Raw genomic sequence first — 66918 nt, 5'->3', positions numbered from 1 at the left:
AATCAAAATTACAAAAGAAGCCTTTTTTCTGGTCAGATGAGATTTGAGACTTCTACTTAGTTCATAACAAATCTATTCTTGCCCTTACTCCTTTGACCAAAATTTGCCACGCCAACAGTGCTGATTAATCTCTCTGCTCTTGACCTTCCAAAGTCTATTGTGATCTACTCGGAATGCCAACTGAATCGTTTGTGTTGCTTGCTCTCGCTCTGGCCGGATCCCTGAACTACTTGTGGACATTCCTATGTCTAGGATGCCAAAATTAAACTACTAGTATGACGACGGTTGCAGAGATGTCGTCCTATCTTCCCAAAGCACCGAGCAAGTAGCCATCTGAGTTTGCGGTTGCAAGCTTTACGATGATCAAAACAAAAGGCATGTCACCAATATCTGAGCATGAGTGCTATCACCACCAATCAAACACCATACATGCTGCAACAGTCGTGTGCATCTCTTGCTCTAGCATGTCGTCAGTTTGGTATTGGCATAGTACATTTATCACAAAACATCAATCGGCGCATATGACTAGCTCGGATGTGTTGAACTCCACCAGCTCAATCTGACAATCTCGATCTTATCCCGTTATAATTTTGTTATTTTAAATTTCGAAATTAGCTATTTATTGATTATATTTGATATGGACTCTTTGGCCAGTTATTAATTATCCTATTTTTTAATTCCGAATTTAACTATTTAGAAATTATATTGAGGTTGGACTCTTCCGTCATATTCTAATTTCCTTATTTTTAAATTTCAAAATTATCTATTTATTAATTATATTCGATATGGACTCTTTGGGCCGACTATTAATTTCCTTAGTTTTTTAATTTTTAATTTAACTATTTAGTAATTGCATTGGGCATGGACTGTTCCATCATGTTCTAATTTTCTTATTTTTAAATTCCAAAATTAGCTATTTATTAATTATATTTGATATGGACTCTTGAGTTTTTTTTTTACCGTTAGATCTTCATAAAATCCAACGGTGCAAATCTTTCTCTTTTTTAGATTAATGTGGGAATTTCTAGGTCCTCTCGGCGAACGTGGTGGCTTTTTTTAACACTATTATATTAAGATAATAAATACTCCTCCCTCCTTCCATTTTTATAAGGCATACTCACTTCTTTCATTTTTATAAGGCGCGCACGCATATCAAGATTCAAACTTTGTTATCTTTTACCAATAATTTGACTATTAATTTTTTATTTTGGTAATGTAAATTTTATATGATTGGATGCATAATCAAATATACTTTATCATGATTATAGATTTATAACCGTAAGTGATATAATATATGATAAATGAATGGTCAAAATGTTATTGGAAGACCTTGTCATGTTATACTACTATGCCTTCCAAATGGAGCACAATGCTCGCATTTTCAATCATAAGGAAGCGCCCTTTTTCGTGGTGAGCATAAAATCAGAGATGAGGCCTCGGTCTGGATCGCGGCTGACACGAAGCATCTAGCACATCTTATTGGTAGAGTGTGAGTCCACTTCCATGTTTTTTTAGCACTCCATGCTTTTTCTTACTGTATGCTAACTTTTGTAAAGTGGTGAAGCCTCTTGACTTTTGTTCTTCTTTATAATATAACGGGCAGCTGTCATGTCAGTTCCATTTCAAAAAAAAATCAGAGTCGTAAAAAAACATGAGAATGGAGTTGACGAAAAGAAAGACCAACAGCTACATAAGGCCCTATTTGATTTTCATAAGTCAGGTGACTTAATAAATCAGGTGACTAAAAATCAGTGACTTATAAGTCATGCCTGTTTGATTGTAGGCCACTTATATGCTCATCAAAGACTCTGTTTTACCCCACCTCTCCTCCTTCCCTCATGGCTTTAAGTGTGGGCCCCATGAAGAAAAAAGGAAAAATGGGGTGACTTATAAGTTTTAAGCAAGGGTATACCAACCTATGGCTTATAAGTTCCATGACTTAATAAGATAGTGTTGTTTGACAAAATAAGTCACTTATTTCACTTTTCAGGATATAAGTAGGTGACTTAAGAGAAATCAAACAGAGCATAAGACTGCAGGTCAACACAATAGCACCGGCCGTCTAGTGGTAGAGTGGGTCCGTTGACAAATTGACAAGGCATCAAAACTAGTATTAATAGTACATTTTTTATACTCTGTCTAACAACTTCCCCAAGCTCATTTCCTGCGGTGTGATCGAGTCTCAAAGCTCTTCGGCTGCCGAGCCTATGAGGCAAAGTCGACGACATACAGTATGGTATTATGAATACTTCATGCTGAGGCTACTCAGCTCACAAGCTGTTAGTGATATGACATGTGGAGGGGTGCACCATTCGCACAGCCACACACAACGCAACAGTTTCGCAATGCCCGCCCGATGCTAGGTCTCCCTTCACCAAAATTTTGACCATTTTGCCCTCACCAATTCATCCGTACAATTTTGAATTCCTTGTCGCAAAGCGAGGTGGATGCGAGTTAGGAGGCGGCATGTCCGTGCCACCTTGCTAGTCTCGCCACGCAGCCCGGCTTCGCACGAAAATGGCAAGTCCAGCCTGCCGTCATTATGTGAGATACAATAGTGATAACAAAGGCACCTCTTGGACTTGGAGGACGTGAACGGAAAAGGCAATGGGAAACCAGTAGGTAGAGAAGGCACTGAGGAAGTAAGTTCTGCCCTGCCGTTCTTCGTTAGAGGAGGAGAAGGCAGAGCTACTGCTCAAGGTAACTTCACCATCCGCAAGCTAGGAGTGCGTGTCTTGCTTTGATTCATGGTGAGGATCGAGTTGATGGCTGCACTAGGGGCACCGGCGATGAGGCTCAAGGTCAGGTTGTGGTGGGCGGCAGTTTAGCACTAGCGAGGGAGGGAGTGCCACGGTAACAACTGGAGAGAATCATCTTTTCTTGGAGTTCACGTCACGCGTGACAGCTTGCATGCTCATAGAAAACTTCACCAGAAGAAGGCAACCAAGCCCGATTGCATTCAGTTAGATTGGACCTTCACCGATTTGGACATATATGAGCACTTCCCAATCGATGCTAATGACATGACTATAATCTATAGGGACCAAGCTAATACGCTGCCCTTTAAGTGACGATGATATCATATATACTCTCACAAGATAATGACATCACTGCTTATTCTCTCACACAGTATGTGACCTTCTCAACCACTACTTGCAACTTCTGTCCCTGGTTTCTCCTAGAAGCACCCTGGCAGATCTAGGACAACTACAACGGCAGATCTGATCCGCGATGGCCTCAGAGCGCAGCTGACAGTCTCAATACTGGACTGAATTGCCCACCTATCTATGCTTTGTACTATCATGAACCTCTATATTGTTACTGTCATGGACCTCTATATTGCTACTGTCATGATTTCTGTCATGGACCTCTGTATTGCTAGTGACATGGATCTCTATTATGAACTTTTTTCTAAAGCCCTAATACCCACTAAGCTGAGGACCTACATCTATAACACTAACTCACTCTAGAGTCGGCTAGCCTTATAATTTTTAGTTACTTAATGTATTAGATTTTTTTTACGGCAGAGCCTACCAACAGATGAAGCTGACTTCCGGGCCAACCTTCAATGAAGCTAAGACCTTTTGTGATCCCGAGTGGCAAAGTCAACCTTCAATGGATTGCAACTTATATACTAAGTACTCAGAAACTATATTGCTTAAACCGAGAGACTGGCACTTATAAGAAAAGACTTTATTGCAACACAATACTATACAAGGGCATACAACATCCTCTTTTTTAGCGGTGAGCCTAGCATTACCACCTCTTATCTACCATGCTCATGGATGGATACAATGGCAAGAGGGGGGGTCTTTATTTATAGGCTAAGGAGGGATATGATATTTAGACAAGTGTCTCATTCTAAATAATTCGTAAACATTCTGACACTTTCTAAATTTATTTATATATTACTAATTTTAGAGTGCTCCTTTGAAAATATCACATTCTTGTATTGTGCACTCTAGAAGTTTGTCTAACTCTTTCTCAACAACTTTTGCATTGCTACTGTTATGGACCTTATGTCTAGATACATATCGCCGAATTCAGTCACCAATCAGCTTGCAATCAACGTAACCACTCCCCTTCTATTCTTGCAAGCATTTCATTTGCTTCCAAATAGAAATTAAAATCAACGTGCGAACATGCAGAAATTGTTCCGGTCTTTTTCTTTTGTACAAACACGAATTGTTACACCACCACGTCGTTAGGTCCCGTCAGCCCATAGGCGACGATTTCATATATTGCTCCTACAGTCCTACTATATATATATATATATATATATATATATATATATATATATATATATATATATATATATATATATATATATATATATATATATATTAGAACTAGCCTACAAATTTGTTGCAATTTCGGAGAAAGTTTCTGATTGGCGCACAAATATAATAAGATTATGATTTTGACCTCCTGGCCACATTCAAAAGTGCTTTCGACAGCCTGTGAACTGACTACAATAAGTCTACGTAGGCAGCGGCGGCGAAGACTACGAGCTGACATGTTTTCTGACTTGCCATGAAACGCAGGACACGTTTATACTGTGGACTGTGTAGGACTCCCTCAGTCCTAAATTATTAATCGTTTTAGTTTTTCTATTAGGTGCATAGTAAAAATATCTAAAAAAAATTCAAACAACGGTAATAATTTGAGACGGAGGGTGTAGTAGTCAGAACTCCAAGCTCATAATTTGGGACGGAGGGTGCAGTAGTCAGAACTCAGAAGCTCATGCATCGTATGTGATGCCTCACTGAAACTGAACTGGCCGGCAAACTGAACCAGCCACATGTTGTCTATCTGCCCCGACCGATTGCACGTGCACGCGTGCTTTCGATTTTCTGGTTGAAGGATAGGGCCAGGGGCAAGAGATACGGAATAAGATGGATGGGTGTAGGTCAAATCCAAGATCAGCAACTGGCGCAGTTCATGGATGATTCATGTGAGCTATTACATAAAAATGCACAACGCCACAAAACAAAGCGGCAAAAATGTGGTTACATCAACTTCAGAAATGTGTATCGGGTCCCTGGAAAAAAAATACCTAGTGCAATCAAGGGACAACTGCTGCTTTCAAGAATCTATGGTGGCAAAACAATGCCTGGATGCAGCCAAATTTACAGGCAGGCAATACATATACTACAGATGGTACATTCTACCGCCGTGGCTCCATAGTCGAAACTAGCCACTGGTAACTCTCAACTGTTGTTTGAGAAATAGTGAAACAGAACTGCAGCTACCGCAACAAATACTACCTTGAATAGCAGCTTTTTTGATCCAGTCGATTCAGGTGAAGACCCTGACAACGCTGCATCAACCTTTTGCCCCCTTAGCTTAGCTAGCAACAGAGGGATGAGCCCGTGCATTGTGGCTGTGACAGAATTAAAGACCGGTAAGAAGCATGTTACTGTTTTCCAGGGCAAAACAAACGACGACGATATTTGTGATGAAGAAATTCAGAAGGTTAATATACATCACAATAAAGGTGAATAAGAGGTTAACATCAATACAAAATATGACAAGGTCGCTTCACAGAATACAAAGGATTCACAGTGAAGTTAGCAGTGAGGGTTCAGCTAACAAAGGTCCAACTCCTAACACCTAACTTGGCCTAGATGAGAGAGCAGTCTGTGATGTCATCAAGGATGATTTCAGAGAGTCCAGGTAGACTTGCAGGCCTAGAATACACTTAGTAGTGAACAGGGAACCTCTTCTCTAAAATGGTCCTGCTCCTAACATTATTTTCTCTTCGCGTATAAAAAGGCAGTTCTAAGCACAATATACTGTTAAAGATCAAAAAGTAAAGTTTCTATCTTAGAGGCCGTGTAATTTCAGAAACAGCACATTCATAAAAGAGTGCATAGTTCTGAACCTGTTTTGAACAATACTTTCTCCAAACCAGGTATTTTCAACTTTGCCATTACATCTAATTTTTCCTAGAACAATTCATCAACAAACTTTCTATAACAGATGCTTGCTAAGAGTCACCGCTTCTTCACTATAACCACTGTAGCAGAAATATTGACCAGCTAAACTTAGAGCAAGCAAACGGGCATATTGTGAGGAAGTAATCTGGTTTGGGTGTAATTCGAGGTAGGGCTAAAACTTGTAAGTAGAACTAGAACAAATAATTTTTAACAATTCAATTCATTCAACATCCAAAGGACCAGGTGCATTTCATATTTTTCATCAAATTTTGAAGAAACAACTTTTTTTTATCTCTCAAAGAGCAGGTATGGATGACAGCGTAAGGAAAATAAAGTTTCTTTGTTCAATGTAACTTTTGTAAAGGTATCTTTGTTTCCATACATTTTGAGCACAAGCTGTGCGGTACCATACACATCAACCTATACTAATCATATAAATTTGACAATTTAATGACCCTAGAAGAAAACTGGTTTTAAATTTTAGATTCAAAAAGAAGAAATAACATCAACCATCCCATGATGCCTATGTTAATATCATCCTGGAGCACTAAATTTACCTTACCATCAGCCAAATTATCATGTGAAGGCTGAATTGATCATTACTCTGCAATATAAGGCATCAAAAAACAGAAACCAAATAACACAAATATTTATGATTACCTGTTTTCTTCAACTCTCTCTCTTCCTCGCCAATCCTTCGTCTCAAAGCATTCAATAATGAGCCAAAATAAAGAGCTAAAATAGTGCAGGTGAAGGTGATAACATTGTATGGCATGCTGAAATCAGGAGTTGTCAGGGGAACGAGCAACACTTCCGTATATGACTTCACAGAAACCTGCAGAAGACAAAGATATTGCAATGATAATGAAGCAAAAATATTTATATTCACGGATGACATGGAAATAAGCTAGTACTAGGCCGCTGATCCACTCATAACATCTCTGAAGGATTTACCTGGAAATTTTCTAGTAAAGGAGATCCAAGTAATGGATCAGTTTCAGGAAAATTTCTAGCAGAGTTGAACTCAGGAAAGCTAACCAAAGCTGATGGAATGTCAAATCCTTGATTAGCATCAGGAGGATATTCATCTATATGCAGGAATCCCTGAAATTCCATGAAGGAAATGTTTAGTCATGATTCATGAACATCTTATTGAGACTGCTCAAGGGACAAACAACAAATGAAGACTCAGGCAGAAGCACCAAGTAACAAATATGTGGATTTCCTTCCCAATGGGGAGGTACACTGAGGTAATTTAAGCAGCAGAACACACCTTGTCAAAATCCAATGTCAGAGTAGCTGACTGCATACTGCAAGGGAATCTTAGTAGCATCTCCAGAGTACCAGGCAAAAGCTTGTCTTCTGAAGGAGTGACATGAATCTTGTCGACTACATCTGATACAGTCTTCCTGTTCCCATCTATAAATATTTCTAGGCTGTGATAATAGACCTTAACATACCATGGAACAATCTGGAAAATGATTGCCTTTATTGAGCAATCATTTGGGCTGCCAAATATCTTCTTATGAAGATTAGTGGATGTAAAGGACAGAGCAATCGACCCTCTTTCATTTCCACTACCCATAAGAAATCTGCTTACATGAAAAGGTGAGGGGGTGCAAGACCATGTCAGGGGAAGCTTCCAAGTTATGCCCACATCAAAAGGCTTTTCCTCACTGTAGTTACTAACATCATACTCGTATATAGAAGAAGATTGAACTTCCAAGTCATTTAGGTCTTTGATCAACCTATCCGGACCATTGGACAATACAAAGAATTCATTATTCCAAGAAAGATCACTTCCAGATTTGTTAATTTTGTCAACAATACCTTTATCAACCTCTATGAATATTCTGCTGGATTTAGAAACAAGGCATTTCCCTGACAGCTTTCTGTTGAAAAGATGTCTCATGGACCAGCTGGGCTGAAGTTGTCCGTGACTAGAATGTAGCTGTTTACCATTAATAGTATTTGGTTGCAGTACGACAGTCAGTGTTTGATCAAGAATAATACCAAGTGACTGGGATGATCTTAGTTTCAGTTTCTGGGAATGGTAATATCCTTTGTAAATTGAAGGTCTATACAACAAAGAAGCTATCCCAGCTTTGTCGCGACATGGAAGAAGTTTCAGCCAAGGTGTCAGATTCTCAGTGCATACTGCTTCACGAGGCAATGCACCATATCGCAAATTGCCTTCATTTGATTTAAATCCCCAACGAGGAGCAGAAAATGAAGTGGACTCTAAAAAGTTGATGGATGCACAAAACAGGCCAGATAGTGTATGGGTCAGATTCTTCCATGTTGCATCAATCTCAGACAAAGGAAGATCAAAAACTGCCCATAGCTCAACACCAGGAGGCTTTGCATTACTTGTTGACATAGGATCAAATCCACCCCATTGCTCATAGTTCCATCTTCCCTGGGTGAAAGATAGCTCCAACTCACTAATATGATATTTTTTGACCTGGTATTGACAAAACAGAATGATGTTAATAGTGGTTCCCAAACATTTTTATAATGTGGTATAAAGTGTTGACAGCAATTAAGAAATGGAAGCCCCTTCTGCATTCTGTTGCGACTTAAAAGCCTAAATGAATAACAGGCAATGAAAAAACATATACAGAGATTTTTAGGTTGGTTACTGAGAGATACTAAGTGCATGACGAAAAAAGCTTGCTAATCTAAAAAGTAACATATCAAAGAATAATGGCAGCAAGCACAAATGGATGCAGATTGTATGCCACACAGATCTGTTCATTGTTTCATATTACCGAAGTGCTGCTCCTCAAGACTAGTTCACACTAAGAGCAATTGAAGGTTTGAGAATTTGATGGTATACTTTACAGCATTGGCATTCTAATGCAACAATCCAGAAGGTATTTTCCAAATTGTTAGCACAGTGAGGTTATCTGCATATTATATGACTTATTTCAACACATACACTGTGTTTGACAGGACCACTTAAATTACAGGAGCATAGCCATAGCCCAAAGCATGATCAAGAAGTCCAAACAGTAAGACAAGTCTAGTCAAATGCAATCTCAACTATCAAACTTACCAGACATTGAGCAGCTCAATTCAAATTTGCATAAAACAAATAGGCACTTGGATTGCAAAATTCAATTAGTGCCTTGACAACTTGATGCACAATGATTCTGTGCAAAAAATGAAACAAATGAAAAGTAAAGTTCCCATATTATTGCAACTACATAGAATGTGTCAAGAGAATAAATTTGTAGCAATTGCTAATCTTGCTGTGCCAATGAAGCACCCTTAAACAGATTGTTCGTGTCAATTGATCCACAATTCCACATCAATAACTACCTATCAAGTTACATGCTAGTCAAAGCTAATCTACCAATATGCACGCCAAATTGAAAATAGACAATTGAACACACACCCTAAGTTTGGGGAATAAGAGATCTGCTCCTGAGTGGAAGGGGGGGGGGGGCACGCACCAGCTGGGAGATGGCCTTGGGGAAGAGGTGGTGGTGCCGCCCGACAGAGGCAGCTGGGGGTGCGAAGGAGCGGAAGTAAAAGTGGGACAGTGCCTTGCGGTCGGGGAGCGGCCGCAGGAGCAGCTCCTCCGTGAACTCCTCGGGCGGCACCGCTGAAGCCCACGCGGCGGCGGCAAGAAGGAAGAGGAGGACGAGGCGCGTGAAGAGGATTGACGCTGGAGGTGGAGACGGCGGCACCATCAGCGCCGGCGAGGGAAGGGCGGCGCTGTTGCCACGGCGTGGGTGGCGCCTCGTGAACTGGTTCCGGGGGCTGTCGGACGTGACTGCACAAACCAAAAAGTGAAGGGTTAGTCCTTTAAGCCGCCATCAGCAGTGGCGGAGCTGGCAGAACTTCACGCCTAGGGCCACTTATCTAAATGCTTAAAGCACTCAAAATAGACCACGTATGCATAATTTGAGGTATATCCCCATTTCCATGTCTAATTGTACTACTAACTCAATAAAACTTTAAAGAACTATAAAGAAGTACCTAACTAGTGTGAGATGGTTCATCCCTGTCTATCAATTTATCTTTCGAAGCCTTCAAAATATACAATCTTTTGGCAGCAGCCGTAATGTTAGGACTTAGGATGCATTCGCTCAATTGGTATGAAAAAACACACACCATAATTAAGTACAGCATGAGGATCATTGCTAGCACCTGTTGTTTGTGTTTCTACATTACTGACATCCGTATTGCTAGCTCTAGATGCTACTACTATGCACGGTGTACCGCACTCTCTGACTGTTGTTCAACTTCAACAGAACGTGGCGTTAGTGGTTCAACAGGCTTAAGAGAGAGAAAAAATAATGTCAATGTCATGGTCATTTTCGTTGTGTAACTCCAGTCTACAGAATGGGACATATATAGTAATCTCAAAAACTAGTCTGTTCAATTTTAACAAACAAAATGGGGATTGCGTTGCAGGATTGGTGGAATCAATCTGACCTTCTTGCTGCTTGGTTGCTTCTGTTTGTGCTTTGCCCGTCCGCCTGCAGCCAGCCGTCCGCGGCTCCGCGCCTCCGCGGTGCGCCTGTCCGGCTCCAGGCGTGGCCGCACGCCCGCACTGGGTCGCCGGCCTCCAGGCGCCGCCGTTTCGGGGCCCCGGCCTCTAGGCGCTGCTCCGCCGCGAGTTCGCGCTGGCTCGCCCTCCTCCTATCCTCCCGATCTGCGCAGGGCCCCAGGCTGCTTGCGCCGCAAGCAGGCGATTTTGCTAGGGTTGGGCGTCGCTGGCGAGGACCAGACGGGCAGACCGAGCGCTCGTCCCGTTGCCCGCTCGGAGATCGGAGATCGGAGGCGGGCGCTGGGCGGCCGGGGTCGGCGAGCGCTGGTCGGGGGCGGGCGCTGGGCAGCGGAGCGGCCAGGGGAATTGGGGGCGGGGGGCCGGGGGCGCGGGGGCGGGGCGGGGCGCGCCGGCGCCTGGCGGCTGGCAGCTGGCGGCGGCGGGATGCCCAGCCCGAGCGCGAGCGGACACAGCGGCCAGCGGGGCTGCGGGAGACAGGGAGTGCGGGTGCGGCGTGCGGGACAGGGTCTGGGTCTGGCGGTTGGAGGCTGGGAGCTGCGGGGTACAGTTGGCCAACTGAGCCAGGCCTGCTGGGCCAGCACGGGCCCGGTCCTAAAAAGGGACTTCTTTCATTTTTATATTTAAAAAAATAAAATTTCAAAAATATATGTCGAATACGGAAATTTTTAAAAATGGGTGTCTGTCGCCCCCCTAATGGGCGACAGGGGGGCGACAGGGTGCCTGTCGCCCACTAGATGGGCGACATGACCTAAATGTAAAAAAAATTTATATTTAGGTCCTGGCGCCCAGGGCGCATTAAACAGTGAACTTGTAAAATTGATATAAAATCATAGAAAAATACAAACTCAACTGTTCTAGACTCTATGAAATAATATCTACAACTTTTGTTACATAAAGTTTTTCATTTGATCAATGTATCTAAATCAAGAAAAATAGTTCTTGTACCTAGAAAAATCTGAAATAATTCATTTGGTCTAGTTGTGCTTATCTAAAATTTACCAAACTTTTTTTATAGCTCTTAGGAAATAAAATAATGGTACTGTAAAAGTTATGTCTTCTAATACTCAGTATAGCAGCATGGATAAATAACCCATTTAAACTAGACATATTGCAAGATCTAATTTAAAAAATTATTCTAGAAATGTTTTCTGTGCCTACCAATTTTGTACAAGCCTATGCTCACCATATGCAACACCGTGGCCAAAGATGACATGCATCCAAAGGATGTATCTTGAGATTTAAATAAAAGTGTATTAAACTGTTATTTAAAATAGAGCAAGATACATTGATCAAATGAAAAACTTTATTTAACAAAAGTTGTAGATATTGTTTCATATAATCCAGAACAGTTGAGTTTATATTTTTTTGATTTTTCTACGATTTTATATCGATTTTACAAGTTCAAATTTTAATGCACCCTGGGCGCCAGGACCTAAATATAATTTTTTTTATATTTAGGTCCTGTCGCCCACTGGATGGGCGACTGGCACCCTGTCGCCCATTAGGAGGGCGACATGCACCCATTTTTGAAAATTTCCCTATTCGGCATATATTTTTGAAATTTTGTTTTTTTAAATATAAAAATGAAAAATTCCCCTAAAAAGCACGGCACTGGAACAGCCCAGGTCATGGCCCATCGTGATTGTGCCAGACCCGGCCCAGGGCAGTGCCATGCCTGGGCCTCCATGCCGGCCCGGGCACGGCATGGTCCAACCGACCGTTGGTGGGCTGGTGGCCTACCCCAGCCTAGCTCTACATGACATGTCGGAGGAGGAACGGGCGCTGATAGGGTCACGCGGCCAGCAGACTTGTCACATACTCTAGATTTTATGTTATCGGGTCTAAACTGACTCATAATTAAATTTGTTTTAGAAAAAAATTATTTTGTTCCAGAATAATTTTTTTAATTATTTTAGCAATACAAAAAAAAATTGTTCGGGAACAAAAAAATTTTATTTCGAAACAAAAAGTAGTTATTGGACATTGTGTGATGGTTTGACTGTCAGTAGCGACTCTAAACATTTCTCGGAGGAAATCCCGGAGGAACGCCACAGCTTCGCATGGATTACACGGTGATGCTGTTCCTTCCAGGCCCAAATCGGATCAAACTCGCCCCAGCCCAAACCAAGTCCCTTGCCCTTGGATCGGACTCTCCAATTCATCTTTTCTACTTCCCCTTGAGCATCGAGGTATGCTCTTCCCAAATATGTTCTTCCCAAATTATTTTTGTTCAGATCCACCCCATGCTTTCCTTCTTTTCTTGCTGGAATCAGAACATATTTTTATTTTCTAACAATATGGGTGCAGTAATTTGCTTAAATCTATCACAACCACCTGCTTGCTCCAAATCTAGAAACCGAACACATCGATGCTCCAACCACCATGTTGTAATATATGTACAATCATACTTACCATACATTTCAATCACCATTGTTTCCTTCGCGCGCCAAGGTGCACGCCAATCACTAGTCATTTAAATGATCATGTGCTTTGGAAAAAGATTGTAGATCACAAATATAGGAATCACTCCCCTAATCTCTTTTGCTGCCCTGTCCTGGGAACATCACCTTTTTGGAAACGTGTTCTCTAGGCCAGCAAAGCGAAAGGTTGGGCAGCCGAGTTGGCTAGCCCAGCCCAGTAGCGTCGCTCCCACGAGGTCGTGAGTTCGAATCCCAGCTGGGACGAATTTCCGCTCGTGGGTAAAAAAATCTCCTCGCTGTGCTCGCCGCAAGGCTTACCCTATCGGGGATGGGCCAGGGTTCGGGGGTTTTTCCGCGGCCGGGTGAAGCCGTAGTCGCTTCCTCTTAATGAAAAACGGTGGGGTCCGTTCACCCCCCGGCCGCGTTTTTTTTTCTAGGCCAGCAAAGATGCTCAGATGGGGGTTTCTTGGCAAATAGGAGATGGGAGGAAGGTGAGATTTTGGGAGGACCAGTGGTTCGGCAATTCAATTCAATACTGGCCCCTCTATTGTATTTCAAATGAAAAAAGCATCACTGTGGCCAATGCTTGGGATCGGATGGGTTGAACCTGAAGCTAACGTTCAGGATAACCGTGTGTCTCCTCAAGTTATGAACCTCTGGCTTGAGTCGATATAGTTTTCTGGGGATGAGGATGCCATCATCTCGATGTACAATCCTCTTGCGTCTACTCGGTGCAATCTCTTTACGCCATCGTGAATTTCAGAGGAGTCAAGCAGGTCGTTAGCCCTGTGGTTTGGAAAATCTGTATCCCCCCCAAGGGTGCAGATCTTTCTTTGGCTCTGAGTAACAGTAAGCTTTTAACTAGGGACAACCTGAGTAAGAGACGACAGGTAGAGGATAGAACATGCCTGTTTTGCAATGAGCTAGAGTCGATTCACCATCTGCTCTTCGAGTGTTGTATGGCCAAGCTAGTTTGGTGCATGTGGTCTGAGATCTGTGGTGTCACTATGGGTGCCGACTTTGAATCTGTGGCGAAATGGTGGGTCGGTCAGAAAAAATATTCAATTATTAATGTATGTTCTGCTTCCATTCTGTGGAGTCTTTGGAAACTATAAGAAATCTTATTAGTTTTCAGGGATTAGTTTGGTCGGATGTGCGCGTGGTGGTGACAAAGGGGGCCGGGATGCTGAGAAGATGGGAACTTCGGTGCAAAGAAAAGGGTCAGAAGAAGCTGGAGCATAGTGGAGATGCTGGAAGCCAAGGCGCGGGAGCCGCCAATGCTGGAGGGGATTCCAGGTTCAACCGCTCTGACGACAACAAATTGGGATCCTTCTCCAACAGATCTGGTGACAACAACAAATTGGGATCCTTCTCCAACAGATCTGGAGGCGTCTTCGTTGATTTCTGGCGTAGGTCAATGTGGCAGAGAGCGTGTGCTCGTGCCTTTTCTCGAACACAGTGGCAGGCGCTCCCTTAATTATGCTGAACTGTAACACGTGACCAAAACATTTTATCTCCTTGGAAATAAAAACGGGGGAATCCTTTTCTCTAAAATATAGACGCGCACCAGATTCTGGTAACGGAGCAACTCCTCTTTATAAGTAATAATATTACATCAGAGGTAGGTTCACTGATTATTTCATGGTACGTTTCATCAGATTATTTATGAGAGCTACAGGACCCTGCCGATTCGAGTGTCAACAACGACAGTCGGCTTTGAAGGTTCTGAAAACTCTAGTGCCTGAGCTAGAGTCAATCTACGGTTCCTCCAAGCATCTTGGGCCCACTCCTTCATCCGTTCACCTTCCGCCTTCCGATTGGACTGGATTAGCAACAGCTCTGCGTACTCGCCTGCAAGTTAAGAGGGAAATTTTCAGTACTACCCCAAACTCTTAAGACTTTGTTCAGTTAATCCCAAGAAGGGAGAGATCAGAGGGATTGAGGAGGAATAGATTCCCAACTGACTTGTAGGGGATCTAATCCTCCTCAATCCCTCTCAGCTAGGGATTAAACGAACATGGTCTACGGGCTTGTTAAGTTTGGAGGGGATTGAGGGGGGTGGGAGGTTGGAGGGGGACGGGAGGGATTAAACCCCAACCACAGTCACAAAAGTTCCCGGATCTATGGATCGAGGAACGTGGTACATGGTACGTTGTTTAAGAGTGATTTTAACACTATTGGAATGAAAATGTACCCGCGTTCCCGGTACAGGAACGTGGGCACCATACCACGTTCCTGGTGACTATGACCTCAACAAGTAAAAATCTCCCTCAATCCCCTCCAATCCCTAGCGTTGTGCCTGAAGAGTGGGAGAACAAGCCCACATGAGAAGAAAACCATCTAAGTAGTAATGTTCCTGCAAGAAAGAACTGCTAGCGGTGATCGTTTGGTATTTAAACTGCTCCAGTGCTCCTGTCAGATTTGTCAAGACTCTGAAAATTTTAAGGCTTATCGATTGCTGGGAGCCATGTACAGCAAGTAATGGAAACCACAATTGAAAGGATTTCGAGCCATTCTTCTCCATGGTTGGAGGATTTTAAATGAAATCCTATTCTACTAGGATAACAAGGCAGGGTGGATTCAGAATAAACTGACAACATACATTCATCAACTAACAATGGATGACAATGGATACCAGATAATGAACGATATGCCATGCATGCTGTTGTAACAAGTAACTTGCTTTTAAGAGTTGTATGGCAAACTCAAATACTGAATCAATCGTTGTAACATGTTGTCATGGTAGCAGCATTGTTCTACTAAGTAACTTGCTAATAAAGAGTTGCATGGATTAATTTTAATATAAGGGCCTTAAGGTATGAGATGCTAAAAAAGTAAATAGTCCAAAGATATAACCTCTAGCAAGGGAGATGATATCTCTCCAGTCCATCTGTTTGCTGGTACCTGCAGCATATAAATAACATCAATATGTAACTCAAATGATGGAAACGAACCCCAGCATAGATAGAATATCGTTATTTTACCCTCGGAATTAATAGCAGGGGCTTTCAATACTTCTAAGGCCTTCCTGTACAAACCCTGCAATCATAAAGTAGAAAACAGATCGTTGAGTCCAAGCATAAATTTCCTGCACAACCTCCCTAGAGCATGCAAAAGAGAAAATAAGGATGGATAGCATGGTTTCTTGTGGAGACAACTATTCGAAGAGTTATTTACTGACCTCCTGAACCATAATTGAACTAGAACCTTCGGATTTTGCTTTCAGTTTGTACATTCTAGCTACACAGGTCAAAACAATGCCAACCTTTGGGTGGTTTGCACCTGCATGCATTACAAATTATATATTATTAAATTGTCGCCCATATTTGACACTTGGATGCCACTGTTTTCTAGTATTCATTTAATAAACTTAATATGACATACCAAATTGTTCTTCAGCCTTTTGTAGTGCCCTTGTGAGATAATCCTCTGCCTCACCAAATTTCCTGGATTAAGCGGAAAAGGTAAGCCTCCATAAAAGGGTACAGATTTAGAAACAGTTAAGTCAAACGAACAACAATAGAGATGATTTGTACTTTTTTTTAAAAAAAAAAAGATGATCTGTAGGTTTATAAATAGAATATTTGATAAATTTAAACAAATTTAACCAAAGAACATTAGAGATTGCTCTGAATCTTACCCAGATTGAGATAAAAGCTGGCCATATGAGCAAGTGGCACCAAGAGAAACCTCTTCAGGAACCATGTTGCCAGCTGCTAAAAGGTTTCCAGACATATCTTCCATGCGAGCTGCCTCAAGAACACTCTCATACACCTGTGTTGCCATTGGAAAATCCCCAACACAATGCAAATATTCACCATATGAAACGGCGGCATTTTCTGAGGAAAGAACATCAATAGGCATGTATGCACTTATTGAAGATAAAATGTGAATATTCTGTTTCAGAGATGGTTGTACCTGTTTGGTGTTTGCATCCAGCAAAGTCCCTGCACCCATCAACAAACAGCTGGGCTGCTGATAAAGAGAAAATTTAGATTAAATTTTATTGTCACACCTTATTCCCTATTAATCTAGCAATAACATTTTGGGACATTAAAATACCTGATTCTGTATCTCCATTCAGAAGTGCAATAAGTCCTTTGATAGCATTAACCCGGAATTTAAGATGATCCTGATCAGACCATTGGCTATCATCTTTGATTGACAGATCAACTGAATCATTTGGGGATATTGAGTGGGACATCTCCTGAATTTAAAATAACATAAATTTCACGTTAAGGCCAGTGAAGACTAAATGAACATCTAGGACCAAACCTGGCCTGCCTCCATGTGTAATCCCATTAGTGCTTCCCACGCCGCAACTGCAAAATCAATCACAATCAGAAATGTCGTTCAAGATTGTTGCCTAAATTAATAAGCAATAATACCAACTCTCCGTCTCTCAAAGACCTAAAACTTCATTTCACTTTAAGTTTTAGTCAACTTAGACAAGAAATAAAACAATCCACTGATTTCTTCTTTTTTGACACAAGAAAGCCAAAGGACCATCAGACACAAAATAAGAACACTTCTGAGTTTTATTTCTACTAAAAATGGGAGACAAGTGTGGTACTTAAGACCTCTTTGTTTTATATGGTTAAAGATAAGTGATTCACAGTATGTAGTTTAGTACTCCCAAATATACTACCCTTATAAAACAGGAAGCTAGAAAATCACCTCTGAAGGATGCAGAAGGAGCAACTTGTTGGGATGCTTTGAGCTTTTCCATTGCATCTTGGCGTCTTCCACTGCATGGAGAATCACATAATATTACTCAAATGACTCAAATCTTCTCAAATGGGGAAAGGTCGAACTAGAATAGGAAATCAAGGACAAGGATCCAGTTGGTGTTGTTATATCACCAGCAACCCAACTTAACTATGCCACATACAATGGGAAAGTCTAACTGGAGATAAATCAAGGATCCAATTGGAATTATCATGTGCTAGTAACTCAACCTCATTATGCCACATTGAAATGAAACAGTAATTATCACCATAGATATCGCTCACATTATATATTATCATGCTAAAGCCAAGCATCTGTCAAATGCATGAATTTCTCCACCCATGTACCATCCGCAATGTGAATCATCTGCCAACGGCCAGCTACTTTGCAAACCAGAACACTCGACCACTCTAAATCCTCTTATAGACTTGTTCGTTTCACAATGTTTACTGGGCCTGAATCCCTTCATAAATGCCACAGATATGCAAAGCTAGACAACAGAAATCTATAGCAGTGACAAAATGCCAATCGACCCAAACAACCCGCCGAATTCACCACAATTGCAGTGTCAGGTAACTTGTCAGAAATTTGTTCCGATTAGAGCTTCGGACAGAAATGAGCGGCGCAGCGTACCTCCGATAGAGCAGCGTGGACATGGCGAGCATGAGCAGCCCCACGGCCTCGGCGCCGCCCTCGCCGCCGCCCTGCAGGTTCGAGGCCCCCTGCTCCAGTATCCGCATCGCCTCCTCTGGCACGCCAGCAACAGCGGTTCAGCGCAAACTAGAGAATCCTCACAGCCCTAATGCGTACTAGCACAAGGGGAGCGGGACAAGGGGGAAACCTGGCGAGCTCCGGTGCACGGCCCCGCCGAGGGCGTAACGGATCATCTCCGCCGCCACCCTTTCGGGCTGCGTCTCGCCGGCGGCAGCGGTGGCGGCGAACCGGTGGGGGGCCCGCAGCTTCGGGGCGATGGACGCCCTCGCGAGGGCCGATCGGATCGTGCTCATCGCCATGGCCGCGCCTGCGCGTATGGAGGCGGCAAGCGGCGGACGAGACTCTGGAAAGGGGTCGAAGCGGTGAGCCGGAGACGTGTTCGGTTTGGAAGAAGTATAAACCCTGCCGAAGTCGGGATTCATACGAGAATCGGCACCTGCTGCGCCGGGTCCCTCGAAGGCTGCACAGTTACTCGCTTGTCATGCCTACGCAAAGCTAAAATTTGGCTCTGGTAGATGCCAATGTTTAGCAAGTCAATCCACCATTTCTCCACTCTCTCTCTCTGCGGGTGGCGGGTACAAATCTCGGCGACTTAAAGTTTGAAAAGCTTTTTCTACTTCTTAGTCACAAATATATATGTAAACCAAACAAACTGTCACAAGGTTACATTTTTCATTTTTTTTAAGAAAAAATCTTTTCCATAAAAAAGTGATACCAAACCAAACTTATTTCAATAAAAAGTCGTACCAAAGCAAACATCTGTAAACCAATGATGTATGCCTCTCCTAGGACTTCTGCTCTCGCCAACTCGTTATGCAACCACTTTACTATTTAGTGTTTATTGCTATAACGGTCTTTACTCTCAATAGTAAAGTGCCCGTGCTAACGCCACGGCTAAATTTCAAATGTACACCAAACATATTAGATCATAATTACCACGTATCACAAATAAGTTAATGACGGCTTGTACAAGCAAACATAAAACTGGTTTGTTCTTCGTACATACCGACGGAGCAGCCATCAGAGTAAATATATTACACATTTTTGGATATTTAGCAAAACTGAGACCTAATTGTTCACATAGGCAGTGAAAGCACTTTCTTCTCTTGAGGCGTTGATACAGCACTGGATGTAGCTCAGAAACTTGTTCCCTCCCTGCGTCAACAAATTTCGGATCAGAAACGATGGAGTTATTATTATGTTGCATAGGAACTATGGAGTTATTATTATGTTGCATTTTGTGGGACAATTAACTCACCAAACTGACAAAGAAAACCTAGAAAGAAACAAATATATTCAATAAACAAAAGGAGAGAGAGCGAATCGAACCCTCGATAGTTCCTATGGCCGGAGTCTCACTGTAAATCTGTCAAGCCCAGTCTAAAGAAGCTTATATGGAAAATGGAGGAACACAACAATTAGCTTAATCCTTGGCAACAGATTAAGGGGCAGATTTCAGATACGCAGAACAAAGAGACAAAGTGATATTGGAACCCCAGTACTGTAAAACTGATGTGAAATATAGAAATGTTGAAATTCTCATTTGCTCATTTTATGTCCGCTATTTCCTCAAATCTCTAGTATGGATATTCACCTGACTTGCAAAGATAGTGAAGACACTAACGATCAATACAATGGGTAAACATTCATCTCCTTTGTACCGGCTCTTGCACTACAGCTCTCACACAAACATAATTTTTCCAATATAATTCTCAAGTCTTTACACTACAGCTTAATTGAAGTTCCTCTACCTCTGCCATGCAAAGCTCCATACTGGATATACATATATAAAACTATCAAAAGTGGTACCATTAATAACCATTGAGCTACCATTACTAATTTGGTAGTGGTTTCAGTGGCCACTCACAAGTCATAACTGATACAGAACCAGCTTTATGGTTTCCACTTTTCAGTGCTAAATTATGAATGGAAACATAGCAAACATCACCAGTTTTGGCTAGTTCTCTTCTCTGTGAAGCTGGCAGGATCAACAGATCTTTAAGTTAAGGCACACTCTGTTTACACTTTGCAGTGACAAAAAAAATATTGCCTGTAACATGGTCAGATGGTGTGTCAATTAAGCACAAGCTCTTGAATTGCTTCGAATAAAGAGTACCATACGCTCTACTGAATTGAAACCAGATTAGGTATATATGGAATGCTAGCCTTAGCTGAGTTGTATAGCAATAAGAAAAATTGAAAACTACAGCCACGAACCTTAACAGATCAATGCTCAAAAATATATAATGATATTGCGATACAATGCACATTCGAAGTGTACACAGATCGTATATATTCATATTACCTTCTTCATTGGAGACTGAAAGCCCGAAATCAGTGGCCTTAAGCATTGCATTCTCCTCCTTGGTTGCGAGCAAGAATTTCTCTAGTTTCAGATCACGACGCACAAATGTTCACAACATTCACAACTGCTCTGCAGATTGTAGCAGCTGACCATTCTGTGTAGTGGCCTTTAGCAATGATCCGATTGAATAGCTCACCACCTGAGCAGAGCTCCATCACCACATGCACATTGCTATTATCCTCCAACGCTCCCCTGAACTCAACAATGTTTGGCTGTCTTGGCTGTCCAGAAAAATGCTGCATGATCTGGATCTCCCTGCGAATGTTCTCCCTGTCAGCCTTGCTGGTGAGCTTGCATTTAGAGATGGACTTGCAGACATGCAGACTAATTTTTGTAGTCATATGCAGACATGCAGTTCCTACCCGAGCATGAGAAGTGTGGGACTCACCGCAGCTCGCTGACGACTCGCCACAGGTACACATGCGCGCCCTGGCCGGGCTGCCGGGGGCCGCCGCCGCCGCCGCACGGCCTGGATGCCATCGCGTGAGCCTCCACGGGAGGAGGCGCCGCGCGCCCTCGCCGGGGGGCTGCCGTCGGGTGCCCTCGCCGGGTGCAAACTATGTAAAGAAAAGAAATAAAATCTATTCAGATGTGAATGGAAAGGAGAATGCATTCAGCAATGTTTTACACGAATACACATCCCAGTCAAACGCATCACAACATCGGTGAATCAGGATGTCTTAATTCTGATGACAACATGTGTCAGAAGTTCAGCCCCAGTTCCATCAGCTTGCTGCTTGCAGTTACAGAGCAAACAACCATACGTACCTTGCACTCTGTCGCTCGGGAGCCGGGCTGCTCGAGCGCGGCGAGCCCGACATACGCCATCGCTGGTGGCATGTCACCGTTGCTCACGAACATGTCTGACCAATAGCCTGCTGGTGACCGAGCCTCTCCCCCCGGCCTAGGGGAAGTCTGGTGATTTGGGGAAGTTGTACGGTCACTTGCTGTACGGCCACGGATCGATAAGGAAGAAGAAGGGGGTGGGAGAGGTAGTGGGGAACCGGGTCCACCATATCCGGCAATCTCCGGCGAGGTGGAGGTGGGCGCTGGAGCTGGGGAGCTTGCCGATGTAGGGACCTGTGGTGGCGGCGGAAGTGCATAGCTTGCCATGAAGTATGCCGCCACAATCCCCTCGCCTCCTCTCTTCCGTTACCCCTCCTCCTTCACGACCTCCATTGATGTCCGGCCACCATGCTCCGCCCCCTCCCTGAAGCAATTAGAATTTGGGGACGCAAATTTCAGTTGCATAATGAAAATCCACAAATATCCCAAACCCTAACCCTAAGATTGAAGAAATCCTCACCTGAGGCGGCAGACCGGTGCAAGAAGAGGCAGGTCCTCGGGACCCGCGAGCGGCACGGCGGTGGACGCAGCGCGCAGCAGCACGCGGCCATGCGGCAGCCCGCAGCGCCGGCGACGGCGGTTGTGTCTCCGCCTGGGATGCTGGAGGCGCGTGGAGGGGTCCCGACGTCGTCTCCGCGCGGGCCACGACGTCGGCGGCCGAACCCGCTCCTGGCGCGTCCCGGCGGCGCCGGCCGAAACCTGCCGGAGCCGCCGTGCGCCCCGTGTGCCGCGGCTGCCGGAGCAAGCGGTGGTTTCGTCGGCGGCGCAGGGCAGGTTCACCAGCGCCGTTGCAGGGCGGGTAGGATGGGGGCGAGGCGGGCGGCGCAGGGCGGGTTCGGCGGGGGGCGTCAGCGCCGTTGCAAGCCGGGTTCCGTGGGGAGCGAGGCAGCGAGTTTGGGGAAGGCGCGCGCGAGAGGAAAATCCTTTTGTTGCAGTCGCTGGGGTTCGAACCTTGCGCCTAGACAGGGGCTGCGTCCGCCGGTCCGCGGGGTGGAGGTAGGGTTGAAAACGGTCGGAAACGGTAATTATTCGGTAATCAGTTTTTTTGGTTGTTTTTCTTTGATTGTGAATAAATAGGATATAGAATTTTGTATACAAATTTGTATTCTTGTTTTGAGCATTGAGCTTGTAAAGATTCATAAAAAGTAAACCTCAAATTCATCCTATATTTTCTCAAATGATAGATATAAAATTCGGTATGGATTCGGAATCAAATTCGGTATTTTTTCACTTTTTTTTGTTGTAGGGAGCAAATAATGCATAAAATAATTTATGCAAAATTTTATTCTTATTTGTAATAATGTGCTTGATAATATAAGAAATGATCACCATCCAATTTTATACATATCTATTTTAAAATATTAAATTTGTTCTAACAGTTCATATTACCACTTTCATCCCTAGGTGGAGGTGGGATGGGGCGTTGATGTCGCGAATCCATATAAGTCGTCGGATCGCGTTGATGTTTGGCTAGTTGAGGCGTGAGCCATCGATAATTTGGGTACAATTTTGTTGATGAACTGCGTCCCAACTCTCTCAGCGCGGGTTTTTTTTCTGGGTGGCCATAGAATAATTTGTTTGGTGCCTTAGAGGATAGATGTAAGATTTTGAGTATATTTAATCATACATATATGTCAGTGTCACTGTGACGTATTTGGCATGTAATTTTACTTTTTTTTTAAGAAACCGGGATAGTATTTCATTTAAGGTTTTGGTGATTGCAGCTCATACAAAGACACCCTTGATAAAAATAAAAAATACATTCAGGTCCTTGTAACCATCTCCCGGTGTTCCTCGCCACCGACTACCGGAATCCATGGCCTGGAGCAGATCCCCTACCGGCGAAGAGACAGAACTTTCAATCGCCGTCTTGAGTAGCACATCCACAACATGCTTTCTTTGCACTAAACGCCCCGGCTTCCAAAGATGGCCAATGGCCATCGCATCGCCAGCCTTTGAGAAATCAAACGCCCCAGTGGCCGCCAGAATTCCCAGCACGCCGGCCGACGGAGCACCCAGCAGGGGAGCTGAACCACCAACGCAGGTGGTAGGCAGAAACCAACCCGGTTTCATCGAGTCGGTAGATACAAACCTCCAAAAGAAGACTCCTTGGAGGTACAGAAATCCGGAGAAAACAACACCGGCAAAAGCATCTAAACTCCTCCGACCATCAGGTATGTTGTAGGTAACGGATGCAGCCCAACGAGTCAATGACTAACAAGGAGCTCAGCTCGTTAACAAAAAGACAGCAATCCGAGTCTGGAGCGGGGCCGAGCTAACAACGAGGTGATCAAGCTAACGAGCTGGGTTTTTCTTCCTGCACACGCCGTGTTCGATTCTTATTCGCCAAGGATTATGAGCTCCATAACTTCACAAAAGTGACTGATTTCGGCTCCATATCTCCTCCATTATTAGGTATTACATCGTCAACAAGGAAGCGGCCATTCCTTTTCACGTCCAATGACTTTACACAGAGCCACTGATTAGCTTGGCACAAGTAGTATAATAATATGAGATTGTGCTGCGTACCTGCTAGTTCCAAGTCCAATCTGAATTAACTCAACCCCTAGCAGCCTATGTTAATTTGACAGTCGTTAAGGTAACTGTCGGATTGCTTATCCGACAAGTCCACCAGGGATATGCCCGGCGATATATTTGTAGGTGAAGAGGGGATTCCGGAGCCAAGAACTAGATGGTTGCGAGTTGACGCTAGGGTTTAGACATGTTCGGGCCGCTCGGGAGCGTAATACCCTACGTCTTGTGTTGTATGTATTGAGCTTGACGATGAGATGATCGATGCTAGATGCGTTCTATGGGTCCCCTCACGGCGCCTTTATAGTCCAGGTGCCGTGGGTTACAAGTAAGGAAAGACATCTACTCGGGTTGTTACATGGAATCAAGTCGGTTTAGATCCCTAGATATCCGGAATACATATCCGCGCCTTGATCCTGATCCTCAGAGGAACCTTTCGACGTTCAGCCGAGTGCCTGTCTGCCGGGTAATCGTGCAGAGTGGTCCTGGCCGAGTAAGTACCCAGTCGGGAGATAACTACTCGGCTGGGAGGTACCCGGATGTACCTCCGTCGGTAACCCAACAATTATAGAAAAACGGGGGATCTTTAAAGATATCACAGAACTATGTTTATCTGGAGAATCAGATAATTTAGCAACACCTTCTAAGACAAGCTCTACTGACCATTCCAAATTGTATGTTGTTTTAATAAATCTAGATATATAATTTTTTCTCTCTATATATATATATATATATATATATATATATATATATATATATATATATATATATAAACATAGTGTTTATCTGGATACATGAGAAAAATATGTAGTCAGATTTACCAAAACAACCTGCAATTTGGAACGGATGGAATAGCATTTAGGTGATGATTGATGAGGAGAGTATCAATTCAAGTTGTGATGCTATATGAGCTTTCGATGATATACTCTTATTTTTATTGTACAGGAATTTTCTAGGCGGCTCAAACGAGAAGGAAGGTAGCGGCGGCGGGCAATGAGGACGAATGCGACCTGTTCGACTGGGAGTGGGTGCGGCCTGACGACAGCGACCCGCTCTACGACTCCAGGGACTGCCCCTTCCTCGACGTCGGCTCCCGCTGCTCCGAGAACGGCCGCCCGACGCGTCCTACACCAAGTGGCGCTGGCAGCCAACGCGCTGCGATCTCCCGAGGTTGGTTGGTTCCGATTTGCTGTTTGTTGCTTCTTCGTTTTCCTCCATTGACAGTTGACATCCTTCCATGGTTCCATTGCCTGCTGGATTCGGGGTTTAGTCTCCAGAACCTGCAGTAGATTTGGTAAGCTTGTGGAAGCTTGGTTGCCAATTTTCATGATGCACTGTTTGTTGAATCTGTCTAAACTTGACAGTGCTATATATGTTTATATGGAGAATCAGATAATTTAGCAACACCTTTTAAGACAAAGCTCTACTAAATTCATTCCAAATTGTAGGTTGTTTTAATAAATATATATATATAATTTTTTCTATATATATAAACATAATGTTTATCTAAATATATGGAAAAAATATATATCCAAATTTATCAAAATAACCTGCAATTTGGAACGGATGGAATAGCATTTAGGTGATGACTGATGAGGAGAGTATCAATTCAAGTGGTGATGCCATATGAGCTTTCGATGACACTCTTCTTTTTATTGAACTACAGTAATTATCTAGGTTAACATCCGCAGGTACCCATCAATAGCTTTTACTGCCTGCAGATTACCCACTTCCAGATTTTGTTATCAGAAATGATAGCTGCTCATCCTCTCCATGGCGACGATGAAACGGAAAGCAACCGCTAGTAACTAATTGGGGGTCGATTTATGATTTCCAAACCGAGAAACTTCCTCTCTGCAACGACCACAAGTGGCCCGGTCGCCGCCACAGTTTTAATGCGGGTTCTTACGGGTACCGTCTGAATTATCAGAACGTGAGCGTATATTATTACCGGTCAGCTCCGTCGTCTCCGCTTTCGCGGTCCACGTCATCTCGTGGGTTGCGTAATCCAGGACTCCGTGGAAACTGCGACAGGGCTATTTGAGCGGCGCTGACATGCTGACAGCTGAACATCTCGAGAGTTACGGTTGTGGTTATACAGTAGGAGTACAGTATAGTTAAGACCCTGTTTATTTGCTGAAAAATTGTTGATTTTGGTACTGTAGCATATTTTATTGTTACTTGACAAATAATATTTAATTATAAACTAATTAGATTTAAAAGATTCATCTCGTGCTAATCAGTTAGACTGTGTAATTAGTTTTTTTTTTAACTACATTTAATGCTTCATGTATGTGTTCGAATATTTGATGTAACGGATATTATAAAAAATTTGTTTGGAAACTAAACAGAGCCCAAGACATGTCGGCCAGCCAAGCGATCTGCGATCCCGTTTCGATCGTTGCCATCTATTCTGTCTGCGGTACAGGTTTAGACGTTTAGTTCAATAGTTCACCTCTTCATCATGGGAACAATAAGTTGGGATGTCAGCTGTCACTGAACACCATGGTACCATGTAACCTTAGTACATGGAACTGTACAGCGAGAATCCGACACTCCCAGATGGGAATGCTCTGTTTGACTGTTTCAGTCTCATATACTCGTTGAGCAATTGCGACATGATTGGAGCCGTAGTTTTAAAGCCTTCCATCAGACAGGGCGGACACATCGTACTACATGCAATGGAACCCTTCAATTCCCCTATGGTAGTCTGGCTACAGCTTTTATTATAACGTGTTGATCGATTCTCTGCTCGTGCTCGGTTCTCTAGTGGCGGACCCATTGCATATGCCCTGAAGTGACTGTTTATGTACGCTCATAAAACCAACCGATCACTCGTCGACATGCAATGCTCGTAAAACCAACCGGTGAATAGTCGACATGCAGCATCACACTACACCAGTCCCAGTACATAGTTTCATTGTATTGTTGCCAAAACTGTAAATTTGCTTACCGAGCCAGATAAGTATCATAAGAATGAAAATCCTCTCACATCCTATGAAATTATCATTTTCCCTCCTCATAATAACCATATCATATCATTAGATTTACTTATATGTTATAATTCAGGATGCATAATTTTTTGGGTCAACCAAATGACCCGGAACCCAATTCGTAGATAGTAGCATAGAAATCCAAAAAATCGACCAAAAAAGATTTTTAGTGTTACACTGGTTCGTCTAATGGGTCATCGGACTAACCCAGATTCTAAACTGAACCACGCGTTTGCTTTTGGGAATTTTCCTCTCTCTTCACGACGGCCATGCTCCCAAGTCGCAACGACCTCAAGCTAACAAGCTCCCTCCCTGATCTCTCGCGCCCCTATTCATCGGCCCTTCGTCAACCTCTCAGGGGCTCCAGTGGGCATCGGCTTCAACCTCGACCTGCTTCTTTGTTTCAGCGAGCTTTCTCATAATGTCGAACTGCGCGCCAACAGCCCCGCGGCGGCCGCGAGCGCGAGGAGAAGGTGCCCATGGCCGTGGTCGTCCCGGACCTCTCGCCGCACCCGGCGACGCTAGACGGTTCCTCGCCCTCGGTGGCACCGCGCCCGCGCTGGTGCCTCGCTTGGACGGCGGCGACGTAGACGGCACAGCGAGGCTGCCGTCCGAGTTCAGCATGCCGACCTTCACGACGGCCGGCGACCCCGCGTGGAGGCGGCGTCGCGAAGTTCGGACCCCGCGTGGTGGCGGCGCCCTCCCGCGACGGCCGACGACCCCGCTTGCAGGCGGCGCCCTCTCGTGATGGCATCGAGGACGCGATACACCACGATGACCGGTTCTACTGCTTCTCCTATAATATCTTACTCCAGCAGCGTCGAGATGTAGGAATCTCCACGCCAGCAGCAATATGGTTTTTGAGTACCACTGGTTTTTATGGGTAATTTTATGTTTGTTTTTGAGTTAATCCATTACTTACACTTTTTAAATTGAGTTGAATGGGTTGGACACTAGTTGTTCCAAAACTGATCCACTTGCATCCTGAGTTATAATATTTAATGACCCATAAAATTTATTATAAAAATTGTAAAATCCAAATTATAAAATTCCTGCTGCGTGACACAGCAATATCGCTGTCGCGTTGGCTATTTGCGTGTGCAGCGCCGCCCCATAAGCCGGTCAGCTCTCGTACTCATTCCGTATCCCGTTGTAGCCTACGAGGGATGGCACAAGAGCGTACGGAGACAACTGCTCCGGGCGTTGGCGTTCCCATAACCGCAGTGTCGAAGTGTCATTGACACAGTTACCTAGATTAGAATCTTAAAAACTGTACCAGTAGAGTATTATGGTGATGATACTCTTCTCACATTTCATGATATTTTTCTCTTCTCTCTTCATATTATTGATATATGTTAGCAAATTTAATGTTTATGATATTTTTATGACACTTCCACTGAGATTGACTTAATCTCATGGCATGATCCCATGGCATGGAGGCCTGGCGGGTGATCAACGCCAGAGCCCAGAGGGCGCATGCCGCGTGGAAACCCGCCAAACTGGCGCCCCGACGGGCCCGTTGCAGGATGGCGCTGGATGGGCGCACGTTGTAGGCGGCTGGCCACGTCCGCCGGGCACTCTCCAGTTTTTTTTGAACAAACATACCTGTATTACTAGTTAAGGAAAAGTACAAATACAAGTACATCGTATAAGGATATAAAGGACAGCTGTTCCACCCAAATAGCAAAAAAGCCACTAAAAAACAGAAAATTGCATTAAGGTCCCTGAGCCTTCTGCTAGACCAGGCAAACCGAATCCGCCGACGTCGGTCGCCGCCGTCACCTGCAAATCCGGCCACCGCCGCCATCCCTGAGCTGGAAGGAGCTCCTTTGCCCTGAGGCTTTGAACTGAGCCGAAGTAGACACTCGAAAACCGAGATTAGCCAACGCTGAACGCCCAATCGGCCGGGGCCGCGCCCCAAGCAGCTCCCAGCATGAACCGAAGCTGACCGTCGACGACTACCGCCGCCATGGGAACCCCCAGCTCGATCCATCCTCCGACCAGCCATCGATCCGCAACTCCCCCTGCATCCTTGCCCCAAAAGGCCGGCATCCTCTTCACTTCGCTGACAACAAAGACGAAGAAGAACCGGCGGACGGCTCCAAAGCAGACCTCCCCGACCACACCAACGCCACCGGAAGAAAGCAGCATCAGTGGGAGGAAAAAGCCGAGGAAGATTATTCAAGGACGCCGCGACCACCTCCTCCTCGCCGCCGGCGCCGAGAAACACAAGCCGCAAAGGAGCATAGCCCCCCTCCCCCCGGCAAAACCAAGCTCCATTGACGAACAACGTCGGTGAGCAGACGCTAGACCTAGATAGAATACTAACTAGTCTATATACAACCGCACATCGATTCCTCAGCTCTCCTCCATCCTCGGCGCCGAAGCGGCCGCCGGAGAGGAGAAGAACCGGAGGAATCGACGCCGGTAACCCGCTCCACCTTCCTTTCACCCTGGGGAACTGAAGCAAGGGGAAAGGTGGAGAAGAAACGAGAAACTCCCGTGGGAGAAGTCTCTGGACAGCAAAAGGGAGGCGCTCTCCAGTTGCAGCTCCGCATAAGACATTTCAAAATTGATTTGATAAGGATAAGGTTATCTACACATGCCACAGTAGAAAAAAAGTACAGTATGCAGTACCCGCTTCAACCAAACAACATTCAAACTGACAAACTTGCCTAAAAATCAAATTAAACCATCCCCTCTCTCTAACACACTGCGTGCGTTGAGTTTCTGCTAGCACGCTGTTCGTGTGCCTGATACTTTTTTTTTATCGACTCCTATTTTTTTGCATGTGCACGAGCACGAGAGATTTTGAGCAAAAGCGGCGCACTCTGTAGGTAAAGAGTGCACGTTGACACCACACAACGGACGGATGACGCGCTTAACGATCCATGGACACGCTGACTTATTAGCGTTATTGCTAAGGGCATTCATGTCAGTGCTATTGTTTTGGATGATGTCGTGGTGTGCAAACCTACAGCCGGGTGACGTAGTACACCCGCCTAATTCTAAGTGTAGGATGTGCTTGGGGCAGTAAAGGAATGCTCGATCTAGAGGCGTAAGAACACGGAAGCACACAAGGATTTAGAGTGGTTCGGGCCGCCGGAGCGTAATACCCTACGTCCACTGTGTGCTGTATTGCTTGAGTCTGGGTGAGCTCGGAGAGAGCTTGGTCTGTGTGTGTGCTCGTGTGAACCTGTGTTCTAGCGGGCGTGCTCTCCCTTTTATATGTCCAAGGGGAGCACGTACACTGAGCGGGGCCCCGACATGTGGACCCGACGATGTATTATAAACTACACTTTGGCCTTCAATGCCTCAGATCCGGAGATCTTGTCGTCGGCTTCCGTGCGTAGCTTCTGACCAGGGATGGTCTTGAGCTGTCCTGTCAGAGTAAAGTCTAGCCTCTGCAGCCGCGCGTCGAGGTCATGATGAAGCGACGAACTACTGATTCAGTCCACTGTAGCAGCGTGAACTGTTGTTTCAGTCAGTAGCAGGTCATCATGACTCGTCGTCCATGCGCGCGGCGCTGAGTCTTTAATGCTTGTCTTGGTAACTGACGAGCCGCCTCGGTAACTGGCGATCCACAGTGTGGACTGACAAAAGCTGCCCCGTGCAAAGAGACAGCAGAGCCTGTCTCAACCACTCGCACTTAATGCGGGTGGGTGAGGGAGCTTCCAGCGGAAGGCTTGCGTCCGCGCCCGCGTCTGCGTGACACGTGGCGGCTCCGGACCCCTCCCGAGCAGTTAGCTGAGCCGAGAGCTCACGGGGTCCGGATAGTCACGTGGAGGTCCGGACCCACCTGCGGGGGTCCGGGTCCACGGTCACAGGTGCTGAACATTTTCACTTCTGGGACACGTGGTGACACCGGACCCGTCCCCGAGCGGGAAGCGGGTCCGGGACCGTTGGTCCGGTGAGATGGAGTCGGACCCCAAGGGTCCGGCTGTTCAGCTCGGATAAGTATTCGAGTCTTGACACAATAAGAGTGGGTACCCCAGCTGCAGGGTACTGAGAGATGAGGTTATATGTTGAAAGTCTACCGGTTCGTTTTCAGTTACTCCCTCCATCTCAAATTATTCCAAGTCAAAGATTTATAATACCAAATAGATATACTATAAAAATATATTTAATAAAAATCTAATGATATTTATTTGTTATCATAAATGTCAGTACTTTATTATATAAATTTGATCAAATTTGAAATATTTGACTCTTGAAGATAGTTGAAATAACTTATAATTTAAAATGGAGGGTGTACAAGTTATTTTGACTTTTTTAACGCATACTATATATATCTAGAACTGAGAATAAACTCTAACTTAGAACGGAAGCAAATATCAATCATAATCCCTTCGAAGCAAACACTGTGCTGACGAGGACCGAGGGGGAGGAGGAACCGATGACCCAGTCGCGCGAGCATTAAATCAAGGGCGATCCCGGTCACGGCCTCATGGGAGCAGGCTGCCCGACAGTGCCTGGGTTTTTTTCCCCCGACCGGTCTGACAAAATCGTCGCCCTCCGATTTCGGTAAACCGATCCGATTTGACCAAAAACTAGTAAAAACTGATCAAATTCAAATTTCAAATCAAAGACGACAGTTTAAATGGTTTCCACCAGTTAGTCGACCGGTTTGACCGGTAAACCGGTTCAGTTTGAGTGGGAACCGGGGAGTTGAACAAAAAAATTGACGAAAAACCCACTTTAGTTCAAAATTTGAATGTTTGTATAACATGTTTTAGCCTAAATGAACCCTCCAACTCTCTTTTGTACTACTTTTAAATTAATACAATGTATAACATGTTTTACATTCTATTTGTATATTTTTGTATGCACGTTTTTTTTAACTTCGAATGCCAGCAAAGTATACTAAATGAACGAATATTTTAAAAAATTTGACACCATTAGATTCGTCACAATTTGAAGTATTTTTAGATTTTTTTGAATTTTTTTTATTTTTTTAAATTCAAATTCAAATTTTGAATTTGGACCGGTTTCCAACCAACCGGTACTGGAACCGATCAGGACCGGTTACACCAGTAACCGTGGTTTCCGGAACCGGACCGGTTCCGGTTGGGATAAAAAACCCTGGCCCCGCCCAGCCGCCCAACGCGCGGCAACGCAAAGGCTGCCGCCGACCCGCCGTAGGCCGGCGGCGATCGGTATGGCGTCCGTCTGGCGCGAGCCCCGGCGGGAACGTTCCAGCGAGCAGCCTCAGTGCCCATCGCCTTTAAATCCCGTCGACCTCGCCGCGCCTCGCCAGCGCGGACGCGGCCCGGTCAGTCACGCAACCGCCCCGTTCCTCCTCCGATCCCACGCAGACGCAGAGGCTGCTGCTGCTGTGCTCCACGGCCACCCAGCCATCCCCGTCAGTTCACACGCAGCTGGGTGATTATATATAGTATCCGACCCGGTTCGTTGCGAGGTAGGTGATCACCCCGATCCATCTCCCGCCCCGCCCGCGCTCGCTCAGTTCGCGCGGCACCACTACTCCGCTGCTAAATCCTACAGGTAGCCCAGGCGCGGCGCGGCCCTCCCTCCTAATCCCACCGCTCCGCCGCAGGTGCGAGGTGGTTGGCGGCCGCTTACCCGAACCGGGCGCCGTGCGCGCGCGCGCCAGGCGCTCGTGGTCAAGCCAAACGCTGCCCACCGCCGCGGCCTCGGCCTATATCCTCGCGCACGTCCTCTCCCGTCTCTGCACCCGCTTCCCTTCCTTCTTTGGACTCGTCGTCCGTCCACCAGTGTTCCATCCATCAGCCCTCCACGGCTCGGCCTGATCGCAACACGTAAAGTCTAGCTCGATCAAGATCGCCGCCGCACCGATGGTGACGATGCCGGCGGCGGCGTCGCCGGGCGCGCGGCGGTCCGTGGTGGCGGAGCTGGAGGGCGGGCTGCTCCGGGGCGCGGACACGTTCCCCTACTTCATGCTGGTGGCGTTCGAGGCGTCGGGCCTGCCGCGCTTCGCGGCGCTGCTGGCGCTGTGGCCCCTGCTGCGGCTGCTGGAGCTGGCCGGCCGGGGCGGCCTGGCGCTGCGCGCCGCGGCGCTCGTGGCCACCGCGGGGGTGCCCCGGGCCGAGGTGGAGGCCGTGTCCCGCGCCGTGCTGCCCAAGTTCATGGCCGACGACGTCGACCCGCGCGCCTGGGCCGCCTTCGGGGCCTGCGAGGGGAGACGCGTCGTCGTCGCCACGCGGCTGCCGCGCGTCATGGTGGAGCGCTTCGCCAGGGAGCACCTCGGCGCGCACGAGGTGGTCGGCTGCGAGCTCGAGTACAGCCGGCTCAGGCGGTGCACGGGGCTCCTCAGGGGCGGCGGCGCCGAGGCCGTCGCGGGCCGCGTCCGCGCGCTCTTCGCCGGCGGCGACCACCCGGACCTCGGCATCGGCCGGTCAGAGATGGCGCGCTCCTTCTTGCCGTTCTGCAAGGTACGTTAACCGATCATCGTCCAAGGTTTCACATGGCAATAGTTCGTTCGTTGTCAACGAGTTCCCTTGTTTTTTTTTCTGTTTCTTTACTTTGGGCAAGACGGATGCTACTGTACAAATACGGGGCAGAAATTCAAACGGAGTACTGACACTGTAGTAGCAGCAGATTTCGCACGCACCACCCATGCATCTACAGTAGACCTTCTTGCCCATGCTGAAAAAGAATATCTCCTGCCTGTCAGACACGGACAAATGTGAACCATAAATTCCATCACTCGACACATCGCCTTGGTCATTTTTGTACCATTTGTTCATGCGAGCAAGTAGTCACAACCCACAAGGAATCATATGCCGCATTAATTCAGGCATGCGACTTGCAAGAGAATTTCTGTCAAAGAAAAAACTGGCAATGATAACACTCATCCGTGGTGAATTAATACAATACAAAACAATACTACTTTATATACTATACTGTGAATTTTAAGCAGTGAATTTTTATCTGATGAGCACGTGTGCGTGTGTTACGTTCTTGCAGGAGCAGCTCGAGCCGCCGTTCACCGCGGGCGCCGCGACGACGAGCGCCGCCGCGCCGCCGTTCCGGCCGGTCATCTTCCACGACGGGCGCCTCGTGTGCCGTCCCACTGCGCTCATGTCCCTCGTCATCCTCCTCTGGCTGCCCCTCGGTGCGCTGGTCGCCTTCGTCCGCATCGCCGTCGGCCTCATGGTGCCCATCTGGACCATCCCCTACATCGCCCCCATCTTCGGCGGCGCCGTGATCACGCACGGCCGCGCGCCTCCCCCCGTCCGCCGTGCCAGCGACGCCGCCGCCGCGGAGGACGGCGGCTCGCCCTCGGGCGTGCTCTTCGTCTGCACGCACCGCACGCTCATGGACCCCGTGGTCCTGGCCACCGTGCTCGGCCGCCGCGTGGCCGCCGTGACCTACTCCATCTCCCGGCTGTCGGAGGTCCTGTCCCCGATCCCGACGGTGCAGCTGACGCGCGACCGGGTCGTGGACGCGGCGCGGATGCGCGCGGAGCTGGCCCGGGGCGACGTGGCCGTGTGCCCCGAGGGCACCACCTGCCGGGAGCCCTTCCTGCTCCGCTTCTCGGCGCTGTTCGCGGAGCTCAGCGACCGGATCGTGCCGGTGGCGATGAACTACCGGGTGGGGCTCTTCCACCCGACGACGGCGCGCGGGTGGAAGGCCATGGACCCCATCTTCTTCTTCATGAACCCGCGGCCCGTGTACGAGGTGACGTTCCTGAACCAGCTCCCCGCGGAGGCGACGTGCGCGGCGGGGAGGAGCCCCGTGGACGTGGCCAACTACGTGCAGCGGATGCTCGCCGCCACGCTCGGGTTCGAGTGCACCAGCCTCACGCGCAAGGACAAGTACAGGGTGCTCGCCGGGAACGACGGCATCGTCAGCGCCGCCAAGCCGGCGGCGCCCGGGAAGGCGGCGTGGCAGAGCCGCGTCAAGGAGGTCCTCGGCTTCCTGCTCCACTAACCAGTTGGTCGATGCAGAGAGACGACACGTCGTAGCTCTGGCCAAATACTCGATCGGCTCACCAATTTCATTGAGTTATTATACACTTATACATGTACGTATAGTCACGTAAAGAATGCCCTCCTAGCAAAAATACAGTTTTTGTGGCATTTTCTTACACGAAATTTACCCTGTATATTGATCTGTTCATTTTACTTTAATCTGTAAATGCTTTTGGCAAATTCTACTGGTTTGTAATTAAAGATTAGATCGAGTTGTTCCTCATCAACTTCAACAGTAGTATGTTCTATGCTGGACTGCTGGCTGCTGGGCGTCCATCTACAATTCGCACTCTTCTTCTTCTTACCCAGGGAGTTTTTAATATGGTCATGGCAGGTAGTAGAGTCATAATTAGTTGAGCAGATTTTTTCACTACTCGTAGTCGGCTGCTCCAGCTGTGTGAACGAATAACGTACACACAGCCATCCAGGTGGTAGCTGATGTTAGCTTAAATCCTTCGACTTTTTAACTTCAAGTTTGACCTGATTTTACTCAAAAATTTGTGCAAAATACTTTTTTTTGTTGCCGCTTGCTTTATCAATACAATTTTTTAAAGAATAATTTAAATCTTATTATATTTACATAAATTTTTTGAATAAAACGAGTTGTCAAATTTAGAATTAAAAAATAAAACGACCTACATGACAGCGAGAGTTTAATAAAGGTTGGGAACTACTCTTAGTCGTGCAGAGTTCCATCCGGATTCTGCACCTCGTCGACCGCAGCCCACTGATGACCATGTGCCCTTAATGCAAGAAGAGGAGAGCTCAAAATAAAAAAAGCTCTTTCTATGCTTATTAAAAAGTAAATTGTACGGTGGCTCGCGCAATAAAAGCCCTACAGCGACGTGGCGCTGCGAGTCTGCATTCTCTGAGGGTGGCCTGGCCTGGCCTGGCCTGGCACTCGCGCGCTCCAGCTCTCCATTTGACGCGACGTCGGTGCTGCGCAGGCGATGACGACTGGAAGGTGGCACAACCGCACGGCGGCAACGTTGTGCACGGTGCAAGCTCGTCTGAATTGACGGGGCAACGGAACCGCGGCCATGCATGCAGTAGAGATACGATAGCAAAGTCACCGGCCGGCGGCTATAGCCGAGCTCGCGACCGGCGGCCGGTTCCGCCGGCGGGTCCCCTCCGCCATCACGTGATCGCACACGGGAAGCCGGCAATCTAGGTAGGGCTCTTATTGGTGGATTTTCGTCTCAAAAGACGACGACGTGCGCGGCGGAGCCGGCAGGTCGGAGCGGGACGGAGGCACTAGCGCAAGACCCTCCAAGGGTCAAGCCATGCATCAAGTATCAAGCATTCAGGACTCAGGAGCGAGCTGCTTTTGTTTGCTCGTTGGATTTTGAGTTACTTGGTTAAACTGAAACCCAAGTCCGAATTATATCATTCTTTTTGTTGTTGTTTTTTTCAAGAATGTTCGAGTATCAATTTCTAAAATATGAAATCAATTTAACTGATCTGAATTTACATCAGAGTTCCCAACGCTGCCAATTTGAGATGCAACACAGCATGGCACGTTCTAATTCTAAACAATTGATATTATTGATAAAAAAAATCATGTCACGTTCCCAACGCTGCCAATTTGAGATGCAACACAGCATGGCACGTTCTAATTCTAAACAATTGATATTATTGATAAAAAAAATCATGTCAAGAATGGGATTCTCGAACCCCTGCCCTTTCGGACAAGTACCTGAAACTGGCGCCTTAGACCAACTCGGCCATCTTGACTTAATGCTGTTGTTCAAGAAAACTAGAATATTTATCGCTTAAAGTTCCGCTCATATTTCATAGTTCCTCGACACTTCTACTGCCCCGCCATGTAGCTCGAGGGCACGATCACGTATAACCAATGAACTGTATTTTTCAGAAACGATAGTTACGATGTGCATCCAGTATCCGTATCCAACCTGTATTTGTCATGCGTTAGCATGTCAACAAACTTCATTCGAGCAAGCAAAATCATTCGTTGATGTGTGCAGTGACAAGCAACAAACAAACGCCCGTTTGGGATATGGAGCATGGATACCTTGACACATGTGATCTCTAACCAAAGCAAACAATTACTATCTCGCAGGGGGGGGGGGCTCAAAGAAAACAATGACAATAATAGTACAAGGGAACATATCAGGTGCAAACCAATCTAACCGACTAATGTACGGCAGCTGTCGATGTCCCAACCCGATTGGCCAAAGTTGTTGGAGATGAGTTGAATCCGGCACGTGCTAATGCCCCAATCCAGCTAGACGGTGTTGCCCTGTAGTTTTTTTTTTTCCATTTGTTGTTTGCTAAGTCTAGGCTTCTGCTGCTTTTAAATATAGCTAGAAATAGGGCGCCCTATCAAGATCTCAATATAGTACTTTAATAATAATTAACCTACTTCAAAATAGTAAATCATGTAGATAGCTATGATAAGTTCGGATAGAACACAGGCTTAGAAATAACAAAGATTTTATACATATAAATCCATCTTGCTCAGCAATAAGATTTAAGAATAGACATGATTGTAGATAGGGTCAAGGCCATTTTGCTCATAAGCGTTGATGTCGCTGGCTGTGTGGCCTCCACAGCCCGTAGAGTTCTTGTAATCATATATTATTATTCATACGAATGTCGAGCAGCAGGCCATGAGATCAAAGGACATTTAGCTAATTAACAGAACTGAGCACAGGCCATGATGTATCCAAAGCAGGGGCGAAGCCAGATCATAATAGCACCGGGGTCTTGTGTGTTGCACACAGGGGTCTTTGTCTTTAAAAAATACTATAGAACAGTAATCTCTATTGATTTTGCATAAATCTATTGGGGTCCACCAACCCGACAACAACGGGCAGCTCCACCACTGTCCAAAGGACATTTAGCTAATTAACAGAATTGCTCTTTAAGATCAAATGTCGAGCAGCAGGCGATCATATGGAGTTAAATGGCTGGCTGCAACTGCTAGAGCCAAGATGAGTGCATCTCCTTCTTGTTCATCTTTGCTTGGACTGTAAATAAAAAAACAAGCATAAACAGCCTAGTCACCATCAAACGCCAGCAGTGCTGAAATTCACAATGGTGCTCTGATGATCTTGCTTAGGAATATTTAGATGTGAATATATAGATGGCATTGAGAACGGCAATAGGTTAAGGAACACCAGGCCTGTCTCTTGTGGTTGTATAGGCTATAAGCAGCAAATCTGATTGCATTTTTTTCTCAGATGTTGAAACTATTGAAATTAAATATCAGTTCTGCTACTTGAGATGAGAAGCCTGAATGTCCCCATTGTTGTGCAAAAAGAAAATAATCAACGAAGGAATCTAAAATAGAAAACCCCAGGTGGGTGTATCAGCAAAACAAGGCCACGAATATGTGGGACCGAAGCCGGCGACCAGAGGGGGGTGAATGGGAGCCGATTAAAATTTCTTCCGAAATTCAAACCGTCGGCCTATATCCCAAAATCGCCCAATCCCTCAAGCGTTCTGACCAAAGTTTGGAGTAGCTATTGAAGAGCTAAACCAACACAAAAGACCTCGAACCAGCGAATGAAAACACGAAGCGAATCGGAAGCAAAGTGGGAAAACTTCAGGACTGATCTGCCAGGACTGGTCTGACCGGTGCGATGGACCGGTCTGACCGGTCGTGTCTGTTCAAAAAGAGCAGACCGGTCTGACCGGTCTGTCCTACCGGTCTGACCGGTCTGTCCTACCGGTCTGACCGGTAGCACCCAGAAAATCCCCGAGAAAATAGATTCAAACGGTGAATCTTGAGCAAACGACCACGAAAATCGATGAAACTTGGGGGATTGCTTCACCCCTACCCCGTTAACATATCCCCAAAAGATCTCGGCCTAAAGATCAACGAATCTAGAGAATTATGGGGGAGATCAAAAGAAATTGGGGTTTTCTCAACTACTCGAAAACTTCAAATCTGAAGAGCTCATGATTCCAGAGGGATTGGCACGAAGCTAGAAGCACAGGAATCACTCCAAAGAGCCCTACGAACCGTCGCAATCAAGTGCATCAAAATCAAAACGAAAATCCATCACAAAAAGCACAAGAGGGACGGAATTGGATTGATTCAAAAGCACAGAGGACACAAGGAGGATGGGGCCTCCTTTCCCAATCAAATCCAATACAAACTTTCACAAATCCATGGACAAATCTACTCTAAAGAGAGAAACAGGGGGAGGAGAACACAGGGGCGGCGGCCTGGAGAAACAGAGAGTCCACGAACAGATTACAAAAGCCGCAATTAACCTAACACAAGTGAAGGGGTATTTATACCCGTGGGACCGGTCACACCGGTACGCTGGACCGGTCAGACCGGTTGGTTAGACCGGTCAGACCGGTGCCAGGGACCGGTTAGACCGGTTGGCCTGCAGCACCCCCTGTACAACGATCTCATCCGACGGCAGAGGTTCTTTCTTCGAAACGAAGTCTTCTCCGCGATGCCGCCGTCTTGATGAAGATCCAGTCCGCGGTTTTGGAGGGTCCGCGAAACCCGGGTAGGTGGCCGGTTTTGAGAAAACCGCCAAAACCTCACGCGCGGGAAGATTCCCGCCTCCGCGCCGTGGCCCTAGACGCCGTTCCCGCCTCGGCCTTCTGACGGTCCTAGACGCCGCCCGACGCCCGTCACCTCCTCGCCCGCAGCGAGGCCCGAGACGCCGTCGACGCCCGTCGCCTCCGTCAGTCCCGAGACCGACGCCCGTGCCTCCACGACTTGGCGTCTTCAACCGCCGTCCGCCTCCTTGGTTTTGTGGCGCAAACCAAGAAACCCGCCTTCCGTCGCCGCTTGCGCCCTCGATCCAGGAGTGGACGCCACAGCTGCCACCCAGTCCGAGCTCCGGTCCCGGCTGCCCTTCACCGCCGTCCACCGCACGGTCCATCGGCCACAACACCTCCACAGCAGCTCCCCGTCGACACTCGTCGCCCGTGTACCTGCAATCCAAAGACCAAGCGCATGATCACACCGCACAGTTGACAATTCACTCATCACAAGCAGGATAGAGTACTCTCGTTCCTCAGAATAACACTCAGCTTATTAAATCGATAAGCTATCAGAGAAGTAAACTGAAATCTGAGAGGAAAAAAATATAATAAAAATATCATAGATGAATCCATCAGCCATACTGTAATCGGCTCTCTAGCTGGTAGAACGGGAGTACGGTCTCTACTGTAACCAGCATGGCACACGACCCTCTTGCACTGCAAACAATGTAACATGATTTGGCAGCTGTACCACAACACTGAAATGTTCATTTATGTTTCCAGGTTCTTACTTGAGCTAGCCTATTACACTCTCTTTCAGAACAGAAACACAATGCAAATTATAGTGCATTGAACATCTGTGCGCGACTTAGTTAAGCGAGAATTCCACAAAGATTGCGCTATCCTAATCAAGTATGTTAGGATCAGATATTCTGAACAAGAGAATATGCCCCTTATAATACCCAGGGCCTTTAGGTCAGTACAGAAATGCAACTTATCAAAGAAAACATGGAAAAGCACTACCTTTGCAGTATATAAGCACCACAAAAGTAGAATGCTGGTGCCAAGTAGAGAAACTAAACCCACCTTTGCATCGTGCTGCGGCAACATCAGATTCCATGCCCAGCAGCAGAGAGTGTAGGAGAGAATAATCAGATATATTCCTCCAAACCCTAAAAGGATGGGATATATAGATCCTATACATGGGCCTATATACATGGGCTCACATATACACCAACACCCCCCCGCAGTCTGAACTACCGGCGCAGCGGTGTTCAAAACTGGACAACAAGAAAGCCAACACCCCCCTACAGTCTGAACTACCGGCGCAGCGGTGTTCAAGACTGGACAAGAAAAGAGTACAAAGAGAGTACAAAGGGCAAATACCCCCCCCCCCCCCCGCAGCCACAACTAGCCACCGGCTACGTTGAGGCTAGAGCGAAACTCCGAGAAGGTCGAACAAGGTAGTCCCTTGGTGAAGATGTCGGCAAACTGGGAGGTAGTCGAGACATGGAGTACCCGAACATCGCCGATGGCGACCCTGTCGCGCACAAAGTGTAGGTCGATCTCCACATGCTTCGTCTGCTGATGCTGGACGAGGTTGGTGGAGAGATACACAGCGCTGACGTTATCGCAGTAGACAAGCGTGCTCTTGGCAAACGGACTGTGGAGCTCCGCCAAGAGCTATCGTAGCCAGGACGCCTCCGCCACGCCGTCAGCGATAGCCCGATACTCCGCCTCGGCACTAGAGCGGGAGACAACCGGCTGCCGCTTGGACGACTAGGAGACCAGGTTGCCGCCCAGGAAGACAGCGTAACCGGAAGTGGAGTGACGAGTGTCCGGGCAGCCAGCCCAGTCAGCGTCGGTGTAGACCACTAGCTCAGCAGAGGACGAGCGGTGAAGCACCAGACCGAGATCCATAGTGCCACGGACATAGCGGAGGAGACGCTTCAACGCAGCAAGGTGTGACTCCCGGCGATCATGCATATGGAGACAGACCTGCTGAACAGCATAGGTGAGGTCCAGCCTGGTGAAGGTGAGGTACTGCAAAGCGCCGGCTAGACTCCGGTAGGCAGTAGGATCAGCCACCGGATCACCCAGATCAGCAGATAGCTTCGCCTGAGTGTCGACAAGAGTGGAGCAGGGCTTGCAATCAGTCATCCCAGCCCACTCCAGAATATCAAGGGCGTACTGCCGCTGGTGAAGGAGAAGACCAGACGGGCGAGGCTCAATAGTGACGCCCAAGAAGTAGTGGAGCTGACCCAGATTCTTCATAGCAAACTCCTGCTGCAGAGAGGAGATGACACTCTGAAGCAACTGTTGACTGGAGGCTGTGAGCACAATGTCATCAACATAGAGCAGCAGATATGCAGTCTCATCCCCACGGCGGTAGATGAAGAGAGACGTGTCAGACTTGGCCTCGGTGAACCCCAATGTCAGCAAGAACGTGGCGAACCGAGAGTACCAAGCCCGAGGAGCCTGCTTCAGACTATAGAGACTTGTTGAGCCGGCAGACCATATCCGAACGACTCGAATCCACAAATCCCGCTGGCTGAGAGCAGTAGACAGTCTCTGACAGAGTGCCGTGAAGAAACACATTCTTCACGTCTAGCTGGTGCACAGGCCAAGAGCGCGAGAGCGCAAGCGAGAGGACCGTGCGCACAGTAGCAGGCTTCACTACTGGACTGAAGGTCTCATCATAATCCACACCAGACCGCTGAGTGAACCCCCGGAGAACCCAGCGAGCCTTGTAGCGCTCCAGTGTGCCATCAGCCCGACGCTTATGCGTCCAGATCCACTTGCTGGTGAACACATTGCAACCAGACGGACGCGGCACGAGATCCCACGTCTGGTTGGCAAGAAGAGCCGCGTACTCCTCTTCCATCACGCGACGTCAGTGAGGATCCGCCAAGGCGTCGCGGACAGAGACGCCATCCGCCGAGTCACCATGGGATGGATATGCCGAGGATCCCGATGGACGACTGGCGGGTGGTACACCGCCGGCTCGACTCGAGAGAGAGTCGGTGGAGGCGGATGCGGCGGCGGCTCCGGTGTAGATGGCGGCGGCGACGACTCCGGTGTAGGCATCGGAGGAGCCTCCGGAGCCGGAGGCGGTGCCGGTGCCGGCGACGAACGACGCCGGTACACCTGCACCGGCTGAGCGTACCGCGGCGGTGCCGGAGTAGGCGCCGGACGATGCTGGTACACCTGCACCGGCTGAGTGTACCGCGCAGGTGCAAGGGGAGGCACCGGGGCCGCGCGTGGCGCAGCAGGAGACACCGGGTCCGCGCGTGGCACGATTGGAGGTCCGGGGGCCGCGCGTGGCGCAGCAAGGATCACCGGAAGCGGTGCCGGTGTGCCAGAAAAACCTGCAAGGAAAGGAAAGGCAGGTAAAGGTGGCTGAACCACTGGGTCAGTTGGAAACAGGGACTCCAGCTCGGGGTCAGGAGAAGGTGTGGGGGTGTCCTGACTACGACAGCTCTTGGCGGAGCTCCACAGCCCGCTCGCCAAGAGCACGCTCGTCTACTGCGACAACGTCAGCGCCGTGTATCTCTCCACCAACCCCGTCCAGCATCAGCGGTTGGAGGAGGTGGAGTAGGGGAAATCTGACTCGTCAAAGACGACGTGTCGGGAGATCAGGACGTGACGAGAGGTGAGGTCAAAGCATCGGTACCCCTTGTGGTCAGGGGAGTAACCAAGGAACACACACCGAGTCAAGCGGGGCGCCAGCTTGTGAGGAGCAGTGGCGGAGGTGTTAGGGTAACACACACACCCGAAGACCCGAAGGTGGTCGTAGCGAGGAGGGGTACCGAAAAGAGCGTGATGTGGAGTGAGAGCAGGAGAAGCAGTAGACGGAAGATGGTTGAGCAAGTAGGTGACGGTATAGAGGCTCTCAGCCCAGAAGCGCGGGGACAGAGAGGCCTGGATCAGAAGAGTGCGCACGACGTCATTCGTCGTGCGAATCATCCGCTCAGCCTTGCCGTTCTGAGAAGAGGTATACGGACAAGACATACGCAGTTGAACACCCCGAGAGAGGAAGAAAGAACGGGAGGTGGAGTTGTCGAACTCCCGCCCGTTGTCACACTGGACGGCCTTAACGGTGAGGCCGAACTGAGTGGACACCCAGTCAAAGAAGTGGAGGAGGGTGGGGAAGGTCTCAGACTTGGCGCGCAAAGAAAACGTCCGAGTAGTGCGAGAAATCGACCACCACCAGATAGTACTTATAGTCAGAAAGGCTAAGAATAGGAGAGGTCCACAGGTCACAGTGAACAAGATCAAATGCATGCGTCGCATGCGAAGAAGAAGAAAAAGGGAGCCGAACATGACGACTGAGCTGGCACGCATGGCAGAGGGGCTCAGCAGGAGCCCTAGTACCAGAAACATCGGTACTACGACTGAGCTGAGCCAGAACGTCGCGGCCAGGGTGACCAAGACGGCGGTGCCAGGTGGTGGAAGACGGCGTCGCGGCAAAAGCGGCAGACCAAGACGGCCAGGGTGAAGAAGAAGGCGAGAGTGGTGCAGTGGAAGAAGGAAGGCGAAGGGTGTAAAGGGGCCCCGTGCTGTCACACCGGAGTAGCGGACGCCGGAAGGCCGAATCCTTTACAGTGAGGCCAGAAGAATCAAACTCGATGGAACAAGAATTGTCAGCAGTAAACTGACGAATGGAAAGAAGGTTATGAACCATTTGAGGAGCAACAAGGACATTGGGAAGACGAAAGGAGCCAGGAGCAGAACCCACGGCAGTGACAGGAAGGCAAGACCCGTCACCAACCATGATGGAAGAAGGACAAGAGGGGTGTGGGGGTCGGACAGAGAAGAGGATACCGGCATGTGGGGTGGTGTGGAAGGAGGCACCCGAGTCGGCGATCCACTCGGTGCTGACCGGCGGCGTCCGCCCCATGGCGCTGAAGGACTGCGCCAGTGCGGCCTGGTCCCACCCCCCAAGCCAGGTCGGCTGCTGGCTGGGTGGGGTCCAGAACGGCGCGAACAGAGGAGCAGCAGCGGCGAGTATGGCCGCCGGCTGGAGCTGAGGACGAGGGCTCCCCCCTGACCCTGAAACGGCCACATCGGGATGCGCCCTGGCCATGGGGCGCGGAAGGATGGCCAGGGTGTACCTCCAGGGCCCCGAGCACCACCACCACGTCTCCTTCGCCGACGACGCCCTCGGCCTCCCCAACCCCCGGTCTGGCCGGTGAGAGGAGCACCAAGGAGAGGGTCGGGCGCGTGCAGGGGCGCGGCGCCAGGGGCCCCGGGGAAGGCAGATCCTGCGGCCTGCGCGGCCCGCGCGGCGGCGAGGGAGGCAGCGGCCCGTGCGGGGTCCCTGGGCGCGACGGCCTGCGCGGCGTGCGCACGCCGCGCAACGGCGAGGAAGGCGGCGGCCCGCGCGGCTTGCGCGGCGTGCGCGGCAACGAGGGATGCGGCGGCCCGCACGGCCTGCGCGGCGGCGAGGGAGGTGGCGGCCCGCGCGGCGGGTGCGACGGCGGCGTGCGCAACGGCCTGCGCGGCATGCGTCTGTGCTGGCTTGGCCTTGACGAGCTTGGCCTCGAGGTCTCGCAGCATCTCCTGCGCACGCTCGTAGGTCGCGGCCGGCGCGAGCGCCGCCGCGGCGAGGGTGTCGGCGACGTGGGACGGCTCCGGCGGCCAACAGGCCACGGCAACGGGGATGGCGTGGGCGGCAGCGGCGCCCAGGCCCGGCCAGCCCGCAGGAGCGGCGAGGGCGGCCGCGGGAGCTGGCCACCACGCGGCCACAACAGTGCGCGGAGCAGAGGAGCCCGGAGCAGGGGCTGCAGCAGCGCCCGAAGCAGGAGAAACAAGCGGCGGGGGGTGGCGCAGAGGAAAGGGAGGGGGCCGCGCCGAGCCACTGGTTGCACGCGTGCACGGCCTCGGCCAGCCGCACCTGAAGCTCCGACGCGCCGTCGGGGGCAAGGGCCACGCCCGCGGCCTGCCCGCCCTGGGCGGCGGCAAGGGCGGCGGCGGCGGCGCCCCCTGTCCAGGCACTGGATCGGGCGGCGCCCAGGGTCCCCGCGGCGCCCAGGGCGGCGGCAGATCGGGGCGGCCAGCCCTGGGGCCCCGGAGGCGCTGGCTGCCGGCCGGCCATGGAGGGGGCGGCGCGGGAGGCAGCGGCACCAGGGGCGGCGGCGCCCAGGCCCAGCCCGCCCACAGCAGCAGCAGCACAGGCGGCGCCAGCGCCAGTAGAGGAAGAGGCGGCGGCCGGCGGCTGCTGGAGCAGGGACCATGCGGCGGCGGCGGCTGCTGGAGCAGGGGAGGAGGAAGGAAGGGGAGAGAAGGAGGAGGGGGGAGAGGGAGGGTGGCGCCGGCGGCCGGCAGCCGGCCATGGCGCCGGCGGCGGCAGCATCTGGAGAGGGAGGAGGAGAGAGAAGAAATCTAGGCAAATGATACCATGTAGGAGAGAATAAAAAGATATATTCCTCCAAACCCTAAAAGGGTGTGATATATAGATCCTATACATGAGGCTCTAGATAGGCCTCTATACATGGGCTCACATATACACCAACAGAGAGCACCAATGGACCCTTATCCTTTTCCATACAGTTGGAAGCAGACCTGAAAATTAGCAATTATAGCAAAACTTGAGGAATGCAAACTTTAGTGGCAAAAGCCCATAGTATTAAACTAACGCCACGTAAATTTCAGAAAGAAGTGAGCTAAACTTCAAGATGACATTATAGAACATTTGGTTTGACTAACAAACACTAAAGTCAGGTTACTTTTCACGCGAAACAACACAACAGTAAGCTATCTCTCGTAATATTGGAGGTAGGCATGTAGTGTCTTCTCTTGTCTATTTAGCGCAATCCTTCCTAGATTGTTGTTTTCGAGTATGTTGTAAAGTTGTGAAGTGACACACGCCAAAGATAGAAACCAAATCATATCTTTTATAAACGTACCATTGGCTGCCTTGAAGCAAACAGTTCACAGTTTCACTCCAACCGTAAGTGTGTCTGAATGCTTAGATTGCACTCTAAATTTATATTCCAGTGGAGCTTAAAGTTGCAGACTAAACCTGCATAGAAGGATTCTGTAACGAAACTGAAAACAATCATCATAGGAGTATCACACATCAGAGCCAGACATCCTGGTCTACAAAGTGAAACAAGTACTGGTTTACCAAATTACAAGAAGGATGTCTCCTATGGCTTATCAAGTTCTTGGGTGCGGAGTGACAGCTTATCAGTCCATCTTCATCACGAGGCCATGCCTCCAACAAAATATTTTGTGCGAGCTTACTTGATTAAAATAAAACCGCATTGAAGCAAATCAGAAGAACAAAGGGTTTGAAATGGGAATCAAAAGATAGAACCTAAATTGTTGTTTACATAATACCATCATTCATTGTGAATAGTAGACAGGCAAAGAGAAACACACATACAATATATTTTCTTCTACAGTGAGACAATTGCCAATGAGCTTCCAAAAACAAATGCATATAACATGATCCTTTGCACCTGCTAATTATAGATGAATTATGAATAACTTTTGGTGGAAGTGTGTGTGTTAACTCATTATTCCAGGCAGACTCCATGAATTATATATGAAAATTTTCCGCTGTCACAAATCTATAAGCGAGGCAAAAGGCCAACATCAAATTTCAGACTACAGAAAACAAAGTCAAAGTCCAAATTTTCTTTAGTCTCAAAACTTATTGAAGAAAAACTAATCAATATCCACATTTCAAGGAACCCTCACTGTAGATAAAAGGAAAAATTTGGCAAGTAATGCAATAAGGACATATAAGAAAGCGAAGGGGTACAGAACTTACCTTCTGAAGATATTGGTATGTACAATAATGTTTTGGTCCAAGAAATTATTGCCCATGGAAGCACAAGGTACTGCATAAACAAAGAGGACATAAACCACAAATGAGTTGAAAATTCAGGTATATCATAGTACTCTAAACTAAGACAACCTAAACACATAAATCTAAGACTTTGGATCATGAAACTGCAAAATCAGCGAATGAAAACAAAGATCTTGATTCATCAGTTAAAGGATAAAAGGGAGAAGGCAAGAACTCACCTGGAAAAGTTTTAATCATGTTGCTCTGATTCACGATCCTCACCGCAGGCACCAGGAGAAGTAAAATCTGGAGTCAACAAAGATGCAGTTCACAAGATCAACGATAGGAAGCTTCTATCTAAACAAAAAAAGGGTCGAGGACACCTGGCATCGCACGGGAGCCAAAAACGCGGAGGTGCTAGGAGCGGAGCCGGAAACACAGAGGTGCGAGGAGGAGCAACCTCTCTTTAAGAAATCCGATTGGCAGCTCTTCTACCTGATTCATTTCAAATGTATAATACTGTGATTAGCCTCTGGTCGAGTTATAATTGTACGTATCCCGTGAGAATGAGTAGTAGTAGTAATAGTAATAGTAGTAGTACAGTACTAATGTGCTGTCTCAGGAGTTTTTTCTTACATAAGTCAGATCTTACAGAGCCTGCAGATCACCCTGAAAATAATAAGACAACGAATCGAGTCAAAAACACTGTCATTCGTTACGCAAGCTGGTTAGTGACTGGAATGATTAGGCAAATACCTTGAGGACTCTGGATACCAATATTCCATGATTTTACACAACCTGAACAGTCACCAAGCTTCCCCTCTCGCAGGATACCTGAAGAAAAAGGCCTTCCTCCATATGGACTTTAAGCTAATAGCAAACCTGACTGTCTTTCAGTTGTGGCCAGTAGAGGAAGAGGGCTGCGAGCCTGCGACCCCAACTACACCACCCTTGCTATGACCAAGAAGTAGCACCACGTTTCCTTGATCCCAAGTATATTTTTCTATATATTCTTTTACCTCTCGTATATTTTTACTTGCTAAAGACCACAAGGTGTTTTTTAATGCATTACTTGATGCACACTATCTTAGCTCCCCCCCCCCCCCCCCAATGCAGCTAGGCAGCAAAATTAGCATTTCAAAAAAAAAAAGTTCCTGCAGCTTCGCTATATGGTCAGGCATAGCTCAAATTCATGTTAGAATACACCTACAATTTAATTCATTAATATGTTAGCCTTGTAGGCGATCAAACTTACAAAAATGGTGAGAAGCACCTGACTGGCACCAGAAATTCACTGATAACGTAGTACATCACTAAATCAAATTGGGCATGTTAAAACTCACCAGGGATTATTCGAGAGTGCACAAAGGCATATCTGATCTTAAACTGTTAAATGAAACTCACTCAAGAGTAAAGACAATCTAATCTTAAATCGGTAGATGATGGAAAACAAAGCTTGCATGCTTGGCGCTTGTTTTACAAAACTAAAGCTGCACAATTCTACATGGATTTTTTTGTGCAAAACAAGCACTTGCATTTGTTGGAACTGCAAATAGCTAGTGCCTTTTTGATCTGGACTTCACCTCAGAGAAGTGATCCAAGTTCATCACCTGTCTCTCCATGCTAGCAATTTGCGCTTTCAGTATTCTGATCTCCATCTCCATCCTAGTTTTCTCAGCAATTCGAGCATTTTGCACATCTTCTAAAATTTGAAGTGCATATTGTTCTTGTCTCCAACGAGAACTCTCTTCTGCTGGACTTGTAACAACCAACTCTAGTGCGCGATCTCTTCCAAAATCCCTTCCACTATCACGCAAAGGCACTTTGATCTCCTTGCAAGCTGAGTGTGATTCCTGAACTGCATGCCTAGAGGGATAACCAAAATTGGTGGCCTGTAATCTGTTTGATGATTCAGCACGAATTCTTCCCAGTGATTCTTTAATATCTTTTAAATACATAGATCTGATATTCTGTGCTCTTTTAACCTCTTCGTTACTTGACTTGCCAAATTTGACAGGGTGATGACAAACTGTGTTTAGTGAATCAGAAGCTAACTTGTCATAGCTTTTTGCCGATTCTTCAGCCCATCCATTATCACCCTCACATTGATCATCAATATTTGAAGAAGAAATCATAACGCATGCTGAGGTTTGATCTTTGCAAAACACTTCATCATTCTCCTTAAAAATGGATCTTCCAGTTTCATTATCCAAATTTTCTTGTTTCACTTCTACAAGGTTTTTCGGCTCTAGTTGAAGAGCTACTTCAAGCTCCATCCCTGTAGTTTGATTTGATTCAAAGCCTGCAACTTCTGTTATATTGTGTTCTTCAAAGGAAGCTGCCTTCTCCTTGTCCTCGGAAGAAATTTTAGACCCTGCTATACCAACAGATTCTGTTGTACGAAGAGTCTCATGATTCATTTTAACAGCTCCATCAGGTTTCACTCTACATTCAAGTGCATTCGTATCAACCATATCCCTGTTGGTGTCTTCACCAGCCATTTCCAGATCCTGCTTCTCTTGCATTGCCGCTTCCTGTAATTGAGATTCATCAGCTACTACAGTCAAAAGAAAAGTTTACATTGAAGATTCAAACTATGCTCACCGTCTCCACACTTGCAGCACACTGGTTCAGTGTTCCCTCCTTTGACCCAGCCATGTCAACCTCCATATCAGTAGCATCAGATTTCAATCCACCGCTAGCTATCATAATTGTATCTTTCAAAATCCTCTCCTCATTCACATGTTCAACTTCATGGTGTTGCTTGTCCTCTATTGCCTACAGATGTAAAAAATGTTCGTCATACTAAGTCATAGTTAACTGGATGGAGATATTCTAAAATGCACTTGCCTCAATGGTACAAGTTTCCTTGTTCTGCATTGAAACACTAACATTGACAGCAACCGCACAGGTATCCACTCCATCACCAACTTTATAGCCCTCATCCAAGGATACACCACTTTTATATGCGATTTCCAACTCCATTCTATTCTCTGTTATCTGGTCCTGCAAAAGAGTATATTCAGATTCCACTGAATCATAATCTCGAAAAAGAAAAGATTCCACAAACCAAACCAAAAGTTAATTCTGCAGGTAGACTCACTTCTTTGTTGTCCAAAAGTTCTTGGTCCTGTATACTTGCAGCTAGAGTCACTTCTTTATTGTCCAAAAGTTCTTGGTTTTGTATACCATTGGTAGATTCGACCTCAAAAACATCTGTACCAGTTGAATTGATTTGGTTTTCACCACAAACAAGAACATTTGCTTCATTTGGCAAATTCATTTCATTGTTTTCAATTGTTGTTCCTAGATGTTGTCCTACCTCCTTTGCTAGTTGCTGCAAATGTCCAAATATCAGGATTCAGATAAGGTACATATCAAACAAGAGAAAAGGTTAGATTTGCAGGAAGACTCACTTCTTTATTGTCTAAAAGTTCTTGGTTCTGCAGTTTTTTGGTAGACTCAACCTCATTAACCTCTATACCTGTTGGATCAATTTGATGTTTACTGCAATCAGGAATGCCTGCATCTTCTGACATATTCATTTTGTTGTTCTCAATTGCAGGTCCAATTTGATATCCACTGCAAACAGGAATATCTTCGCCCTTTGACATGTTCACTTCATTTTTCTCAATTACAGTTACGGGATCCTGTGTTCCATTCATTCCTTGTTGCTGCAAAACACTAAATATCATGATTCAAATAAAGTAATTTAGTAGGGATTGTGCAAGCACACGCACCTTGTTAAAATCCGAAATATCCTGGTTTTCATTTCCTTCTGCAGGAGTTTCGTCAACATCCAAAATGACCACATCAGGCTTCATTCCGCTATCTAGCATATGGATGCCTTGCAGTTCTGTTGTCTCCTTGTTGTCACATACGATTATGTGGTCCTGTTTTTGTTTCAGAGCCATTTCCTGCACCACCTACCCCCACAAAAATAAAATAAATACATAGTTAGATTACCATCTGTGACCAAAAGTCATGATAAGAGATTCTGTGACCGCACTCACCTTGTCCAAGCCCAAAATTTCCTGGTTTCGAATTCCTCCTCCAGAATGAGTTTCATCATTCTTCAAAGTGACCAAATCAGATTTCACTCTGCTATCTAGCATATGGCTGCCTTTCGAAACCATTGAATCATTGTTCTCCCATTTGATTATGTGGTCCTGTTTCTGTTTCGGAGCCATTTCCTGGTGACAAAGAAACAGCATGGTCATGTTAACTAATAGTTAAGAAGATAAGAGTGGCCAAACCTAATGAGTCCGATAAGGTGATTCACAATCACCTGGCCCAAATCTGAAATTTCCTTCTTTTGAATGCCTCCTGCAGTGTGAATTTCATCAGCCTCCAAAGCAATCGAATCAGATTTCACTCCGCTATCCAGCATATGGCTTCCTTCCAATATTGATGTCGCCCTGTTCTCACCTATGATTTTATGGTCATGTTTCTGTGTCAGAGCCATTTCCTGCCAAAAAAGCATGGTCGTCAGTGTCGGATTAACTGTTAGTTAACACAGATATAGAGATTTGCAAGCACACCCACCTCATGCATATCCATGGTTTTATGGTCATATACACCTTCAACCTTCATAGCAGCTGCATCAGATGACGGTTCCCTCTGATTATTCAGCTCAACATTCTGATTGCATTGCTTCTCCATTGTGCCTAATTGTACAGGAGCTGAACTACATGGCATCTCACCATTGGCTGAATTCTTGGAATATATCATCGTATCATTATCAGATTCCTTTTCATGTGCCTGAGCGATTTCTTCAGGGATGCCTTTTGTTGCTATCTTTGTAGCCTCCTCGCTTTGTCCATCCACCTGCTCCACTAGAGTAATTTCCTCAACATGGCCGTGTATACCTTTCTCTGTCAATGATGTGGATTGTCCTTCTGCTGCTTGTTCTATTGCAAGAGCATCAGTAATAGTATCACTGTCTTTCTCCGCTAACAAGTCATATCCCTCTCCAAGAGCATCAGTAATATTATCACCATTTTTCTCCGTTAACAAGTTGTGTCCTTCCCCTTCAGCTTGTTTTGCTTTGTAAACCTCCGTGGACTCATCTACATCTTTCTCTGCTAGATCCTTGCCATCTGCACAGGGCTTTTCCTTGGTATCTTCCTCTATTGTTGCTTCATCTCTTAACTTCTCATACTCTAATTGAGGAACTTTTGTAGTATCATCTTCAGCAATATTATGTGTTTCTATAGCTTCCATCTCCAACTCCATTACCATAGTATACTTTTCAGACTCTGATTGAGGAACTTTTGTAGTATCCTCTACAGGAATATGATGTGTTTCCATAGCCTCCTTCTCCAACTCCATTACCACAGTAGCTCCTTCTTCTAGCCTATCTGTGGTTCCAACAGACCTGACTACAGAAATTTCCATAGTTTCCTTCTCTGACTTCATTGCCACTGTGTCTCCTTCTGGCTTATTTGTGATATCAAGAGACATGTCTACAGAATTATTAAGTTTTTCCTCCTTCCGCATTGCAGTAGCATTTCCTTCAACTTCATTATTGGAGATTTCTGGGGGCACATCTACAATGGAGTTTCCTCCATCACCTAAAGCCGGATTCATGGTATCATACTTCTTGGGCACCAATACAACAGGACTTGGTGTTTGCATCCTTGGCAGAAGTAGCACAACATCATCATTGGTAGCTCCAACATTAGGCAACAATGCCTCATCTGATTCCATGTCATATTTCGGCAAGTATCCCTTTTTGCAGCTGCTGCCAGCAGCATCTCTTATCCCACTCCTTCCAGCTGCAAGCCAACCTGAGAACTTTGGATCATACATCTCTTCAAGCCTGCGTTTTTTGTCACTAGGTGAGACACGAGCCTTCTTCATCCTCCGCTCCTTCTCTGCCTCAGCTTCCATTGCCGCTGGGGTCTTTTTAACCTTGCGCTTAGAAGTCTTCGACTTCGACTCCACGGGAATGCTTAGTGCCCCTGGATGAAGATCAGAAGGTGGTAATTGCTGCCTCCACCACTGTGCGTACCGCGCTGTGACCCCAGGTTCAGACTGTGGGATGAATAAACTCACATTCTTCCCCTCCAGTTCATAGGTCTGCCAAGCAACCACCCAATCCTGATTGGCACGGCGAACATCCATAGGCACATCTTGGTCCAGTCCAAACTGTCTTGCAACACGGTGCGGGAGGTACTGTTCAATGCAATCCATCCCCACAAGCTCACAAGGCCGCAAGCAGTGTGCCAGCAATCTCAGATGATCATTTCCAATGAGATCGCTGCTGCAAACCCAGCCACTGTACTTCTTGAGAGAAGTGGCATAAGGAAGTTGCCATAGAAAGTTGTCCCTTGAACTGAGGACATCACGTATGAGTGTCGGGCTGACCTTTCTGTTTAGATCATGCCAGCGAGCAGCCATAGGCTCACCATCCCCCTGCGGGTTCTCCCTTCCGGGCCTGAGCGCAGGGAAGCGCTCCCATATCCAGAGATGAAGAATGTAGAGGGGCGAGTAGAGGGATAAGGAAGATAGCGTATCAGCATTGCCGGTTGTCGCGGCAGCACCGGCGGCGACGAGGAATGCCTTGATGTCGCGCAGGTCCCTGTAGAGGGAGGCGAGCACGGCGGGCGCGAGCGCGACGCGCTCGCCTCGCGCGAGGCGGACGGCGATGGGGAAGACAGCCTGGCGCATGGTGGACTCCGGCTGGCCCGAGAGCACGAAGCGCGTGAGCCAGAGCGCGAGGAAGGCGGCGTGCTCGAGGACGGTGTCGTCGTGATCGGTGAGGAAGTGCTTGATCCAGGCGGAGAGGTGCGCCTTCTTGCAGGCGCTGCGGTTGAAGCCGAGGCGCACCCCGTTGAGCGCTGCCTCGTCGGGGCGCCATTGGGGCTGGAGCGGCGCCGGGACAGGAGAGCCGGTGGCGGGGAGGCCGGCGATGAGGGCGGTGTCGTGCAGGGTGAGGGTGGCCTCGCCCCAGGGGAAGGCGAAGGTGGAGGTGGCAGGGGACCAGAAGGAGGCGAGGTGGAGGACGAGGGAGGTGTCGGGCTTGAACCTGTAGGTGGAGGTGAGGACGGCGTCGTGGATGCCGAGGCGGCGCCAGAGAGGGGCATGGAGCGGGCGCAGCTTGGCGACCCAGAGGTCCCAGTGGCGCGGGGCGCCGAGCCAGCCGCGGAAGGAGAGGCGGTGCTCGGCGGAGGCGACGGCTTGGGGTGGGGGCGGCGGGCGGAATGGGGGAGGCGGGGGCGGGGGAGGGGCGCGGTGGAGCGGGGGGAGGAGGTGGGCAAGGCGGCCCTCGTCGGGCCCGTCCATGTCGACGGGGAGCTGGTGGGCAAGGAGGATGACGTCGCTGTCGTCATCCTCGGCGGCAGCCATGGCGACGGCGGCGGCGATGGATGTGTGATCTCTGCGATGGGTTTTAGTTCGGCCGGGGTGGGCTTGGGCTTGAGGGCTTGGATGAGAAGAAGTGAATGGGTCAGACTCGCAATCACATTAGATGATTTGCTCTCGGCTCGCTCTGACTCCCTCTGTTCCCTCACGCCAGTAATAAAAAAAAATCACGCCATAACTCAAAGAAAAAGTTCACCCCACGACAATATTTATAAAGCATACCAAAGAAGGCAACTAACTAAAAATTAATTTAGCATCTACAATCTAATCCACAAAGCTCGACACTCTTTAGCTTCATTCTATCACAACCTTCATCCTAAAAAGAAGGCAACTCTCACTTCCCAAGAAGTTAAATAATTTTAATTCTAAATTTAACCAAATTTATATAAAAATTACTAACATTTATATTCCAAATAAATTTAGTATAAAATATATTATATAATTAATCTAATAATAGTTATTTTATAACATATTTGGCTTGCAAGGTCAGTGATCTATAGTTGGTTGTAACCGTATCAAAATCCAAAGAAGTATAAAAAACATGGCAGGAGATAATAAAGTTGTGGCAATTTCAATTCTTTGAACCCAGTGCGCAATCCTCACATGCGCTTGTTTGCTACGGGAAAGAGCTTGGTCAGTTGGTCCCGCAGGAAAACAAATTGCCCTCACTCCAAACAATTTAAAGTACCATTGGTTATGCTTAGTGAAGAGTGTTCCTATTGGACTGTATGAGACAACACAAAAGCAAAGATCCTTCATCTAACATGACATCAATCTAGAAAATAGAGAGATTTTCTTTTGCATTTTGTCCACTCATAAGGTGCATACCCTAGAGTATTCAGCTTTATACAACATCAGTTGGTTCAAACTCTACAGAAAAGAGCAAAAATCACTATTTTAGGCCACAGATAATTTTACGTAACGTGCTTTGCAGCCTTTTGCACCATTTCTCTGTAAGAAAGTTCAATCATATTAAGTGCAAATGTATAGATTATTGTCTAAAAAATTGTTAGCTTGTCAGTTTCTCTACCACTTGGAAGAAGACGAAGTGACTTATGTTCTGTTCTTTTTTTTTAAATAAAATGATGTTCTGTTCTTTAATGCTGTCTTGCTGCCATATTGAGTTTGCCCTGAGGTAACTCCGTCAGTGCCGGTATGGAGCATGTACACACTTCAACACATCTCTTCTCTAATCAAAGCAAACATTAACAGCTAGTTTTGCCCTCACGCAAAGTCGTCTCTCACCAAAGCAAATCAAGCAATTTCCATCTGCTTCCATCCTACGCCGCCGTTGCCTCCACACGCTACTAACAAGCAAATTAATCAACCCATGACAATAATCCCCCACAATGGCACAAACACGCGGAAAACACCATTGCCGTGCGGTGCCCACGTCAACGTCACGAGCCATTCGCTTGCTGCCTGCCTGGTGCGTTCGCTTCCCTCTCCAGCCGCGGCTGGTTCCCGCGGAATAGACTGGGCAGCGGCCTTCCCTAGTAAAACGGGCGCACGCCGCGTGCGCGCCCGACCCGCTCGCCCCGCGCCCCGATGCGCCGCCTCCGCTGGCCGGAAGAACCCTAGCCCAAAGCAGGGGGGGGGGCTCGCGTCCCCACCGATGGCGGGGCGGCCGGGCTACCTCACACTGCCGATCTTCTCGGTGCTGGCGGCGATCGGGTACGTCTACTACACCGCGGTGTTCCTGGCCGTCCCGCGGTGGCTGGGCCTGTCCACGGCGGCCGGGGTCGCCAACGCCGCCGCGTTCACGGCGCTCGCCGCCACCTGCCTCGCCACCTACGCCGTCGCCGTGCGCAGGGACCCCGGGCGCGTGCCACCGGGCTACGTGCCCGACGTCGAGGACGCCGAGAGCACCGTCCACGAGATCAAGCGCAAGGTGTGTTGGCGCTGGCGTTGCCCCTCTCTCTCTCTCTCTCTCTCGAGCGCGCGCTCCCTCCCTCGCCTGGGTTCGGCCGGAGCGTGGGCGGGCCTCTGGGTTCGCTGCTGTGTTGCTGGTGGAGGTTTGGATCTGCGGGTGTGAGGGTGCCCTGTTGCTTCGAAATTTGCCACCGTTCATTTCAAACTTGGGCACCTTGCTAAAAGTTGAGCAAACGCGATTCAGCAGCAGCTTGGTTAGTAGCTGTGGGTATCATATCATATTTGGTACAAATCGTTGCTTCGAAATTTGTTACCATTTATTTGAAACTTGGGAACCTTGCTCAAAGTTGAGCAAATGCGATTCAGAGGCAGCTTGGTTAGTAATTTCGTGTATCATTTTTGGTACAAATAATTGCTTCGGAATTTATCACCGTTTATTTGGAACTTGGGAACCTTGCTCAAAGTCGGCAAATGGGATTCGAAAGCAGTAGCTTGGTTAGCAATTTTGATGCAAATTGCTCTACCCAATTATTTTCTAGCTCAGAGTTGGGAGTAGATATTTAAGGTTGAGTCAGTACATTCCAGTATTCCACCTAGGTGGGTGGATCTAGTCCAATATTTAAGGTTTTTATTGGTTGATCTTGAATCTTCAACCTGTTTGAGATTATTAGTCAATGATTTCTCATTTCTAAATTCAGTAATTCCAAAGTGAATGCTCACTACAGACTACAGTGTTATATTACTAGTTTGTCATCAAAGGATAGGGAAGGGATAGGGTAAGCTGAGATTGGCACTTTCCTTTTTAAGTGGAAAAGATCATGGGCTGCCCGCCGCGTCATTTTTGTTGTATGCTTTCTTTCTGATACCTGAAAAGTAGCTTATCATTTGTATGTTTCACAACATCTCTACTTCTTTTGCAGAGTGGTGACTTGAGATATTGCCAGAAATGTTGCCACTATAAACCTCCACGTGCACACCATTGCCGTGTTTGCAAGAGATGTGTTCTAAAAATGGTGCTGCTACTATCAATTCTGATGTCATTTTCCTATAGTTCTATTTGTTCTCTTCACATTTCTCACCTAATTAACATTTGCAGGACCATCATTGCATTTGGATTAATAACTGTGTTGGGCACGAGAACTACAAGATTTTCTTGGTGTTTGTATTATATGCTGTAGTTGCAAGTTTCTATGCAATGGTAGTTTAGTTTCTTTGATTTCCTCTGTCAACCATTTTTCCTGAGGTTTAGCATAATTAAAAGTTTCATTTTGATCTCAGATTCTGATTATAGGAAGCGTTATGCACAGTGTTCCAAAAGATGAACAGTCAGGCAGTGATTCTTCTCGAACATCCATTGTGAGTACTCTGGGAATGTTTACTGAAGCTACTAGCTTGTTGCATGTTAATCTGAGCCATTGATAGGAATTGTATTTGAATAAGAATTTTGAAGAGACTTATCAAATTGGCAGATTATTTGTGGGGTCATTCTTTCTCCATTAGCATTGGCGTTGGCGGTGCTCTTGGGTTGGCATATTTACCTCATGTTACAGAACAAAACTACAATTGAGGTTTGTGATCCAAAATTACTCTTGTTATTGGATAGCGCTCTTGTTTATAGAAGTTTTGACAAGATTGTTACTAATGGTATGCAGTACCATGAAGGAGTTAGAGCGATGTGGTTGGCAGAAAAGGGTGGAGATCTCTATCATCATCCATATGACCTTGGTGTCTATGACAATCTTATTTCAGTAAGAACTATCCTTACTGATAATTTGTTGTTCTTTGAGAGCATAAATGTTCTGCATCTCCAATTATAAATGCAAAATGAGAATGGTGAAGACTGACAAACAAGGTTAATGACAATCTATCTTCCATCTAAAGACAACTACAAATTGAAGGAAACAAGCTGACATGAAAAATGATGTTTATCATGTTAGGCATATTATGCTGGCAGTATTCACTTTTATAATAAAAAATATTCCTTCCTTTTGTTTTCATTTGATATTTTACACTTGTAACATGTGTTAAGTGGTGAAAATAAATTGTGACCATATTCCTAATACAGTTATGTCTCAAAATCATGCAACCTGTTATGTGCTGCAATGCTGCATGTTATGCCCATTAACCATGATGGCATACTGCAGTGCATGGCTTTGGATAAGTTAGTTTGCATGCTATCTTTCTTTAGATAAGATATGATTGCATTTATTTTTTGTTAGTGTTAGAAACTCTTGTCAGGATCTAACCTCATCTATATATTGAATGTAGCACTGCCCACAGATTTATGCAAGCAAGAATGATTTAGTCTCTGTATCTAATCATCTAAGGATTGCAGCACGACCTCATTAAATTATATTAAAAGTTAAATTGAATAATGACACTTGAATGCATACACGCCGAACGGAAATGATCACTTTTCAGTGCCTAAAACATAAAAAAAAGGAACAGGAGTATTTATGTTATGTTAGTTGGTTTCTTAACCATGGGTGGCATCACTTGTTACTAATGTTCCATTATTTTCTGGTTGCACGTAGGTTCTGGGGCCTAACATATTCTGCTGGCTCTGCCCTGTATCAAATACTACAGGAAATGGCCTTCGGTACCGTACATCATATGATATTCCAAAGTCTACACCACCAATGTGATTAAAAAAAGACAATAGTACATTCACAATAGGTAGTTGCTAATTTGTGAAAGGATTTCCCATTCAGCTGCTAGAACGTGCTTGTTCTGAACCATTCTGAACTGGGGCACTGCAAGATACGGATTACCACAAGCTTTCTCCTGGTGTCTATCCTGAGTCGAGACATGAATATGTTAACCTAGACTTTTCATTCATTCTTCACATACATGTTGAGAAAAATATTCTGCCTCGTTTGTAATCTGGAGTAGGCTTTGCTTACAAAAACTTGAGAAAAGGCAATTCTGTTGTAAAGTTATGTTCATGTTTTTGAGAGCCAATGTAGCCAAAGGTCATGAAAAACAGTTTTCCCCTATCATTTGTGTACATTTGTTCAGACTCATGGCGAGTTGATGTACATTTGGGCGCTTGAGCTATGTATAATGTTCTTGTACAAGTAAGCGCAAGTATCCCACATCCGGAGCTTGAATAGATCACGTAAGCGATGAGGAAATAGCTTACAGCACTCTGCAGTTTGAAGTGAACATGCTGAGGTTCCCTGAGCCTGCGATTGGATGAGGGTGGTTACTCGGGGTCATAACATTGTTTTTAGGGAATCTATAATATGTACTTCTTTATTAAAGATAATAAGAAATTGAAACCTTTTACTAATTTGGTAGCACATAAATGAAAATATGAAATGCGAGCCCCTCAATGATTATTAGCTCTGTAGAGTGCTACTATTCAATGTCAGTCAATTTTACTATTTTGACATTCAGGTACAAACATGCAGCTAGTCTGTCAGACAGGAACATGTTATCCCAAATCAGCAGTGATGTCAATTGGTAAAGCAAGCGATACGATTGGTGATCTGCGTAGATGCCAAATATTTCTCTCCTTAGCCCGTGTTTGGATGCAAAATTCCAAATTCCAAAAAAATTTTCCGGCATCTACATGGAGACTTAAATCTAGACGAAATAAAAAACGCATTGCGACTGCTGTCTATAAATGGCGAGACAAATCTAATGAACCTAATTAGACTATAATTAGACATTAAATCGCTACAGTAATGCTACAGTAAACAACCTCTAATGACGGATTAATTAAGCTCATTAGATTCGTCTCGCAATTTACAGACGAGTTCTGTAATTATTTTTGTAATTAGTTTATGTTTAGTACTTCAAATGTAGAAAGATGCCTTTTCAAAAATTTTACAACGCGCAACCAAACGGGGCCTTTTATTCTGCAAACCAAGGGGGCAGCGCACATCAAGCACAGTAGCTAGTAAGTAACCAAGCTTGACTTGGATGCTCCCATATTATTTCCTAGGTTACAGTAATCAGCAGCAACGTTGTAATCTATTTCCCCTTCCCTTTTCCCTTCCCCTTCTTGGCGTCAAGCTTTGCTTGCACCCTGGCTGCGGCGGCGGCTTTTGCTTCCTCCCTCTTCTTTTTCTCTTCCTCTTTGGTAGCAGCAGCTAGCTCTCGCTGCTTCTTAAGTTCCCTGCTCAAATTTATGTATCTATTACTTTACGATCATTATATAGTTCTTCAACTATAATAGAATAAACACATTATAAATAATAATTGATTACAAGGTGGACACAACATTGTGACTTCTTGCTCAGTATTACAGTGTCATGAAGGACTCACTTGAGGACTAGAGTCTTAACAAACACGTGCATTTATGCTAAATCAAATAATAACTGGAATTTTTCTGCTGGATATTACAATGGAACATTAGGAAAATGCCTTACTCAAGTCTGGCTTTCTCATCAGAGACACTACCCACACTTGAACCTTTCCTCGGCCTGCAGGCTACTAACTCCACCTCAAAAATGAGGGTTGCACTGCATGGACAAAGTTCCAACGGTTACTAACATTATCGAACTGGGAAAGCTCAAATTATCAATCTAACGATGGGTGAAAAAGGAAACTCGCTTAGGAGGTATCTCCAGTGGTGAACCCGCAGTTCCATATGCATATTCTGGCTTGCATGTAATTTTTGCAACCTCGCCAACCTTTAATTTGATATGCCAGACGATGTTACAGATGCTTCAGAGATGATGAAGACCACACCAGAAACTAGAATATTTACATACCTTCATAGTTCTTAAGGCTATATCCCATGCTTTGATGACAGCCCCCTGTCCAATTTCAAATGAGAAAATAGAGTTGTCTTCATGGGTGGTGTCAAAAACTTCACCATTCTCAGCAAGTGTGCCTTCGTAATGAACTGCAGATAAGTTAGAAAGATAAATGTTCACCCTTGTATGCACTGTATTCAGGTGATACTCATATCTGAAACCTCGAAATTATTTTACAGCCGAACGTGACAATGTGAAACAGAAGGTGTTCACTTTACAACATAAAAAGTGCATCAACTGTGCATGTAGCAGTCAACTGAGGACACGGAAGCTGAATGATGGTAGTAGAAACCAGTTAACAAAGAGGAACATGTATCATAACTCAAATTACACACTATTGTCTAACCAAACAGGAGTAATGAAAAAAAATATTGCGTATGCAATGCTCGCTCAAAACACAAGAATGAACATCAGTACCATCAACCAAGGGCAGACTATCAGATGGCGCTATAGCATCATCCTTTGCTTTCCGGACCACCGTCTTAAGAACACCTCCGTCCCCTGATAAATCTATGATCTCTGCCATGACCTTTGAGATCAGAAATTCAGAAAGAGCAATACCAGAGCATTAGAGTCCAGGGGTGGACCCAGCATAGGACATGGGTGTACACATGTACACCCGATAATTCTTGCAAACAAAATCGAAGTTACTAGGTAATCTAATGTAACTGGATTCAGATCCGAATACAAATAGTATTGTTAGGGTTCGGGGTGCTCCGTCTGGCACAGAAGAAGGAAAGAGAAGGGGCCGGCATACCTGGAGGATGCGCTTGTTGCCGTCAAAGGGCTGGGCGAAGACAGGACAAATGGCGCCGCCGCTCGCCCAGTCGCCGTCGCCAGGGAAGGAAGAGCAAAGGGAGGTGAGAGTCCGAGAGAAGGGAAAGGAAAAGCAAGGGAGGAGATCAACTTGAGGCCCCTGACCCTGAGCGGCTCCCTCTGAGCGGGAGGGCTGTCAATTAGCCGAGCTCGAGCGAGCCTGAGGATTCTGAGCCGAAGTCGATCTGAGCTCGAGCTCTTTTTTTTTTTTTTTTTGAGCAAAATCTGAGCTCGAGCTCGAGATGTTTAACAATAACTTCACGGTAACAATATTAATGATACTCCTAGATAAGACCGATGTACGTATAATTCAGTCTCAGTAAAAGTTTCATAAAAAATTTCAGAAGTATTAAACATTACGGCACATCAGCAAATTTACTGATATAGCAAGTTCATTAAAAAAGAGAGGAGTTTTATAAAATATGAGAGAAGTTTCATCCTCATAACACTTATCTGATTCAATTATCCAATTCAGCAAATGATCAATTGATCTGCTAAAGTTGATCATTTACATATAGGTAATGACTTCTCTACAGCCGGCCGTTTTCTTATCGATTGGAACGGCCGGTTGAGTCCGTCCAACATCAAGGAAGCATTTAATTTAATTGGAACCCTCCTCGTTCCCCACCGCCCCACCCACCCACGCCTCTTCCATTCCGCTGCCCCCTTTCTCGGCAGATCCGTCGCCGCCGCCCTCCACGCCCGCGCTGCCGCAGGCCCCCGTCGCCATCCCCTACGCCGGCCCTCGCCACGACGACACCGCAGATCCTTGCCTCCGTCGCCGAGGCCGTCGGCGAGGAGGACCACACCACCGACGACCCCGAGGAGCTCGTCGCCTCGTCTTCAGCCTGCTTGGCTCCTGCGACCACAAGTGTTGCTCCCTCGCCTGCTGCCACTGGCTTGCCATCGAGGCCGCCTCCCTCCTCCGCCTCCACCTTGCGTTCGGAGCCCAGGCGCAGCTGCTTTGACGACGAAGCCTCCACCTCTCCCTGTCTCCTTCCTCTACGACGGCGCGAGCTTGAGCGCGGGGACACGGCGGCGCAGCGCATCCCCTCCTCTCTCTGCCACAGCCTCCTCCCGTCCCCCATGCCGCCGCATCGTCCCCTCCTCTTGTGACACCCCGGCCCAGGGCTTAATAGGATTAATAGGATACTCATACCAATAAGTTGCAGCTTCTTTTCCGGAAGCCGGTCTCCAAAGAACTCCGAGATTAAGCGTGCTTGGCCCAGAGAAATTTGGGGATGGGTGACCGACCGGGAAGTTTTTCCCGGGTGCGCACGAGTGAGGACAAAGTGTGCAGAAAAGGCTGGTGTTGGTCTGTGAGGACAGTCTATGTCCTAGAAAGCAGCTAGATGTAAGCGGGCCCGGCCTCGGGGAGGCGGGACGTTACAGAATGGTATCAGAGCCGACTCTCGCGGTTTCACGGGCACGTATGGGCGTAAGTGCGGAGGCATGAGCACGGGCGCGTGGGGGTGCAGATGCCACCGGCATGTGCACGGGCGCGTGACGGGTCAGTACGCGGGCATCTGGGATGCGCCATTGGCACTGGACGCACGGACGTGGCACAGGGACCGTTGGCACTGGACGCACGGACGTGACACATGGGCTGCTGGCACTGGACGTACGGGACGTGGCCAAGAGAGGACGTTCCTGGTTTGGGATTGACCGACGAGGACGTCGGTCTCTTAAGGGGGTGAGCATGTGACACCCCGGCCCAGGGCTTAATAGGATTAATAGGATACTCATACCAACAAGTTGCAACTTTTTTTTCGGAAGCCGGTCTCCAAAGAACTCCGAGATTAAGCGTGCTTGGCCCGGAGAAATTTGGGGATGGGTGACCGACCGGGAAGTTCTTTCCGGGTGCGCACGAGCGAGGACAAAGTGTGCAGAAAAGGCTGGTGTTGGTCTGTGAGGACAGTCTATGTCCTAGAAAGCAGTCAGATGTAAGCGGGCCCGGCCTCGGGGAGGCGGGACGTTACACCTCTCCCCGCCACCCTCCCGTGTCGCGCGGCGCGCGGGTCCACGACGGCAAAGGCGAGATTGTCGCTCTGGTGCAGTGGTTGCGGCCCACAGCTGCGCAGCGTGGAGGAGGTGCAGACACACACCGAGGTCACCAACCACACCAACTTCATGAGTCCACCAAGGCCATCCTGAACCTTGTCTGCTCCGACTGCGGCAAGCCATGCCTCTCCCAAACCGTAATATCCAGCCTGCGCCCTCCCGCAATTCCTTTCTCGATTTCCCCCTGTTGGATTTGGTGGCCAGTCGATCCAGTCCGACACACCTCGGCAGTGTCCTAGATCTGATTTCGATCTCGTGTGGGCTCGTGCTTGCTGATTCTGGCAAGTATATGTGTGTGCGCAGGACCTCCTTCACACCAAACGCACGGGCCACAAGGATTTCGGCGACAAGACCGCCGAGGCAGCCAAGCCCATCGATCTGAGGCTTCACTGAATCCGGCCTCCTCCTCGGAGGCCATGCACGTCGACGCCCCATCATCGGCAAGCGAGAAGCCTCAAGGTTGGGTTATTTAATAGTGTTCCACTATTTGTGAGATGAGCAAAAAGGCTTTAGCTGTCCATGGCCTCTGACCTGGCAAGACCTTTATGGAATGCTACTTATGAAATGCTTAACTGATATTATTAAAGTGACTAGGGAACATTAATCAAAATGCTTATGATACTAACATCAAGAAATGATTCTGGAATCATATTTTTATTTGTGGCTTGGGTCATAGTGCTTGTATCTCAATGTTGCTTGCCAAAGCAAGCTAGCAGACCAAACAAGCAATATCTGGAAAATGTTGCGCTCAAAATCAATGTCAAGGTCTCAATATCTATACTCTTCGTGTAAAGTCTTTGTTTCGGTTCTTTCTTGCAGGTGTATTGATTCTTTTCCTTAAGCAGGTTGGAGGACGCAACATAATTCTTGAGCGAGCCTTTGTACGCAACGGCGTACCCTTTGTGTCAGAAGTCCCAATTATCATCTTTTGTGCTGATGTCACACACCCACCATCAGGAGAGGACTCTGCATCATCCATTTGTGTCGGAAGAGGCACAATACAGCTATGCTCGTTGCACCCGTGCTGTGTCAGTCGGTAAGTTATTATCGTATCATTTTTGCTTCCTACTAATTTTCTCGGTTGAAGCTTGATTAATTGATATAAGCTCTTTCTCTGAGCATAAAACTTGAGAAATGTCAAGTTCTTTTATATAATTCTAACTGCAAATTGGAGAAAATTTGAATCACCTTGATCACATGTTGTTTGAAAACACTATTTGTGTATTGCTATGTGGATTGGTTCACTGAGGGAACACATGTAGTATTCTTAATATCTCTGCAATGTGTTATCTGAATTTTCATTGAAACAAGTAGCCAAGTATATTGTTATCAGCTCTAAACAGCATCTTTTATCTGCTGGATTCATGATTGAAATAAGTAGCCAAGTATATTCATTAAAATAAGTAGCCAAGTATATTGTGCAGGCGGATCAAGGTGGCTGGCGCGGAGGAGCTCGACACGAGGCGGAGTTCAACCTTGGTGCATTCCCAATATGTTCGTGCATTTTTATGTTTGTTTTTTAGCAGAAGCCAAATTCATATATTTCACTAGGCAATAATACCTCTTAACATAGGCAAATTCATGCATTAGATTAGGCGTCTTTATTGAATACTTTTTATATCTAAAGTATTTTTTACATGCCATGCTATTATGTGTTTCTGAATTAGGCAATAATTGTTTCAACAGAAGGCAAGTTTATATATTACATTAGTCAACTTCATTGAACAATTATTTTTCCTGCTCATTTGTTTTAAGTTGCTCCTGACTTCATTATAATATGCCTACGACTCCTACCAAGAACATTATCTTAGGCAACTCATGCTTAACCAGAAAGAATTTTATTAATTTTAGTTCAGCATTTTTTGTGTTATACTTTTAGCATTTTTCTGTATTATGATGATTCGCCATTTTTGTAGACTACTCTTTTCTAAATCAACAAGCAAATTGTGATCTCATTTTTGTTTTGCTAATTTGAATCATGCTTAGTGTTTGGTGCTACGAGAAGATGCAGCTTCATGGGTGAACAAGGATTGAAACACCAGTGTATTTTGTCTGTACAACATCTTCAGATCGGTGCTTGGTTTGGTCCCAATTTGTTGTGATGTTTAATTTGAATCCAGAATGTTTCAGTTTCACTGTAGAGTCAAATACTGGTAGGTCTAGGCTCTGTGTAGCCCTCCAACAATTTTGAGATTCGACATATCAGTATATTATCTGTGCAACTTTGTTATTTTATTTAGTGTTCAAAATGTGTGCCGCAACCTTCGTCCAACAAGCGGTAGTGTATGAGAGCTGGCAGTTTTGCCTTTTTCTAGAAGCAGTAGCATTTTAGATCAAGAAAAGAGATGTTGTGTTGTTTTAGTAGAAAAAAGATATGTAACACACGCTTTGCCCAGTGCTACTCCATGTGTTGGGAAAAAAAACTGCAGCAACAATTTTTTACCAAAAAGGAAACTTGCCTTGCGGTGTACTGCAGGCTTTCCAAAAATAGATAGGCCGTATGGATGAGCCAATTTACGGCAGGCCGTAGGTTAGCTAAGTCCTTACATATAATAAATATTTTCCTACCCAACAGTGTTGTTGGCGTTCATCCGCTAATCATACATACCAATCTATCTTCGCAATATCAACATCAGTATCTACTTAACTAAACTCAGACATGTGAAGAAACATTTTATAATGTCATAAGCAACATGTGCAAAATTTATAAGCAAATTAGAATACATTAAAAATCATTTTCTCTAAAAATTTGA

At 46.8% G+C, this 66918-nt stretch overlaps 7 protein-coding genes and 1 long non-coding RNA gene across 16 annotated transcripts; 2 read left to right on the top strand and 6 right to left on the bottom strand.

Moving 5' to 3' along the window:
• Positions 1-4904: 4904 nt before the first annotated feature.
• Positions 4905-10941, bottom strand: LOC120698470 (GPI transamidase component PIG-T-like). 2 transcript variants are annotated; one of them, XM_039982098.1, is made up of 6 exons: positions 10386-10941; positions 9398-9720; positions 7213-8403; positions 6894-7043; positions 6600-6774; positions 4905-5383 (listed from the first exon to the last, which is right to left on the bottom strand). In XM_039982098.1, the coding sequence occupies exons 2-6, from the start codon at positions 9635-9637 to the stop codon at positions 5211-5213; spliced, it is 1929 nt and encodes a 642-aa protein (XP_039838032.1). In that variant the 5' UTR covers positions 9638-9720; positions 10386-10941; the 3' UTR covers positions 4905-5210. The 2 variants fall into 2 exon arrangements, with proteins under 2 accessions (XP_039838032.1, XP_039838033.1); XM_039982099.1 differs by lacking the exons at positions 9398-9720; positions 10386-10941 and adding an exon at positions 8998-9015 and having other exon boundaries at positions 4921-5383.
• Positions 10942-14452: 3511 nt separating this feature from the next.
• LOC120698468 lies at positions 14453-18783 on the bottom strand. 2 transcript variants are annotated; one of them, XM_039982097.1, is made up of 12 exons: positions 18451-18783; positions 18243-18357; positions 17559-17629; positions 17157-17203; positions 16944-17088; positions 16800-16853; positions 16522-16720; positions 16266-16327; positions 16063-16163; positions 15866-15920; positions 15738-15785; positions 14453-14732 (listed from the first exon to the last, which is right to left on the bottom strand). In XM_039982097.1, the coding sequence occupies exons 1-12, from the start codon at positions 18743-18745 to the stop codon at positions 14554-14556; spliced, it is 1371 nt and encodes a 456-aa protein (XP_039838031.1). In that variant the 5' UTR covers positions 18746-18783; the 3' UTR covers positions 14453-14553. The 2 variants fall into 2 exon arrangements, with proteins under 2 accessions (XP_039838031.1, XP_039838030.1); XM_039982096.1 differs by having other exon boundaries at positions 16800-16856; positions 18451-18764.
• A 461-nt stretch (positions 18784-19244) lies between these two features.
• On the bottom strand, positions 19245-22520 carry LOC120698469. Of its 2 annotated transcripts, XR_005684865.1 has the most exons (5): positions 21995-22515; positions 21457-21898; positions 21077-21245; positions 20629-20943; positions 19245-19478 (listed from the first exon to the last, which is right to left on the bottom strand). It is a non-coding gene; the product is annotated as an uncharacterized LOC120698469 (long non-coding RNA). The 2 variants fall into 2 exon arrangements; XR_005684864.1 differs by having other exon boundaries at positions 19245-20943; positions 21995-22520.
• Positions 22521-32468: 9948 nt separating this feature from the next.
• Positions 32469-35247, top strand: LOC120698467 (glycerol-3-phosphate acyltransferase 5-like). The gene is made up of 2 exons (XM_039982095.1): positions 32469-33472; positions 34008-35247. Exons 1-2 carry the CDS (start codon positions 32876-32878, stop codon positions 34971-34973), a joined length of 1563 nt encoding a protein of 520 aa, XP_039838029.1. The 5' UTR covers positions 32469-32875; the 3' UTR covers positions 34974-35247.
• A 2448-nt stretch (positions 35248-37695) lies between these two features.
• LOC120698466 lies at positions 37696-54703 on the bottom strand. Of its 6 annotated transcripts, none has more exons than XM_039982092.1 (14): positions 51831-54701; positions 51574-51753; positions 51299-51478; positions 51026-51211; positions 50702-50959; positions 50389-50622; positions 50135-50291; positions 49890-50065; positions 48746-49819; positions 48042-48685; positions 47922-47954; positions 47525-47780; positions 46396-47337; positions 37696-38004 (listed from the first exon to the last, which is right to left on the bottom strand). In XM_039982092.1, the coding sequence occupies exons 1-9, from the start codon at positions 54633-54635 to the stop codon at positions 48842-48844; spliced, it is 5154 nt and encodes a 1717-aa protein (XP_039838026.1). In that variant the 5' UTR covers positions 54636-54701; the 3' UTR covers positions 37696-38004; positions 46396-47337; positions 47525-47780; positions 47922-47954; positions 48042-48685; positions 48746-48841. The 6 variants fall into 6 exon arrangements, with proteins under 6 accessions (XP_039838026.1, XP_039838024.1, XP_039838023.1 ...); XM_039982090.1 differs by having other exon boundaries at positions 37698-38004; positions 46396-46511; positions 47268-47337; positions 48042-49819; XM_039982089.1 differs by having other exon boundaries at positions 37698-38004; positions 47525-47591; positions 47669-47780; positions 48042-49819.
• On the bottom strand, positions 37905-45584 carry LOC120700737 (transcription initiation factor TFIID subunit 4-like). The gene is made up of 3 exons (XM_039984974.1): positions 45299-45584; positions 44976-45216; positions 37905-38004 (listed from the first exon to the last, which is right to left on the bottom strand). Exons 1-3 carry the CDS (start codon positions 45582-45584, stop codon positions 37905-37907), a joined length of 627 nt encoding a protein of 208 aa, XP_039840908.1.
• Positions 54704-56117: 1414 nt separating the features above from the next.
• On the top strand, positions 56118-59572 carry LOC120698464 (probable protein S-acyltransferase 16). Its single transcript, XM_039982087.1, has 7 exons — positions 56118-56541; positions 57443-57535; positions 57619-57720; positions 57801-57878; positions 57992-58090; positions 58175-58270; positions 59057-59572. The coding sequence occupies exons 1-7, from the start codon at positions 56266-56268 to the stop codon at positions 59165-59167; spliced, it is 855 nt and encodes a 284-aa protein (XP_039838021.1). The 5' UTR covers positions 56118-56265; the 3' UTR covers positions 59168-59572.
• A 305-nt stretch (positions 59573-59877) lies between these two features.
• Positions 59878-62219, bottom strand: LOC120698465 (peptidyl-prolyl cis-trans isomerase FKBP20-1-like). Its single transcript, XM_039982088.1, has 7 exons — positions 62046-62219; positions 61706-61817; positions 61244-61377; positions 61083-61162; positions 60899-60991; positions 60384-60645; positions 59878-60043 (listed from the first exon to the last, which is right to left on the bottom strand). Exons 2-6 carry the CDS (start codon positions 61812-61814, stop codon positions 60501-60503), a joined length of 561 nt encoding a protein of 186 aa, XP_039838022.1. The 5' UTR covers positions 61815-61817; positions 62046-62219; the 3' UTR covers positions 59878-60043; positions 60384-60500.
• Positions 62220-66918: the final 4699 nt, after the last annotated feature.

The sequence above is a fragment of the Panicum virgatum genome, chromosome 3K (genome assembly GCF_016808335.1).
Source record: "Panicum virgatum strain AP13 chromosome 3K, P.virgatum_v5, whole genome shotgun sequence".
Lineage (NCBI taxonomy): Eukaryota > Viridiplantae > Streptophyta > Magnoliopsida > Poales > Poaceae > Panicum > Panicum virgatum.
This window is presented reverse-complemented; position numbering and strand designations above follow the sequence as displayed.

What these genes read in the sequence shown, in the direction of transcription:
- LOC120698470 (XM_039982098.1), bottom strand. Translation starts at nt 9,637, where the DNA reads ATGGTGCCGCCGTCTCCACCTCCAGCGTCAATCCTCTTCACGCGCCTC. An exon ending in TGACATTGGATTTTGACAAG is followed by an intron (nt 7,044 to 7,212) that starts GTGTGTTCTGCT and finishes ATGGAATTTCAG; the next exon opens with GGATTCCTGCATATAGATGA. An exon ending in CTTTACTAGAAAATTTCCAG is followed by an intron (nt 6,775 to 6,893) that starts GTAAATCCTTCA and finishes TGTCTTCTGCAG; the next exon opens with GTTTCTGTGAAGTCATATAC.
- LOC120698468 (XM_039982096.1), bottom strand. Translation starts at nt 18,745, where the DNA reads ATGAATCCCGACTTCGGCAGGGTTTATACTTCTTCCAAACCGAACACG. An exon ending in CAGCTTTTATCTCAATCTGG is followed by an intron (nt 16,328 to 16,521) that starts GTAAGATTCAGA and finishes CGCTTAATCCAG; the next exon opens with GAAATTTGGTGAGGCAGAGG. An exon ending in AAAGGCTGAAGAACAATTTG is followed by an intron (nt 16,164 to 16,265) that starts GTATGTCATATT and finishes TAATGCATGCAG; the next exon opens with GTGCAAACCACCCAAAGGTT.
- LOC120698467 (XM_039982095.1), top strand. Translation starts at nt 32,876, where the DNA reads ATGGTGACGATGCCGGCGGCGGCGTCGCCGGGCGCGCGGCGGTCCGTG. An exon ending in CCTTCTTGCCGTTCTGCAAG is followed by an intron (nt 33,473 to 34,007) that starts GTACGTTAACCG and finishes ACGTTCTTGCAG; the next exon opens with GAGCAGCTCGAGCCGCCGTT.
- LOC120700737 (XM_039984974.1), bottom strand. Translation starts at nt 45,584, where the DNA reads ATGGCCGGCCGGCAGCCAGCGCCTCCGGGGCCCCAGGGCTGGCCGCCC. An exon ending in TGCGCCACCCCCCGCCGCTT is followed by an intron (nt 45,217 to 45,298) that starts GTTTCTCCTGCT and finishes CGTGGTGGCCAG; the next exon opens with CTCCCGCGGCCGCCCTCGCC. An exon ending in CATGCCGCGCAGGCCGTTGC is followed by an intron (nt 38,005 to 44,975) that starts GCACGCCGCCGT and finishes TTTTATTTACAG; the next exon opens with TCCAAGCAAAGATGAACAAG.
- LOC120698466 (XM_039982092.1), bottom strand. Translation starts at nt 54,635, where the DNA reads ATGGCTGCCGCCGAGGATGACGACAGCGACGTCATCCTCCTTGCCCAC. An exon ending in AAATTTCAGATTTGGGCCAG is followed by an intron (nt 51,479 to 51,573) that starts GTGATTGTGAAT and finishes CTTTGTCACCAG; the next exon opens with GAAATGGCTCCGAAACAGAA. An exon ending in AAATTTTGGGCTTGGACAAG is followed by an intron (nt 51,212 to 51,298) that starts GTGAGTGCGGTC and finishes TTGTGGGGGTAG; the next exon opens with GTGGTGCAGGAAATGGCTCT.
- LOC120698464 (XM_039982087.1), top strand. Translation starts at nt 56,266, where the DNA reads ATGGCGGGGCGGCCGGGCTACCTCACACTGCCGATCTTCTCGGTGCTG. An exon ending in TTGCAAGTTTCTATGCAATG is followed by an intron (nt 57,721 to 57,800) that starts GTAGTTTAGTTT and finishes TTTTGATCTCAG; the next exon opens with ATTCTGATTATAGGAAGCGT. An exon ending in AGAACAAAACTACAATTGAG is followed by an intron (nt 58,091 to 58,174) that starts GTTTGTGATCCA and finishes AATGGTATGCAG; the next exon opens with TACCATGAAGGAGTTAGAGC.
- LOC120698465 (XM_039982088.1), bottom strand. Translation starts at nt 61,814, where the DNA reads ATGGCAGAGATCATAGATTTATCAGGGGACGGAGGTGTTCTTAAGACG. An exon ending in TAGTCTGCCCTTGGTTGATG is followed by an intron (nt 61,378 to 61,705) that starts GTACTGATGTTC and finishes ACTTATCTGCAG; the next exon opens with TTCATTACGAAGGCACACTT. An exon ending in TAGCCTTAAGAACTATGAAG is followed by an intron (nt 61,163 to 61,243) that starts GTATGTAAATAT and finishes ATCAAATTAAAG; the next exon opens with GTTGGCGAGGTTGCAAAAAT.